At 39.7% G+C, this 60948-nt stretch overlaps 1 protein-coding gene across 1 annotated transcript; it reads left to right on the forward strand.

Annotated features, from left to right (window-relative positions):
- Positions 1 to 28508: 28508 nt before the first annotated feature.
- LOC104587861 (NAD(P)-binding Rossmann-fold superfamily protein) lies at positions 28509 to 60603 on the forward strand. The gene is made up of 6 exons (XM_010245613.3): positions 28509 to 28941; positions 33986 to 34138; positions 39780 to 39873; positions 40042 to 40124; positions 40372 to 40525; positions 60248 to 60603. Exons 1-6 carry the CDS (start codon positions 28801 to 28803, stop codon positions 60481 to 60483), a joined length of 861 nt encoding a protein of 286 aa, XP_010243915.1. The 5' UTR covers positions 28509 to 28800; the 3' UTR covers positions 60484 to 60603.
- The last annotated feature ends 345 nt before the right edge of the window (positions 60604 to 60948 follow it).

A 60948-nucleotide genomic window follows, 5' to 3' on the forward strand; every position in this document is an offset into this window, starting at 1 on the left:
CCGTGCTCCCCTTGCCAACCTGCTCTATTACTGTTATTATTATTATTATTTTGTACAAAGTTTCTCAAATATTCGCGACGGATGAGCAGCTCCTAATTGTACAAAGTTTCTCAAATATGATTTGGATAAGCAGCTCCTAATTGGATTAGGAGCTGATCTTTTTAGGTTAACAAAAGAAAGAAGAGGGCGACAGCTTTTAGAAGACACGGATTGAGATCCTCTTGAGTGCTGAAATCACAAGAAGAGAGAATTCTGCACCCAGCGAATACTCTCTTGCCGCCTCCTTACTACCGCCGCCATTACCTTCAGTTCGATCTCCAGTTCTTGGGAGAAATCAAGATCTGATCTTGATACCAATCTTTTGGGAAAAGATTGATTGGAGTTGTACTCACAAGCCATCCAGTTGATTCTTGCGAAGGGTCAAGTTCTTTTGGAAGAACATTGCTGATTCTGCTCCATTCTGCACTGCGCTTTAGTGGGAGCAGATTTTGGATCATTCCTTGGGCGTGAACACCTCCATTGGGAGATACTGTTTCTCCGTATCAGGTACATCCTCCCTCCTACTTCTTTTGGTTCAGATCTGGTTTGGTTCATGGTTCAAGATTGATCCTTGAAAAATATGTTTTTTCTAAATAGGGAATGCGATTCCCAATTGAAGGGAGAGAAAAATTTTTGAAATTCGCCCCCTTATTCCGCAAGATCTGGGCGTCCATACAATGGATCTCTCATCCCTTCAAAAACAAAACTAAAGAAAAAAAAAACTGAATTAAGATCAAACTCCAAAAAATCTTGAAACCAGTATGTTATAAGTTGCATAATATCTAAGAATAAATGTATAACAAATGCTATAAGTTGCAACTCATTAACATGACACTCTCTGTTATTGTTGTTGAACTCTGGTATCTTTGCTGAAACGGCAACATGCATAGCATCAGTTGCAATTTGAATACTTGCAAGTTTTCAACTCATTGAGCACTCAAATTTTGGTTTCACCATTTCACTGTTCACATGGTATGACAGCTCCTTTGACATTGCAAAACTAAAATTTAACTTCCAAACTATCTCTCTCTCACCATGCAAAAAGACCACTGCAACATTATTAGACATACAAAAACCATAAGAACTCGATATCTCACATGCTGAGATAATGTGCCTTCAGGATTTCATGTCTTCATTTCATCTGTTAATTAGTCTTGGGCAAATTTCCATGAAATGATCACTCCCACTTAAAGAGGCCAACCTTTTTAAGTTATATGTTTGAAAATAAGAGAGAGAGAGAAAAGTAAATGCAATAAATAGAAGGATTTGGAGTTACTAAATAGAAATTTGGATTAAATCAGCTAGGAAAGTCATAACTGACCCATCAATTAGATGGACTATGACTGCACCATTTATCCTAAGGAAAAACAAATTGTTATATGCATTTTGTGGTACTAGTACATACCTATAATTTCATCAAGTATGAATTACAGGTTGCAGCTACTACTAACTGAATTGCTTAGGATCTCAACTTACTTGAGACTGAATTTTTCTTTTATTTTGCAGTAGACAATAAGAGAAGCTTTCAGACTTAAAAATAGCAACCAAAACATTATCAAGAAGCCCAAAAACTGTTTCTTTTGGGCTGCACTTAAAAGACAAAACGTTATCAAGAATTAAGCCTAGAAATCTATGCTCCTTATCAAATAGCTATCCAGCATCCACTTCCAAGTCTAGTCTGCACAGATATAGTGATATCTAGGGGTACAAGCTCATTACATCTAGAAGAGAACCAGTTATATCACAAGCAGGTGCAAACACTTATGTAGCACTTTTTGCCTAGGCACCTAATGGCCATATAAATTAAATGGCTTAATTTTCTATCAAACTTTGATTAATTCAATTTTGTCAAATTACAGAAGTGAGGGACTTTTTTTTTTTTGGGGGGGGGGGGGGGAGGGCACAAGCATTCATTGATAGCTAAATTTGTACTGATTGACCTACCAAAAGATCATAACTAAGCGTTGTAATTTGTAACTAATTGGCTTAGAGAATCGTTAGTAGATTAACCTCTAAGATGGCAATACATATGTGGTTACATTTATTTTTCAATAAAACACTTACAATTAGATTATTTGATTGTAGATTTGAAAGAACCCATTTGATATTTTAGCCATTAAATTGAAAGTTCTTCAACAAATTTTTGTACTATTAAAAAACACTAATGCCCAAATTTCTCAAATCATTGTAGGTTTGAAATTCCATCTAAACTTTCTTTTTTTCCTGATATTTTGCAAGACACCATTTGATGTTTTGACAATTATATTCAAAGTTCTTCAGCTCATTCATCTAAACAAGGTATTCACAGAATAAGTCAAAGATCTCACTTCCCTAAAATCTTTGTTTATGCTACAGATTAAAAATATCACCCTTATGATCATGGAATGCCCCTCCCATATGTGACACTTGAATTAAGAAGAAATAGTTAAGAAGTATTTTAGGAAGGTAGTTATGATGCTTGGTCTGCTCAGTGCAATCAAGTATCATTTTTTTGGCCCCAAACATCCCTTGAAAATGATATTTTCAGGGCCATGGAGCATCCGGATGTTTGTTACAACTGTTTTCCATGTACCAGGGTTTCCCTTGAATATCAATCTGTGGCCTCTTGCTCTAAGAAATTTCTGTTGTTTTCAACATTTTGAGTGTGACCCATTTCATATGGTACCCCCTATATCATTAGCAATTAAAAATTGTTAGCAAGCATGTGCAGTAATATAGGGAATTAGGAAAACACAGCAGCTACAAGAAGGATGATAAATGATAAAAGGAGTTCTAAAGGAAGTTGGATGGAGCCAAGTTGAGATGAATGCGTCTGATGATATTTCTTCATTGGAGATCAGTCGAACCATTGATTAGTTAATATTTATAAGAAGGTAGAGGAGTTAAATGTTGAACTTAAAGAACTTTGACATATTTCAGAAATAAAGGTAGTGATGCATGACTTGAAGTAAGAAGAGAGAGCAATTAAGAAGTATATTGTGAGGGTTGGATCATGCTTAGCCTTCTTAGTACAACCAAATATCATTAAAGAACAAATGATGATAATGATGGCTACCCTCACTTAGGTGGGATGAAGCGGAATGAGGGCTTATAGTGTTTGACATTCCATAATGTAATAATATGTGGAAGTTCATTTTCCATCTCCAGATCATACAGTTTTACTTGGATTTAAACCTATGATTGCTCAAACTGATGCATATCCAAATTTAGGTTTGATAATACTATCTTGAACTTATTTTTATTATTTTTCTTTTTACTATTTCTTCTTGATTAGGTCTTATTTTTTACTAAGCATTGGTTCTTCAATGTTATAGGGTATGATATTGGATTTCATTAGATATAAAGAGGCAACCACAAATTGTGAACCTGCATGGAAGGTTATTTTGCGCATACCAATGGAATAGACTACAAGACTTCAAACAAACTACCACCGAGCCAAAAAACTATCAGACTTCAAACAAATCATATGTTAATGTTGCAGGGTCTGCACTCGGTGCCTTGGTGGTCTGGCCATCTGTAGTGGAAAAAAGGGGAAAGAAAAAAAAATGTGAGAGAAAGAGAGGGGAGAGGAAGAAGAGGAGGAAGGAGAGAGAGAGAGATCCATGATGATTTACCTGGCCAAAGTATTTAAGATCGGATCTTCAGAGTTCAGCTGCCGAATTATAGAAGGGTTTGGAGCAAGTGACGAGAGATGAGAAAGGAATTGGAATCTGCTCCTCACAGAGTGCGCCTCACACCGATCTCACAGCCACACTCCCCATGAATAATAATAAATGCAAGTACTGGAGATGTTCCAGATGTGAGGCCAAGATTTGCTATGAGGTCGGTGTGAGGTGCACTCAGTGAGGAGTAGATCCGGACTCATGAGAAAGAGGGTTGAAAACCTAAAATCAGGGGTTTGAGAAGTTTTTTTGTCATTTTCATATTTCTAGTTTTAACGGGCTGAAATGGAAATCTGATTCTGAAGGGGTGGGTCGGGAATCAGATAGGGAATGCCATTCCGCCCAGAATCGAAATCAGATTTCGATTTCACCCAACTAAATGGTTGGTTCATTCCGATTCCCATTCCGATTCTCAACTTCTATTCCTGAAACCAAACATACCCTAAGAAGATTCTTAAAAGGTCCCATCATCCAAGGGAAGAGAAAAGGTCGGTGATTACGCTGATGATAATCAGTTGAAAACTTCAAATACCTTAAATACTAAACAAAGAGCCACCTCTCAGTCGTCACATCAATTCCCACCCTCGACCACGCCAAAGAGTTGACATCTTCATAAGGATAAATTTCATAAACCTCTATTTATTTATTTACACTTTCTAGAAAGATTTTAAACCGCTTTGACCTTGGATCTGTCCTTAAACTTCTTTGGAATATTAGGGATAAAGGGACCTATAAACCCCTTCTATTTTCTTTAAGTGCAGGGACATAAAATGGAGTCTGGATCTGTTCCTCATATAGCGCGCTTCACATCGATTTTACAGCGTGTCTTGATCGTAGATCCAAGAATATTTTCTATACTTATATTTATTATCCATGATGAGATATTCTCAATACAGGGTGAGATGTGACTATGAAACCAGTGTGAGGTATGTTCTGTGAGCAGATCCTAATTCTATTAAGTATTTGTTATGCCTATATTAATTATTTTGATCAAAGTAGATTTTTTCCAATTTCAATTTTAATCTTAAACTGTTTATGAATAAATATATTTAAGGGAAAAGTATGAACGGATTTATTGCAGAATTCTGATTTCCACAACAGACCTACAACAAACTAAAATGTCAATTACCCCATTCTATACATTAATACCCGCCTGTGATTTAACACCAATTCGGAATTGGCAGTTACCCCAACTGTACATTAGACCTATAAACGTTGGGCTGAACTGTTTTTCACCCTATATTTAAAGATTAAGGGTTTTTTACCGTTAAAGATTTTTGAGTAGTTTTATATTAAAGGTTTAAGTGTATTTCAATCACCAAACATTTGATCGTTTTACATGAAAGTGAAATTGACATTATAATATATTTAAATCTATGACATGTAATAACACACAAGTTTCAACCTTCACAATTTCGAAACGTTTATACTCGTCACAATTTCGAAACGTTTCGGTCCTTTAAAAGTGACCAAATGACCATCTTAAAAGCCTGCACGGACTTTTGACTTTGCACAGAAATTCCATACCCTATGGCTATCTTTATTATCTCATGCCCAACCTCAACACTTGTTTAAGTGCCAAACTGTACTAAACCTGAGTGTTTCCTTTCCGATCTTACACAGATGATAACTAGCGCCTAGGGAATAACTTACCGTTAAGACTTTACTTAAATTATTAGACCCTTGTCTTTGTTCATCCCAACACGAAAACTCTAATTAAATAATTATGTGAATATGTGATCATAATATGCTTTTTTCTCATTTTTTGATACAAGTTGGCTGTTGGCATTAATTCGTGAATTTATTTCAATTTTAGATCTTATTAGAATATCGCATACGTTAATAAATTAAACAAAGAAATGTTAAAAAAATTATATGTTATTAAGCATATAAATTTGACATACAATTAACCAACTTTTTTTAAGCCAGAAAGGCGCAATCCATTCATCAATTCAATAAGAGTATAACATCTTTACCAACTTTACTAATAAATACAAGTTAAATTAATGTAGAGATATGCATATATAGAATTGTTGGGTTTCAATCAAACTGAATGATGAAGGATTAGATTAAACTTATTTAACTATTAGTAAGCATGTATGTTTATTGCACATGGCAAATTCAGATAATATAATAATCTTAATATTTTTATCAGAATCCATTAAAAATAATCAGTAGATAAAGATGGTATGTTGGTGGATTTTAATTTTTATTTATCATATTTATTTTTGTTTAATATGATTAATATGTAATATTAGAGGTGTATACAACTTTTTGTATTTACTGTATTCTTTTGCTTCTATCTTTTTTTTTGTTTTTATTATATAATTATGATTTCATGTGTTACCTATTTGACTTGAAAAAAAGTGATCTCATTTTTAGACAAGTTTAAACTTTCTATTCCATTTCTATAATTAACTTTAAAAATAATTCTTGTTTATAACACTTATATTTGTTTAATACAATAAATTTATAATATCTTTATATGCCAAAATGTTCTATAAATTTTTTGTACTTCTATTTATTTTTAAATATTTATAATTTATTTATGACACCACTGGTTACCCATTTTACCCAAACAATTTAGACAATTATGGTGCAAGTCAAGTAGGTTGGATTGAGTTTAGGCTTAATTTAGGGCCAATCCTATGCATTGGGCCTAGAGCTTGAGATCAAAGCCAAGCCTAATCTATCCAACCTAGGCCTAACTTATTGACCCTATGTGTTTGGATGATAACAAACTCATTGGGCATGTTAATGGTTTGAAAAGTAAGTGTGTAGCTGTAGAGAAATAATTCTCATTTGAGCTTAACAATTATAAAGAAGGAATTATTCATGAGGCAAGAAATAATAACTGACAATCCTCATTTAGTTTTAAGAAAGATAAGGAAAAATATTTTCATGAGGCAAGAAAGAGTAGCTGATACATATGATGCAGTCAAGATACTTCAAGACTCTCCCCAAAAAAGATGATGCTTCAAATAATAAAATGAAGACATCAAGCACCGTCTATAATGGAAGATTTGCTACCAAATGAAGAAGAAAAAGAAGGCATCAAACTCCAAAGTACTTAATTTGTTTTCATCTTTTTAGGATTTAATGTAACTAGTATAAGATATACAACATGACCTTAAATGAAGCAATACTCGACGAATCGACCTTAGAAACCAATGGCTAAAATTAGGTTTTCTTCTTGGAATTTCCTAGACTTTAATTGAGTTAAGAATGTGAAAAATCATGTTTGGAAGCCTAAGAGATTGATTCCCAAGTCTTTTAAATGAAAACCTGTAAATGATCTAAGGTTGGCGTTTTCACAGTAGTAGACTACTCTGCATAGTAAAATGTTGTGAATAGTGCATGTAGTCGACTACCTAAAACCTATAAACAACTACCCTTGATAGTAGAGAGGAAAGTTGCTATATAGTCTATTATCCTTGATAGTAGTGAGATAGAGCTTATCAGTCGACTACCAGCTCATATTAGTCGATTGAAACACACACACAAAAAAAAAAAAAAACATGTGATTCCTATCTGACCATTTGAACTCCAATAGTTGTCCTCTTTGGGAAATGGTTCAAACAAGTTAGAAGACATTTTCAAATTGTACTAATAGAGAATTAATGAGCTCTCCATGAGTAGAGATCTTTTATGCTTCAATTGGGTTGGAAGGTGAAAACCTTAGAGCCTTTGAGAGAGGTTTGCCCCATTTGAACCCTAGTTCTTCAAAGTATCATCTTATGTTTGAGCTAGTGTTTAAGCTATATTTTTTCCATCAACCTATGGAGAGGCATATTCCTGTATCTATGTTCCATATGCAATATCTGATGTAAAAGAGTGGTGTTCTAGGTTTGAATATCGAGAAAGGTATAACAAGCACCCATAAAATCTCTATTGTATGAGGGTAGAACTTGTTAGTCTATCCAAGGTTGTAGGAGCCTTGAAATACCTACAATTGTAAAGGATATGTTGGTGCTTGGGAGGGAAGTCCAAATGGTTGTGTAGGTTAGGGGTAAGGCTATAGAGGGGGTCTCAATGAAAGATAGAGGATGACTAAGATGTAGGTAAGGGAAGTAAGGGACATTGGCATGAGTAGTGGGAAGTAGAAGGTTGGGAAGCTTGGGTTCTCTTTGTATTCTCGAGGTGATCTCATATAAAGGGCTTTGGGCCTCTCCTATTTATAAAGGAAGGGGTAAGGCTATAAAGGGAGACAGCAAAATGACAGGAGGAAACTTTCTTACGCTAGAAAGGCAACTATGATTCTTTAAACACACAGCAAGCACGCTTATAGCTACAAAACTTTTGAGAGCTTACTCGTAATCACGTCAGGCGGTGCCCCTCTTGTACAAACAGTTAACAATGAATATGTGACATCGCAAACAGGCTGACACCACGATTGCCTTAGGGGTGCCCTATGATGTTTGGTTAAGTTGAAAGCACTGGTGGGTGTGGTAGTGTATCAGTCATTGGGTATGCTACTTATGTTTATCAATGACATCACAAATTGTACTTTCGCAATTACCTATCCTAAATAATATCTATGTCAGTAAGGATGCTAGTGAGATCATCGTAGGTGTTATCAAAGGTCTCACATATTTTGTTGGGTTATGGGGTCCCTACAATTTCAATTGTTGGCAATGAAGTTACACTACCTTTGGTGATGGACACAGGCTACATCATGGGTACTGTAGTGGTTTCCTTTGTGTCATTATGATCCTCATCACACCTCTTGTGATGGTGATCTACAAGTACTTACATTTAGTCTCCTTGCTTATCGATAAATGTATTCTATCAATAAGCATAATTTATTTGTCAATTGAATGTGTTCTCAGTTACTTCACAAATGGGATAAGTGATTTTGCAATTTTGAAATGGGATTGGTGATCTTGTGATTCTTATTCCTAACATTTTTATTCCCCCTACTTATTGATAGAAGTATTCTGTCAATAAGCAAGAGTACTAAGAAATTAGTTTAACTATTGTAAAATACTTAGTCAAGAAGTTTGTCATTTGTCTAGGCATGATTTGTTGACATGATTAAGTTAAACGGTCAATCCCTTTGGTTCTAATACAGTAGTTGTTAGGGTTAAAACTAGCTATTAGACTTAACGTGCTTGTATTAAGCGATTGTGCATACATTTGATGCGTAGTGGGCTGCTATGTTTAGTATTTTGAGGTCTTTTTGTAAATATGGTAAACCAGGGACCATTTTAGGAACAACCGTGGGGCGTGCGTGATGTATATGGCTGCCACATAGTCCTTTGGCACGAGTGATGTGCCATTAAAAGGACATGGTGGAAGGCGATGGTCCCCCACTTCAAATCTCCCTTTCTTACTCAATTTCTATCTTCTTTTTCTTCTTGTCTTCTTTAGCTCTCCACTCTATTTTAAGTTTTTGTAGTTTTCATTCTTAATATTCTCAATCTCTTTGTTGTAATGGCACCAAAGAAGGTTGTGCAGTTTAGAGTCCTTCTATTTGTTAGTTACTCTAAGCTCATTGATATTGAGCATTTGCATGCTCAAGCTAAGGAAGCAAAATCCAAGGACAAGGACGAGGGCTTTTGTCCTCAATCCCCGTCTCTATGGAAGAGTTTGGCAACATTGACCTAGTCGTGTGACGAGAGATATTATGTTATACGAGCTCCCGATGAAGAAGATTAAATTGCATTCCAATGCCAGGAGTTAAAGACCAAAGACTTCTTAAACTGGGTGGAATTTATCTTAGAGAATCCAATGTTCTACCACCTTTTGGATTCAGTTGGGCTACTAAGGATCATGGAATACTTCATGTACATGGCCAAGTCACGATAGGGTAGAGTATATGGAGCCGTTGTTAGCGCATTGGTGCTTCCAAACTCACACATTTGTTGGGGCGTTCAGGGAATTTGGAATTTCAGTAGAGTATGTGGTGGCTCTGTTATCTTTGTCCATCAAAGGAATCATCTCGCCATTTTCCTTGTAACATGATGAATGCAAGCTAGCGGAGATGCAAGGTGTGTTTTAAAGTCTAAGTAATGCCCCAAAAAAATCAAGACAGTCATCGATGAGACAAAGGCTCGTTGGAAGATGCTAATGGTCAAATAGCTACTTCATTGGTATAATTTTTTTTGATCGATAATAGAAATCTTTATTAATGAATAATACTTGTGAAAATTAATTACAGAAAAAGGGGGGAGGTAAACTATCTTAACTCCACAACATCAAAATGGCAACAAAATACTAAAAATGTGCCCAAAACAAAGAATCCTTAGCCACCCCTTGCTTAGCTAACCCATCAGCCATTGAGTTAGCACTTCTCTTCACCCAGTTATATTGCACCTCCAAATCCTTACACAACCAATTAAATTTTTTCTTCTCATTGATGTAGCTCCACAAGCCACTGATATCTCCTTTCAACCACCTAATAACCACCTTTGAGTCCCTCTCAATCACTAAGCATCTAATGCTTAATTCTCTTGCTCTTTGGATTCCTTCAAGAATTGCTAGAATTTCGGCTCTAAGAGAATCACCCTCTCCAATTGGCCTAGAGAACATGGCAGTAATATACCCCTCCTCATTCCTGAAAACACCCCCTATCCAAGAGGGCCCTGGATTCCTTAAACTACATCCATCAAAATTCAGTTTTATGAATCCGGCGGGAGGGGGGGTCCAAGTGGGACTACAGTTCCTTTTATACATAACAGCAATAGCAACCTCTTTCAACTTTCTCAGCATGTCTGCCATAGAGAATTCAGAGAATATCTCCATTGATTTCAGCCAATGAGCAACCCTTGAAAGTATCAATTCTATTAGGTTTTATGTGGTTCTTTCTTTATCTGAAAAAATTCGTGAATTTCTTTCTTCCCATATTGACCAGCACACTGTAGTCCTAATGCTTCTCCACATAATCTTCCCCCTTCTCTTAGGCCAACTAAAGAAAGAAGGAGAGAACAAGCATTGCACACTCCCAAGGGGATTCCAAGTATACCCCAAAAGGGAAAACACCCACTCCCAAACAGTTTTAGTAATTGGACAAGTAATCATAATATGATAACCCGTTTCCCCATCAGCTTTGCAAAGAATACACCTATTGGGAAGTAAACAGCTGTTGGGCCTCTTTCTTTGAAGCAAGTCATTTGTGTTAATTCTTTCTAGGAAAATTTCCCAATAAAAACTACCAACCCGAGGAAGAATGGGTTTGCTCCAAATCTCTTTAATCGGGAATGACAGCCCAAGCGGTGTAGTAGGTTGGACTAATGTCTCAAAAAATGAAGCACAAGAGAAAGAGTCGGATGAAGAAGGGGTCCAAATTCTGGTGTCTCTCTTACTAGGGTTCAAGAAAACATTTTCAAGGATGGTTAGTAAAGATGACATACACCCCAAAATTGTATCCCTTATTGCCCTTCTCAACCCCAGATTCCACCCAAACCCAGAAGAAGAATTAGAAGTAACCAAAAAGGAGGAAATGGGTTCATCTTTCAAATCTGACAAAGCAAACAATGATGGAAATTGGTCTTTCAGGGGTAGGTCCCCAACCCAAATTTGGTTCCAGAATTTTATTCGATTACCGGAGTTCAGATCATACCTGATCTAAGGGGAGAAAACTAGAAATAGATCATTAATGGCTTTCCACGGGGATACAACAGTAGTCCTTGCTAGAATTCCAGGATCCCAGTCATTCTCATCCAGCCCATGTATGCTAGCCACAATCTTCGTCCACAATTTGTCCATTTCCAATGGGAATCTCCAAAACCATTTCCCCAATAATGCCATGTTCCTTTTCCTGATATTCCCAATCCCAAGCCCCCCTAGCTTCTTGTTCCTATTTACTACTTTCCACATCACCCTATGGTCTTTCTTCTCCACTCCTAGTTCCCATAAAAAATCCCTCAATAATTTTTCTATCATGTTTGAGACCTTTGTAGGAATCTTAAACACTAACATGAAGTAAATAGGAAGGTTGGAAAGGGTAAACCTAATCAAGGTGATTCTCCCCCCAAGAGAAAGATAATTTTTCCTCCAATAATCAAACATTTTCTCAAATCTCTCTGATACCAGGTTCCAAAGGCTTTCATTCTTGGGGTTGTCTCCTAGGGGGAGGCCCAAATAAGTGATAGGCCACTCCGAGATAGCGCACCCTAACACACCTGCACAATCACTTACTTCCATTTCCTCCAAATTCACTCCCACCACACAACTCTTATCGAAGTTCACTTTAAGATTAGACATATGCTCAAAGAGTTGTATTGTCAGCTTTATGTTTCTGATCCATCTTATATCCCCACCCTCACAAAATAGGATTGTGTCATCTGCAAACTGCAAGTGTGTAAGTTGTACTTCCCCCCTTCCAACTCTCCAACCTCTTATTAAGTCTCTAGAATTGGCTCTATATATCAATCTCCCTAGGACATCTGCAATCAGAGTAAAGAGAAAGGGAAAGAGCGGATCACCTTGTCTTATTCCTCTCATGGCTAGAAAGAAATCCACCGTAGTTCCATTCACCAATATCGAGTAATGGCAACTCCAGATCCATCTACACCATCTGTCTCCAAAACCAAAACTTTTCATTACCTCCACCAAGAAGGACCAGTCAACTAGGTCATAAGCCTTCTCTAAGTCTAGTTTGCATACCACTCCCTTCTTGGACTTCCTAGAATTCTCTAAGCTCTCATTTGCAATCAAAATTTGATCAGTGATCTGCCTTCACTTCACAAAAGCTCCTTGATTGGGTGTGACAATGGTTGGAAGAACTTTCTTAATTCTTAGACACAAGACTTTTGCAATTATCTTGTATAGACTATTCACCAAACTAATCGGCCTGAAATCCCTTGGATGTGATGCCTCTTTCTTCTTAGGGACCAATGCAATGAATGTGGAGTTTAAACCCGGATTAATGATTCCCCTCTTGTGGAACTTCTCAAAAACCAACACTAGGTCCTTATTCACAATATCCCAACAATCCTGATAAAATGCCATTGTAAATCCATTTGGGCCTGGAGCTTTCGTTCTATCCATTGAAAATACTGCTTCCTTTATCTCCTCTAACTCAAAGTTTTTCTCTAACCCCACTCCGGTTTCTAAACTAAGAGTTGGCCATTCTAGCCCCTCCACCCAAATCCTCTCATTTAGAGGCTTTCAAAAAATTGATTTAAAATGGGTTGCAAAAGCCTCTGCTATTTCTACTGGTTGGGAAAGAACAACTCCATCAACTTCTAGCTTAGGAATGATATTCTTCCTTCTTTTAGTGTTTACCACAGAGTGAAAAAATCTAGTGGTTCGGTCTCCCTCCTTTAACCATTTACATCTAGACTTTTGTCTCCAACTTATCTCTTCCTACAATAAGAGATCCTCCAACTGCTTCCTAACCCTCCATCTCAATTCTCCGTCTTCTTCTCCAAAAGAACCCATTTCCTCCTTCAAGTCCAGTTCCTCAATTTGCTCCATTAAAATCTTATTTCTTTCCTCCACTCTTCCAAATTCCAGACAGTTCCACTCCTTTATTTAAGATTTTAAGAATTGAATCTTTTTGTGGAATCTCATCCCCTCCCATTCAAATGACGGATTGTGTTGTTCCCACCATTCTTTGATCTTCTCTATGAATCCTGGATGGATCAACCACATATTCTCAAACCTAAAGGGAGCAGGTCCACCTCCTCTTAAGTTCTCCTTACGCAACACTATAGGCCAATGGTCTGAAGTGAATCTAGGGAGTTCTTTAGAATTTAGGTTCCCCCAATGCTCCTCCCAATCTGTTGAGAACAAGAATCTATCTAACTTAGAGCAGATTGGGTTAGATTGAAGGTTGGACCAAGTGTAGATATTGCTTTCGATCGAGAATTCCTTAAGCTCAAAAGTATCCACAAATTGATTGAAATTTCTCATGTTGGTTGTCATTCTCTGTCTGGGATTGTTGGTTTCCTCTGTGAATCTTACTACATTAAAGTCCCCCCCCCCACACACACACCAAGTTCCTTCCCATAGGCCCCTAATATCACTCAAATCTTCCCATAACTTCCTCTTCCTATAGTCATTGGGGCCACATACATTTGTTAGTATCCATTCAAAACCATCTTCCACCTGCCTAAATTTCATAGAAATTGAATGATCCCCTATCAGTTCTTCCAAACCTACCACCACATCTTCCTTCCACAATGTTATGATCCCACCCGAGGCTCCCCAAGATGGAGTACCACCCACTTTATCCCTTTAGAACTCCAGGCACTTCTTGCCCATCTACTATCAAAGTCCATTCTCTTGGGCTCCTGGATTAACACCACATCCGGATTGAACTTCCTAATTACTTCTTTGATAGTTGCTTTCTTCCTTGCATTACCCGATCCCCTCACATTCCAACTTAGAATTCTCATCTCAACTTTAGAATTTAACCCTAAAAAACCACCAGATATCTATTTGAATCATTTCCTTCTATCCCCTCTCACCCCAAACTTATCATCCCCCTTGATATCTCTCTTTAATCTCTCCACTTCACTCAATTTTCTTTTCTTAATCTTGCTCTCCTCCTTTCTTTTTAATAGGAAAACTTTTAGATCATTTAGATTCTTCGGCTTACACCCTAGCTTTCCAACAAATTCAACTATCGAATCATCCTTCGTAGTCTCCTTCCCTTTTTCATTTTTGTTCTTTCCATAACTAGTCCTCTCCTCCATTCTAACCTCCTCCTCCTCATTGCACACCAGCTCAAACCCATTTGTAACTCTCCTTTGTAGCTCATTTTTCTCAGTTTCACCCATTATGCTCTCAATGATTCCCCATATTCTTTCTTCCCTTAAAGTTCCCTCCATCCTCACCCCTCCCCCCTTCTTTCCTTGAGGACTCAATGTGGCCTCCGTCTCATGGGCTTCTGAGACTGGACTAGGAATGGAATCTAGAACAAGAGAAACAAAAGCCGCATCAGTAGCAAAAGCTAAATGAACAGGGTTAGCAAGGTTACCTAGGTTCGGCTGGGCAAAGGGAATTGGGATTGTAGGCGGACAGATGGTTGTCAAGCCCTGTGTGTCAAAATTGGAGTTTTTTGTCTCCTCATTTTGGAGAGAAATATTCCCTGTCATTCTGTTTTCACAATGAATGCTCCCCTTACCCAATTGTTTACCATTCTGTGATGTATTCTTGCTCAGTTTTGGGTTAACGTAAGCTAACACCTCGGTTTTCCATACAGTACTAGCGCTTGAGAGAGGCTTTTCCAGTTCTGGGCACCAGAATTGCCCCCACCTCTTTGATTGTGAGTCTCTCTATTTTCAGCCTTTGTGTTGTGCATCTCTGCCTCCTCGTTCCCTTCTTGTTCTCCCACCAAATCTCCATGGAATAGGCAGTCCAAGTTTAGGGACTCCGTGTTATAGTCCTCTTGAGATCCTTCATCTTCCAAGCTTCCAAAACTTGAGATGTCGTCTGAACTCTCCTCCTCAAAGTCAATGTCTAAACCACAACTTATCCAACCTTGATCTTCTACATCCCTCTCTTCTTTCTTATCCCTCAGAGCGCAGATTAGGGCGATTTGCTATCCTACTTTCCTATTCCCCAACACCCAGTCGAGGGACCCAACACAAAGATCGAGTTTCTCTTTCTGTTTGGCATTTTTCCTTTTGTTTCAGTTCGGCCAGCACAGTTTTGGAAGATGATAGATGGGATTTTTCAACTATCATCTCCCTCTTTCTTTCTTGACCCACATAACAACTTAAAGTGTCACGTGGACCTCTAAGAGTGTTTATGCTATCCGGCTCACCCAATCTTCAAACCGGCTCAGAGTGTGCACCCTGGTTATTACCATCCGAACCCAAACCCCTTCTTGTCACTTCAGTATAGGACTGTCGATCATAGCCAAAAGTCTTTAGTTCAAAAGAATTTGAATTAATTACTTTAAATGGAGTGCTTTGTGACTAGTTAACCTCCTGCAACTGTTCCCCTTCTGTTTTCATTGTACCAGTCTTCTTCTTTAGCCCCTGAAAGCCACGTGTACTCCAACCGACCACCTCAGCATCTCCCTTTTCAGCTATTCGTCTTCCCCACAGCGATGCCTCAACTTCTGAGGCAATCCAAACTTTGTACCAGGCACCATCCGAGCTTATCTCAATCAAATGGGGCACTTGTTCTGGTTTCAATCCTGCAACTCTAAGTTCCACTGCTCGCAAGCTCCTCTGGTTTATCTCCAACACTACTCCACCCAAGGTTTTTGCTATTTTTTCAAAAGTTGTTTTGTTCCAGAGGTGAAAAGGAAGTCCTAGCAACTTAATATGAAAGCTACCTTCTTCTGGTTCAATTTCATTAAAGATTGGGACCCATTTTTGTATCTGTACCAATCCACCATCCATCTGTATCATGTTGAAGCTCCACTTCTGAACATCAACTTCCAGGATAGCTTTCTTCTCAGAGAAAGGCAATAGTATAGCATCACCTTCCAACTTTAACTTTTGTGCCACTGCATCTAGGATTTTTGTCCAGTCCTATACTTCCCTTTCAACCGTTAGAACCATTATGTGCTTCCAATTTTTCCTCCCTTCTTCAACTATTAGTCCCCAACGTACGGTTGAGCTTGCCACCGTTACTTCTTGACAGACAGGGGTCTAGTCCAGGTTGGTATTAGGTAACCATTGGGAGGAGGAGTTACTTCCCTTCGGTGATTCGTCTGCTGCCTCACTTACAACTTTCAAGAGGAAAGATTGAAGGCTACAAGCAAAGGAGGCCCACCCTTGTTTCCTTAGACCTTCAAGCACGCAAATCATCTACTTTTTAGTAATGCCAAAGTGTTCTAAAACTGTGAAAAACCAGCCTCTCTCGTTCCTCTTCAGAACCGCTTCGTATCTTTTTCCAGAGTAGCCGAAAGAATTTTTCCACCCTTTTGCCTTGATTGAGTTAACTGTTCCATCTACGAAGCCTTTCAGCTAGAAATATGCTTCCTTTGGTAAAAGGATCATAGCCCTGCTACCTTCCCTGACTTTCAGGTACTCTTTACCCCTTGCTCGTCCCTGCTTGAAGATGAATCTCTTCATTTCAATGCTCAGATCTTTCCTCCACCTCTCCGCTAGCCTAAAACTTTCCTCCACCGCCATTCGGCATGCAAGAAAGGCCTATCCCAACAACAGGCACTAAAGAAACATAACATTCATTGGTATAATTGCGAGAGTAAGGATGAAGTAATGGTATGATATAGTAAGAGTCAATGTCATTTGGCTACTTTCATTTTATATGTTCTATCAAGATTCTTGTTTCTTGGTAGCCTCGACTATATTAGGTTGGCTCCTCTGGTAGCATTGGTCACCAGTGAGTATAGGTTACGCTTGGCTTCGATGTTCTTGGGATACCTATACAACTAAATGGATGATACCATCCATCATCTCTGGACCCTTCTTGCACTCGTGTTACCTCCTATATTTTTGCCTCCTTTTCGTACATGTATGTGTGTGAGAATTTGAGTGTCAGTGTTACACCACAACTAATGGAGTCGATTGTGAATGAGGCCACTATGGATGGTAAAGGGGTCGAGGAGATGCAATTGGTTGTTTGAAAGATCAAGAGGTGGTTGGACCTCAATCCTAACGCGAGATACTCTAGGAGTCAGGTAAAGGAACACATTGTAGGGCTGGGGTTTTTTGTATACCATCCCTATGACTCGGCTGTAGAAAATGCCGCATATTTAGATGTTGGAAAGCGCATGGAAGAGGGTGGAGATTAGTAGAATGTGGTGGCCATGGATGATCCCAATGTTGTGATGGCTAGGTGTGTACTCTAGCCAAGTACCATTAGCTACTTGGATAAGAAGGGGGTTTCTAAATCAGGGCCCTACCACCCTAATCAATTCCTCTAATATTTTGGGTATGACGACAAGTGTTCTCAGCTCTTGCTAGAGGAGGGGAAGATATTTTTTGTCATCGTAACCCCGATTACCCATTTTCTAGGCTTGCTAGACTTCCTCTAGCTAGGAGCCATCTTACCAGGGGTTTCAGTCAACACAACCAGTGTAGTTGTGTTCATTATTCAAAGGCTTCCAAACCTTTCTTATGATGGAACCTCGCCTTGTTTGCACGATGGCGCCTCCTACGGACATTGTGACAACAAAGGAAGGAAGGGAGGGTAAAGGAAAAGGAAAAGTTAAAAAGGAGCCCACAAAGAAGAGTTGCAAGGGGTCTGTGACAAAGGGAAAAGGGGAAGGTGAAATTCAACAAGGTTGTGGAGATCAACAATGACAAGGTCGTCATGGTGGGTGTGGTGGAGGTCTTGCTTGTAGGTGCGCAAGATAAAGGGAAGAGATCACTTGTTGAGGTCAACTAAGAAGTATAGCTCACAACCAAGAGACAAACAATTATCATGGTAGTGGTTCAAGAGGCCAACCCCCTAGGAAGGGAGGATGCTCAACTTAAGACTAAGACAAAGGCTAGATAGTCTCCGCATAAGGGCACACTGGAACAGATTGCTAACTTGGGTGTTGGCTGCCCGTGAGGAGCACCCTGAGTCCATAATTGCAAGGGCTAGTGAGATTGTTGTGCTTGTAGTTGGTAGGAGGGTAAAGAAAGCAGTTGTGTGATGGATGCTATGTGGCATCCAAGAGGAAAGGAGTGGACTCAGTATGTATGAATAAGTCATCTTTGCAGCCAGATTGGTCATTGGGACAAAGAGGCCCCACAACATCCCCTTAGACTCCCACGTTCTCTCCAATAGCCTACATTGAGTCCACTATTCATACCTACTGAGCAAATTCTTTGTGGCATCCAAGAGAGTAGGGAACTTCTGAGCAGATGTATGATCCAAGGAGCTATAGTCTAGTTGAAGAATCCGCCTCCAATAAACAAAAGACAATAGTACAAAATCTGTAATTCATGGTACATCTTTAGCGAGTGGGCATTCATCATCTCATCTTATTCATTAGATTTAGGATCCCATAGGACATAGTAACCAGGTAGATGATCTCCTTTGATTATGTAGGTGTTAGACACTGTATTCCCTCAGCTCCAATTAGATTAATGTTTATGTGAATTACTCCTTAAGCTAGACACTTATGAAACTTGTGTTAGTTTAAAATATTCTCAGCCAATGGATAGATATGTGGAGTTTATCCTAACAAGGTTGGCACTAGTGTGCTGCCAAATGATGGAGTAGTTTGTCTGAACTGGGATTAGACCCCAAGCACATTCAATGGTGTTTGAAAAAAGTATTGAACCTAAACCAATTTCTAATTATGCCTTGGACCTTAGAAATAGATGGGAAAAACTAGAAATTTACACTTAACTCCATACTTGATTATGATACTGCACTAGGTCTTGGACTAAGTTGCTTTTGATATGCCAACTAGTGAGATCCATCAAGGATCAAATTCTTGGGCATGTTGGAGCAATTTAGGATATTACATAAGTGGGTGATCATAGTGATAGGGTCAGTCCCTTTGTCAGATAAAGTGAATATCAAGATTTACAATCTCTCTGATGGAAACCTAAAATTGTTGACAGATTTTAATAATATTTGAAACCAAATTTGGATAATGTATTTTTACATATTTTAGACACCCCATTTTTTCACCCTTTAGTCTTTCTATATCACTTTGAGCTTCAAGTATGCTTCAACGAACCTCTCAACCGACTTGGGGGCATTTTTGAAATTTTACAAAAGTTGGGACCTGAAAGATCCAAAACCATAGGTACATTGAGCCCAAAAATCCAAATCTGGCAATACCAAGATCACCTAAATTCGACACCGTTTACCCCTTCATCTCAAGACCCGAAGCCAAAACCAATTTTGGTCATCTGACCGGGGTCATTTTTTATCCTAAACCCTATCCCTCATAAAATCTGAAATCCAAACTTATAGATGGATAGAGTTTGAAATTACAAGTCCAACAATACCAAGATAGTTCAATTCCAACATTGTTAACCTCTCCATCTTGAAAACTGAAGCTAGATTCGATCTGAGTCCTCCGTTTGGAATCTTATTCACAATAACGTCAAACCTAGGGCATCCCACAACCAAACCTTTCTTCCGGCCTCTAGAACTATCTTAAAATACAATATTTGACCTGCTAGGAGACTCCAATCAATCAAGCCAATCACATAAACTTTGAATGTCCAATTTTGGTAAATTGATGAAATCTTTCACTCATTGTCTTGATCGATTGAGAGGATCTCTCCCAAAGCAATCTTGACAGCCCATTCTCTCAATCAATCTCCCTCCAAAAACCTTCTAAACATCATCCATTGATTTCCCTTGGCTCCCTATCTCAGCCCTCCATTCCCTTATCAAACATCTATAAATAGCCCCCCCTTTCTCACACTCAACACACAATCTAGCTTAGAGAGACAACTCTACCCCCATTAGCCTAGAGAATAACCCCCTTCACGTCCCAAGACCTTGCCCACTCACTCTCCAACGTCCCTAGAGTCGACTAGAATTTCCTACTAACCTCTTCCTCCCCTCCTCTCTACTAACCTACTTAAATCAGGCCATTTGTCCAACCTCCCAACAAATGTCCAATAAATGTTAACCCTCCACTAACTAAATTATTTTTATGGATTAATCTTTTGGGAAAATAAATCCCTACTTTTTAGTTACCCACTTTACACATTTTCCCTTTTTCTCTCTATTGATTGTCATTGGAAACCTATAGAACTTAGAAGTATTGTCCCTTTTTCTCTCTATTGATCCCTTTTTTCTCTATCTATTAATAACAAATCTCCGAATTGTCTCAAAATAGTCGGCACGGTAGTCGGATCCTTTGCTGAAAAGGAAAGCGGATGATTGGTTGCTCTGTGCCAGGCTGCCAGCAAGCGGCCCACCGGTTGGCTAGAAAATGTTAGATTATCTAGCCATGTGAGCTTTATTGTTGATTTTGTACTCTGGAGCAGCTCAATTAAGCTCTTCAATTAAAGAATAAATTAATTAATTCTGACAGCACCGTAAAGCTAGCCCTCAAAATTAATTCAAATTTTAGAGCTACACCATTGTATCCATAGTCCACAGATACAATGGTGGATGTATTTAGGTGTTGCTAGCTGGAACCTGTTGGATTTTAATCTCATAAGAGATTAAATCCAATGGGTTTGATTGGTCAATTACATGAGAAATTGAACCTGCACACTTGATTGAAAAATTAGCTTTTCTCTTACAAAACCCAGTTTTGAACTTGTCCCACATTGGAAAATTATAAGCTTTGTTTTCAGTATTTCAATAGGAGTTGATTTACACTCCTTAGAAATAGTAGAGGAGAGTATGGGGGTTTGATACCGCGCAACGCGCGTGCACGCATGTGCACACGTGTGTGCGACGCAATGAGGCGCTTTGCTCGCACTTCACGCGCACCCACATGGCTCGCGAAGGGCAGCTTTGGTTTTGGTGCATTGCTGACTGTTGATCACCGTTGATGAGATCAATGGTCACGATTCGATCGGGTGTGATCAAGAGGCACAATTCAAAGTTAACAGCCATTAACTGTCAACTACTTTTTAAATAGTCACAATGTTTGAAATTGTGACTGTTCAAGGTACCTTCTCTGAACCAACACCTACCTTTTCTTCATACCTCTTCATAAACTATTTAAGGAGCATGAATCAGGCTCCAAAAACACACAATTTTGAAATCCACTTTCTCTCTCTCTCTCTCTCTCAGTCCGGTCTGCTATAGTCTCACAAAAGGTTTCTTTGGAGATTCTTCAACTTTGTTGGTTGTAGATTCTCGCCCAAGGATCTATTGTATCCTAGGAACGGATTTGCCTGTAACCCAACAACAAACTCGGTGAAACTGAGTGGGGGCAAATAACGTTCTAAAGATAGTGTCTTCAGACGCGTCTCAAAGCTTCTTTTCCAAAGTTAAAGTGACCCCATTTTCCCAACAACTAATGAACATTATTCTGCAATGGAGGCAGAAGGAAGCATGACTTCGATCAAGATGATGAACCAAGATCTTGTTTGACTAGACCAATTCAGTGGAGCAAACTTCAGTCGATGGCAAGACAAGATGATATTCTTTCTGACCACACTAAAACTATACTATCTGTTGGACCCGAATCTGCAATCACTTCCTGAACCCACTGACAAAGACTCGGAAAAACTAAAGAAGGAAAGAGCAAAACGAGAAGAGGAATCACTTCTGTGCCGAGGACACATACTGAATGCCTTATCAGACTGGCTCTACAACTTGTATAAGGAACTTACATCTCCAAAAGAAATATGGAAGGCCCTGGAATTCAAATACAAGGTGCAAGAAGCAAGTACGAAAAAGTATCTTATTGCAGAATACTTTGACTTCACCATGAATGACCATAAACCCATACTGGAGCAAGTTCATGAACTACAGGTGATAGTCAACAAAATTTGATCCTTTGACATCATCCTTCCTGAATCTTTCCAAGTGGGAGCAATCATTGCCAAACTTCCACCCTCTTGGAAGGATTACAGGAAGAAGCTTCTACACAAGGCTGAAGAACTTACCTTGGAGAAAATTCAGCAACACCTTCGTATTTAAGAAGAGTCTTGGATTAGAGACAGTAGGGATAAGACCCTGGTCATTATGCTGAACTCTAAGGTCAATTTTGTGGAAAACGGATCAAAGAAGACTAACCATGCATTACAAGTAAAGAAGAATGATGGGAACTTCAAGAAGAGCAACAATAAGAAAGGATCCTTGATGAGAATAAAAATTATCATATTTTTATCCCTCAATATTCAGTCTTTTTTACTTAATTAATACTTAATTGGACTCATTACTCTTGTATTTTGATTCAAGGCAAGCAAGAAGGCGACAGGAGGAAAACAAGGCTAATCGAACGATTTTGCACAGTTTCGGCACCATTCAGTGATCTGGGCATAACTCTCAAACTCGGACTCCGATTGGGATGATTCAAGATGCACCGGAAAGATAAGGGAGAACTCCCCAACTTTAATGTTCTGGGTTTTAACATATTCGGTCTGAATCAAGGTCAAAATTGGGCACGAAGTCGGAGCAAATTCATAGAAAAGCCTAGCCCATAGCTGAAGCCCAATTCGCAGAAGAGCCTTGTAGCAGCCCAATTTATTAAAGAAATCCAACTCGAATTCAAGAATAAAGAGTCCCATCAGATTTAAATTTCAAATGTAATTCTAGAAGGATAAGAGGATTGAGATTACTAAATAAGAGAGATTACTAGATAAGAGATAGGATAGGATTAGATCAAAACTGATTAGGACTTTCTATTTTTGAGGATAATCTCCTAAGAGGAGTTGGAGAGAACTCCTCCTCCTAAAGCCATATAAAGGGGGCGGGGGGGGGGACCAGCTTTAGGCATCAATCAAGAAATCAAGCAATCAATCAAGCAAGCAGTCCATCCATCTTGGAAGCAAAGCAAGAAGGAGACGACAACTATGAGCGGCTGAGCTTTTCTTTTCTGATTCAAGGGGAATTGTTGATTCGATTGTGCCATCGTGAGGTTATGTGTTTAATTTAATATCTTGCTTTTAATTCAAGTATTCATTGATTCTTGTGCATGTTCTTATGGAAGTTAATATTGATTAGTCTGACAAATTAATTAATGTTGATCTTCCTACTGCTATCCATAATTCGATGATCTGTAATTGTCACGAATAGTGGTACAAGTAGCAATTAAGTTAATATCTTTTTGGGTCAATTGTTCGTGACAACCTTTGACCAATGTATTGGCATGTTTTAACCTAAAGGGAATCAACGGAACAAGATTGGATAATTGCAGCTATCTCAATTATTTTTATTTTGGTTTAACTGTTTTCACGGAGGTTATTGCTATCATTAATTAATATGGAACGCTACCGTGCCCAGTCGGTCAATGATAAGTGTTGATCGAATGTTGGGTTTGGTCAACTAAATTAGGAAAACATGAGGTTTATTATGGCTATCCTAATAAATCCGAAGGTTAAATGCTTGAATTGCAAGATTGCTGATTTTTACCTATGATTGATGACCAATTGACTCAATTCGAACCCTGGGATCAGAGTTGGTAAGACTGAATATTCCTTGTTAGTTGCTATTTGCTCTTTTGTTATTTTAGAATTTTAATTATTCAAATTTTCCACTCTTTGTATTGCACATTCGGCTGAGAAATTAATTACTGGCTCCCTGTGGGATTCGACCTGGTACCACTATTACTACAAGTTTATAGTAAGGTGGGACTAGAATTAATTTTGAGGGCTTCGACAACCCGTCAATCCTGCTATGTTTGTGAAAAGAATGGGCATTACGCCCAAGTCTGCCGACATTGGAAAGACGAAACCAAGTTTGCAAACATGGTAGAAGACAATCTAGTGGCTATGATTACTGAAGTCAACATGGCAGAATCGTCTTCTGGATGGTGGTTTGATTTAGGCGCCACAGTTCATGTTTGCAAGGACAAGTCCTTGTTCAAGACATATGAAGAAGTGACTGATGGCCAGGAGGTACAGATGGGAAACCAAACATGTGCCAAAGTTGTTGGAAGAGACAGCGTAGAGTTGAACTTCACCTCTGAAAAGACACTGACTCTCTTGAATGTTCTCCATGTTCCTAACATTAGAAAGAACTTAGTTTCAATAAATCTTGTCTGTAAGAGGGGATTCAAAGTTGTCTTTGAATCCAACAAACTAATCATATCCAAGAATGGGATGTTTGTTGGAAAGGGATATGGTTGTAATGGTATGTTCAAATTAAGTATTAATGAAGGAAAAATTTCTGCTTATATTGTTGATTCTTTCTCTTTATGGCATGATATATTAGCACACTTGAATTTTAAATCCATAAAAAACATGAGCAAACTTGGTATAATTGCTTATAGTAATAAATCAACTGAAAAATGTGAGATATGTGTAAAATCTAAAATGGATAAGAAACATTTCCCTAGTGTTGAGAGAAATTCTCAACTTCTAGAACTAATTCATTCTGACATCTGTGAATTCAATGGTGTATTAATTAGATGATGTAAGAGATACTTCATAACATTTATAGATGTCTTTTCTAGGTATACCTATGTCTACCTTATGAGAACTAAGGATAAAGCCTTTGACATGTTTAAACTGTACAAGACTGAAGTTGAAAATCAACTAGAAAAGAAATATAAAATTCTTAGAAGTGATAGGGGTGCTGAATACTTTAAAAATGAGTTTAATTCTTTCTGTGAAGAATTTGGAATAATACATCAGTGTTCTGCTCCTTATACCCCTCAACAGAAGACATGTTTAAACTGTACAAGACGGAAGTTGAAAATCAACTAGAAAAGAAATATAAAATTCTTAGAAGTGATAGGGGTGTTGAATACTTTAAAAATGAGTTTAATTCTTTCTGTGAAGAATTTGGAATAATACATCAGTGTTCTGTTCCTTATACCCCTCAATAGAATGGCCTGGCCGAAAGAAAAAATAGAACACTTACAGAAATGATAAACCGCATTTTGTTAAAAGCTAATGGACCCTTAAACTTGTGGAGGGAAGCACTCCTAACAGCCTGCCATTTACATAACAGAATTGTTTCTAGAGTTAATAACAAATGCCCATATGAATTATGGATAGGAAGAAAGCCTAATTTAGCATATCTAAAAGTGTGGGGGTGCTTAGCATATTATAGAGTTTCAGATCCTAAAAGAACCAAATTAGGACTTAGAGCTAAGAGAAGTATGTTTGTTGGATATGCAGAACATAGCAAGGCCTATAGGCTTCTAGACTTAGAGTCCAACATAATAATTGAAACTAGACATGTTGAATTCTTTGAAAATAAAATCTAAAAGTGTGGGGGTGCTTAGCATATTATAGAGTTTCAGATCCTAAAAGAACCAAGTTAGGACTTAGAGCTAAGAGAAGTATGTTTGTTGGATATGCAGAACATAGCAAGGCCTATAGGCTTCTAGACTTAGAGTCCAACATAATAATTGAAACTAGACATGTTGAATTCTTTGAAAATAAATTGTGTTCTGAATCTACAGAAAATGAATCCACAGGAAATGACAGAGAACCTGAAAGAGAAACTCAGATCTCAATACCTATTGATAATAATGAGAATGAAAGAAGAAATGACACAACTGTAGCACCTACAATAGGAACTAGAAAAAGTCAAAGACAAAGAACAGAGAAACCAATTGTATTTTTGGTTGAGGCTGGTAGAGAGAAGATTTTAAATAAGATACCCATTGTCCTGAACATTGAAAATGATCCAAAAACCTACAGTGAGGCCATGACCTCTAGAGATGCTGCCTTTTGGAAGGAAGCTATAAATGATGAAATTGATTCAATAATGTCAAATAACACATGGGTACTAGTAGACTTGCCTCTAGGATCAAAACCAATAAAATGTAAATGGGTGTTTAGAAGAATATACAACACTGATGGAACTGTACAAACTTTTAAGGCTAGATTGGTAGCCAAAGGGTTTAGTCAAAAGGAAAGGATTGATTACTTTGACACCTATACACCAGTGGTTAGAACAACTTCTATTAGAACATTCATAGCATTAGCATCCATTTATCACTTATCTATTCACCAAATAGATGTTAAAACTGCTTTCTTAAATGGTGATTTAAATGAAGAGGTTTATATAGAACAACCAGAAGGATTTGTTCTTCTTGGAAATGAGAAGAAAGTCTGTAAACTGGTTAAATCACTATATGGATTAAAACAAGCACCTAAACAGTGGCATGAGAAATTTGATTCTTGCATTCTAGCTTTTGGTTTTAAACATAATAGTGCTGATAGATGCATCTACTCAAAATTCACTAAAAATTGTGGAGTAATTGTATGTCTTTATGTTGATGATATGCTTATTGTGGGTACAAATATGGTTGGCATAAATGAAACTAAAAACTACTTATCCTTTGTCTTCAAGATGAAAGATTTAGGAGAAGTAGATACCATCTTGGGAATAAAAGTTAAAAAGCATAATAGGGGCTATGCATTAAGCCAATCACATTATATCGAGAAAGTACTTGAGAAATTTAAGCATTTAGAATTTAAAGAATATAGCACGCCATATGATTATAGTATAAAGCTAGTAGAAAACATTAGTAGAGCAATTGCACAACTTGAATATGCTAGTGCAGTAGGAAGTTTGATGTATGTTATGCTTTGTACCAGACCTGATATTGCATTTGCAATAAGTAAACTCAGTCGGTTTACAAGTAATCCCGGTGCAGAGCACTAGAAGGCAATTGGGAGAGTTCTTGGGTATCTCAAGAGAACCTTGGAACTTGGCTTGTTTTACTGTGATTATCCAGTTGTACTAGAAGGGTACACTGATGCAAGTTGGATTACCGGTAATGGAGATAACAAGTCCACCTCTGGATGGATTTTCGTCCTTGGTAGGGGTGCGATCTCTTGGGCATCCAAGAAACAAACTTGTATATCTCACTCGACCATGAAATCCGAATTCATAGCCTTAGCAGCTGTTGGAAAAAAGAGGCTGAATGGATTAGGAAATTATTATTGGATATAAAACTTTGGCCTAGTCCTATGCCTCCAATTTCCATTTACAGTGTATTCTGGTTTGCCGTCGTCGCTTGTGTTTGTGTTCGAACGGGGGAAGAGTATGAACAGTGTATTCTGTCGAATGAAGAAGAAAGGTATGGTTAAATATTAGGGTACAAGGGCAATTTTGTAATTTTTGGAAACTCGGGGTATTTTTGTAATTTTGGGAGAATTGAGTCAAACCGGGTCTGGGTGGTCAAATCGAGGTTTTTTGGATGAATGGTGGGGATTTTGGGTCAGAAAATGGAGGGTTGAGATGGATCTAACTGTAGATGGGGGCTCTGTGTGTGAGGGCTAACAGGATTTACCGAAATGGAATCTTTTTAGAGGATGGAAGGGTTAACGAGGGAAATTTTGGCCAAAATTTTGTAGGATGGGGTTTTTAGGCATTCTGAGTTGATAGGTGGGGCTAGATTAGCCCAACTGGGCTTGGATTGGGCGGATTTGGAAAGGGTTCAATTCGGTTAATATGGAGGCTCAAAATGGAATATTTGTGTGAAATTTCTCTAAGTGGGGTTTTTGGGTAGTTTGAGATGATCGGTAAAATTAGATTGAGCCAACTAGGCCCGGATCGAGCAAATTTAGAATCTAATCAATTTGGAACCTCGAAATGGAATCTTTGTGTAATCTAAGGTAAATGAAGGTGTTTTGGGCTGAAATTTCATATGTAGGGTTTTTTTTTTGGTATTTTGGAGTGATTGGAAAAGTTTGTTTGGTCTAGATGTATTCGGATCAAGTGGATATGGGATGTGGGTGCGAGAATGGTCGAAATGGAATCTTTGTGTGATGGACGGGTGAACGAAGGTATCTGGAGTTCACATTTCATGGGTAGGTGTTTTAGGATGTCCTAGGTCTGATGGTTGTGTTTGATCTACTGGTTGAGGTGTAAGTGAGGGTCGATCGGGGTCATCGAATAGGTATCAAGCAGATTTAACGGTGGATCTAAGGGCTTTCGGGGTAAAATTTGGGCTTTCTAGGTTTTTGGGTGTTTCAGAAAAATTAGAAGGATCTGATCAGATGTTTGGGGTGAATTAGAGGCTCAATCGGCAAACCAAATGGGCCGATTCGAACCTAGCCATTCATCAAAGGGGATTCGGACCTAGCCATTCATTGCCTAAAGGATTGTCTTTTTTTTTTTTTAAGATCAATAACACTTTCATTAAATCATCAATAGAAGACTTACAAGAGGAAGACAAACACACTTATCTTCCAAGAGCAGCAAAGAACCTCAAACAAAGGAAAAAAATAAAGAAAAAACACTATAATTACAGCTTAATCCAAAACAGTGAATCCCTTTCTGCCCCTTGTTTCCCTAGAGGATTGTCCTTTCCTTTGCAACATTACAAATATCATTTCAAAATGCTTACAAGGCGAGAGCTTTTACTTCCCTTAACGGACCGATTCTTGTAATCCTTGTAATCTCCCGAAGGATCTCATTTTGATTTGGGGGCGTGAAAAAAGTTTGGTTTCTGTTTTATCTAAAAATAAATAAAAAAAACAATAATCCTCGTTAAGCATGAGATTTTCCAAGCTCCATTTATGGCTATTGCTCTGGTGGTTGGGACGTTTAAAGATCAAAACTTTACGTCTCTTTTGCGGTTCTGAAGTTTGTACTTTTGATCATTACATGTATTTGGAGCTGCCCAGGTCTAAAAGAGAGCCTGTTTTTTTGTTCACTTGTGAGTGGAGGATAAGGTATGAAGCTCTTTATGCTGCGCACCGCCGTGGCGACTCCTCTGAGATCAATCCGTAGAGCTTCTTTCTGTAGTTCTACTTTGAAATGGGAAGGTGGAGTTTCTATGGTGCAGGGGGCTTCGAGAGGAATTGGATTTGAATTTGTGAGATTTTCTTTTTATAATTCCACATTTTAACTGAACTTCTAGTTATATTGTTTGTTGTACAAAATCGGTAATTGGTTTGCCATTATCTGGTTAACATTCTTATATATATATATGTTATTTTGTTTACTTGTTTCGGAGAGTTATGGTTATGGTTAATTGCAGATTTTGTTGGGCATTTTAATTTAGCTTGTTAGATAGTTTCATTGTTCTAATTCTTTGAGTTAAGCATTAACCTTATTTTTGTAATGAGATTGGGAAACTTGGTAGTGGGTTCTTGATTTTAAATATTCCGTTTTTTCTCCTTTGTGTGTGTGTGGGGGGGGGGGTGGGTTGATTTAATGGTGTTCTTTCTGATTGCCCTCTCTAGAATTGACTCAGTTTGATGCTTTGTGCATTCCCATTGCAGATTTCCTACAATTTAACCGTATAATGAGGTTGGGATAATTACTTTGTCGGTTCTTGATTTATGCATATCGAGTTTGTTTGTTTTGAGTTGATTTTGTAGTCTGTAGGTTCTCTGATACCTAATAACATAGAAAGTGCCCTTAAACCTCACCTGACCTTTGGGGATAAAGGAACTTATAGATCCCTTCCATTACTTTTAGGTGGACAAAGAGTATGAATGACCATTTTGCCTTAGAAAGACACTATTCATCATCTTCCCTGTTTGAACACAGGCCACCGAACCACAGAGCACTGAGCTCCAGCCCTCCTCCTCCTCTCCCTCTCTTTCTCTCTCTCAATCTCTCTCTCTCTCTCTCTCTCTCTCTCCACTTTTTCCTCTTTTTTAGTTTTCTTCTTTCAAAGCTGGTTCTCTCTATGCTAGCTTTTATGCTTTTCAAAACCAGTCTGAGTAAGATTATGCAACAGATTTGCTGGGGAAAAAGATGGTTGCACAAAAATGCCTTTCTCATGTGAGCAATTACAAGTGCCAAGTTGGGTCATTGAACATGGAACAATGAAAGTGGTTGGTCTGACTACCTAATCAGCTTTACCAGCTATCTGCAAACCTTAGCATTCCCTTACAATTTCACGAGCCCAGTTGAACCAACAATAGAATACCAAACCCATCCAAACCACCTACTTCCCCACCTGGAAAACAAAGAGGAAATAAATAAATAAATATTCCAAAAGATTAATTGAATAGGGCATTCCCGTTACATATTTTTGAATACCCTACTCAATTAAGCTCTGATTCAGTCTCTCATAGAAGTTTCAGAGCATGAGCCATAATGTTTTGCTCGTTAGCAAGGGGAAGTGGAAAGAACTTCCTCCTTAAGGATTCCACATCATCAGTAATAGGCAATAGTGGATCAAATGGGTTCCTGTCTTGCATTTTGCTACTTGTTTCCAAGATTGTAATACCTGCATTTTTTTTATAATCAATGTAATACCTGCATTTCATTACTTGCATTTTAAGATTTTAATATGAATAGATTTCACATTATGAAGGAGTTAAGCTTGATTTTAACATAGGCAATAGCCAACACTAGAAGGGTCCAAAAGAGTTTCTTAGAAACTGCAAGGGGTGTTCAGGAGGTTTTCCATGGCCAAAACAGAGATTTTCTTTGTCTTCACTGTAGTCTCATTTCTTTCATTAAGGAAGAGGTAAAAGTTTCTCTTAGGGGTATTTCTGTCATCAAATACCATGATATAGCAATTTCTGTTAGGTTCTTAACATCACACTAACAGAGGGATCTATAAGTCCCTTTGTCCCCAAAAGTCTGGGGAGGTGTAAGGGCAGATTAAAGTTTGTGGGAGGTTTAAGGCCTTTTGAGACAACCTAGGGGAGGTTTAAGGGGTATACCCATAAAGCAAACAGTAGATATATCTGGATATACAAGGAATGTATCCCTACATCTGTACAGAAAACATCTCAGTGTTGTAACCCTACTCCATACAGAGTTTATATTAAATGAAGATTTCACTCCAAAGGATACTCACCCCAAATTAATGTCTGCCTATTTTCTCCTTTCCATGCTAGGGAGTCTGAAATTGAGTTCGCTGCTCTAAGAGTCCAATTACAATTAGCTCCCAAGGTGTTCACTATAGATTTTGCTTCTTTGATTTGATTTCTGAACTGCAATGGTCTTATCTCCTTTTGGCCAATTTATAACCACCTATTCCTCTTCTATAATCCATCTCCCTTCCCAATGTTTAGCCCTTGAAGCGGTGTTTGTAATTCAGCACTTATGGAGTTATCAACCTCAATTGGACCAGCACAAGCCAACAAATTTCTCTTTATTGATTTCTGAAAGCACCTCCCATATCTGAAGGCCCTGAGTTGCCTAGGTTGCACCCATCAAAGTTCAATTTTATCATTATTGAAGGTGGTAGGGAACCAATGAACTGATGGCTTATCTCTTTTATAGGATTTGTTATCACTTACCGCCCTCTAAGGATTTCATCCTTTTACTATATAGAGAATTCTTCTAGGTTATTACTGAATGGATGACTCTTTGGATTGATATTTGTCTAAAACAATCCTGGCATTTTTCTCTTTGCATATCATCCATTGGATGGTTGCTTTTGTGAATATCCACAAAATCTTCCCCTTTTCTTGGTGGGGAGAAGGAAGGTTGAAATAGAATTTCTATGTATTGAGGCTAGAGATAGGATGTGTAGTACAAGATCTCCTACTTTCTAACAAGCAATTGGGTAATGGGTGGTCTATATTACAAATAGGAGATGAATCTAGCAATGGGGAAGAAAAATTGGGAAGAGCACGACCCTTTCTATGTGTATACATTTGTTTTACTTCACAAAATGTGGTGTATGGAATGGACCTATTGTAGCATCAAACTCCATAGGAATAAAAGGAGCATTAACAATGTACTAGAAAAATCAGCACCATCATTAAAGTAACATCAAGGCGTACAAATGATTTCATTAAGACAGAACTATAACACTTATATCCTATCTAGTTCCTAAAATAGACAAGAAAGACACATTTAATGGATCATAAGTCCAACTTGTCAGTCCTTGGCCCTAGATGTTGAACAAAACAAATACATCCAAATACCCTAGGAAGAAAATGGAATAGAGATGAAGTGGGGAACAAAATGGAAAAGGAGACTAGCCATCAAGAGTAGAAATAGGCATTTAATTTTTAAGATAACGCGTTGGGTGTTTGAGAATAGGTAGCATTAACAAGAAGGATTTAGCTCTACTTGGGAAATTGTTTTGGAGGTTTCCGAGGGAGATTGAAAAGCTGTGGTGAGCTTACATGGGCTCTCAGAGAATGGCTGGGATGCTAGTGTTCTGCGTAGAGCTACTCTAGCCTCTTCTTGGAAGGCCATACATTGTACTCTTCCCCTGTTTCTTAATCACATCAGGTTTGACCTCTCTTCTAGTAACAAGACTAAATTCTGAGATCTTTGGATTTGGGGAGTCCATGTTGAAAGAAGTGTTTCCTTCTCTTTATACCCTCTCAATCTTAAAAATAAACCCATCTCTGAGTTTGTACTTCTTCTTCTTTGCCCCATGGTTTTGATTGGAATTTGGGTCTTAAGTGAAATCTAAGAGAGTCTAAATTTGTTCTTGCTTCAAGACTTTTGAATTTTCTAGATGGGGTGGTTCTTGATAACCCAATTGGGGATAAACGTATTTGGGTCCCTAACTTTGCTGTTTTTTTCCTTGTGGCTCTTCTTTTGATATGTTGGTCAAGGTCACTCCCCTCTCTGGGTCCTTTCCTGTGAAGGAAGTCTGGTATGCTCCTATTCCTTCAAAAATCAGTGCTTTCTGTTCAGAAGTTTTCCATAGGAGATCAACACTTGTGGCCATTGCAAAAGAAATCAGCAAGAATAGAAAAAAATACCTTTTGAAGGAGCTGCATGAATATATTAAGCAGCCAACCCTGCATCCCATCCATCAGTCACTAAACCATGAATACTCTTGATAACTCCACAACTGTTTGCCCAATAATGCATTATTTTTAATTACTAGCTTCCAACAATACCCAAATCCCCTCCCTACTATTGTACACTAAATCCCAATTTGTTAAATATTCCGTCCTTCTTAGAAGATCTAGACTCCAATAGAAAATCCCTCATCGATATTTCTAGCCTCTATGCAACCAGAACTAGGATTTTAAACATTGAGAGGTAGTAAATTGGCAGGTTGGTGTGCATTGCCTTAATCAAGGTGATCCATCCCCATAAAGAATTATAATTTTCTTTATCCATGTTGATAATTTTTTAGTGAAATGATCCACAGTCGGGTTCCGGAAACTCAAGGACTTAGGATTGCCTTAATCAAGGTCATGCACCTTAATTCCTCAGCATACCTTTCTAGCACTGCCTCTTCTATATTTACCCCATGATGCTGCTCTTCTCCAGATTGGCTCTCAAATTTGAAATCTTTTCAAAGCACTTTATAAACCTCTGAATTTTTTCAGTCCTTCCTCACCAATGTCCTTACAAAAAGATAACGATATCATCTGCAAACTGCAGATGTGTTACCACTGTGTTCTCTTTCCGAAGCCTCCACCCCTGCACTAAGCCAAAACTATCTCCCTTGGTAGTGACTAGTGAGTCTCAAGTGAAAATTTTCAAACCTCTTTATTACCTTTGCTAGATCCTTAAACAGTGAGAAAAAGTGGACAATAAATTGGCAAAGTTAGAGTTCTGTCAATAAACATCAAGAAAAGGGAAATACTTTCTTAGCTTATCAAAAAAAAAGGGGGGAAGTACTTTCTTAGTTATCATAGCCTGATAAAGGTAGGAAAAAGGTCTTTTAACCAAGTATTTATGTATGTTCGCATGCATATACTTGCTTAAGTAGTCATTCTTGACACATATGAGGTGCTTCATGTAATGCATTTTCATTGTTTTTCTGATTTAACATGTGTAAAATCAGTGTGCTTCATGATTTGGTGGTGTTCCCTATTACTACACTATTTTGTAGCTTAAAGTAATTATAGTATTTTTCTGTCATTTTTTTCTGACATCTGCTAGATATACCTTGAATTTTTTAGTTGATTAGCCCTATTTATGTTAATACTCCTCTGACATAGTTTTTTAACATGCTTATTGCTTCTCAGGTTAGGCAGTTACTGGAGAAAAATAATAAAGGGCATGTTATTGCTACGTGTCGGAACCCTGATGGAGCAACAGCACTATTGGAGTTGAAAAGGAAGTTTGAGGAACGCCTCAGCATACTAGAGTTGGATGTCACAAATGAAAACACCATAGAGGCAATGCCCTGCTTTTCCTTCTGAACACTTCAAACCTTTTCTCTGCTATGCCATGAAAGGTTGAAGGCAAAACATGATCTTAGTTTTATTTTCCATTAAATTCAGCTTCTTAACAATATTAGTTTATGCAAGTCTTGATATTGTAGAGAAGAGGGGTAGTTTTGTCATTTTACTCCTTGTATGTATATTTTTGGGCATGTACTCTATAGTTCTGATTTGTACATTCCTATATTTTACCTCTTTTGAAGGACAATCCTGTCCATTTACTATTTAATATAAATACAACATTTCTGGGTTGGATTGATCAAGACAGACCAACTGAACAGTCTCTCTTCTTTGATGTTTCATCTCTTTCACTCTTCCTCTTGCCTGAACTGACATGGTATCAGAGCAGTTTGCTCTATGATATCTTTTTGTTCATTAGTCTCTCAAGATCTGCTGTTTTCTTGACTCTACGGTTAGTGTTAGGGTTGTTTTGATCAACCCTAAGATTTGTTTTCTCAGTTCTACAATTTCAACAAGAGAAATCTTATCAGATCTCTCTTGACAGAAATCTATTCAAAGTGAAACTTCATCGAGTTTGAACAAGTATTGAAGGAGTTCTGATCTACTCTCTTGGGTGGCAATAAGTTTTTTGTTCCTTTTTTGGACTGTTTCCTCAGTTTCAAGTGTTCCTGCATGTTTGAACAGTTTGTTGTTGATTGTAAGAGTTTTCTCTCCTTCCTTTCTGTCTTTTGATTAATCTTGGTACTCAAACTGCTTGTTCTATTGGATTTCATCTGTTATCTATTGATTATGGGACCTGAGAAAGCTGAAATTATACCAGTCGAGTTTGACGGAAGCAACTATGCTCTATGGAAGTTTCGCTTCCAGTATTTTGTTGAAGGAAATGAGTTGTGGGGCTATATTGTTGGTTCTACAATATGCCCGATGCTAGTGATGTAAACGGGTTGAAGTAGTGGAAGATTGAGAATGCTCAAGTTGTCTCTGGGATTCTGGGCTCTGTAACTATTGATGTTGCTATTCCAATGAGAGGTCTTAAGACACATGGCATGTTCAAATACCTTGAGAAGGTTTATCAGTAGTTGAATATGTCTAGACAATATCAGATTGAGCTGGACATATTTTTTATCCTGAGGTGAGAAAAGAATACAAGAATATTATGCTGGCTTTGCGAATCTTCTGATTGAATATGAGCTGGTTCATTTGGGGGACCTATATTCTAACTGTTGTGAAAGCAATGAAGAGTCAATTTGTTAAGAGAAAATCTATGCACTTCTTGGTGCATCTCCATTCTGATTATAAGACAGTAAGGTGAAACATACTAAGTAGGGAAAATGAACCAGACTCGGACATGATCCTTGGTGAGTTATTAAGAGAGGAAACTCAACTTATTACTCAGTCCTCTCTTGATAATAAGAAAGAACATGGCATAGATGCAATTCTTTTTGGCTACCAAACAAAAGGGGAAGGACTTCTCGAAGGTATAATATTATGAGTTTGAAGATTTTGGGCATTTTGCATATCACCATAAGAAAAATTTTTGCACCTACTACAAACAACGAGGACATATTATTGTTGAATGTCCGACTAGACCTCCTAAGAAAGGACAACATAAGGCTTTTCAGGCCTTTTCTGAATCATCTGATGCTCCTTCCTCTAGTTTAGCTCTCAAGATTGATTCCCAAGGTTCTTTATCTGAAGATAAGATTTACCAACTCATGTCTTGGGATATTTCCTCCGCTTTTTCTGGTATTGGTCTGACCATGGTTCAAAGTATTGATACACCTTTGTGTAACAGTAGAGGTGTACGGTGCTTTATACAATGCGCTTTTTATTTTTTTAGCTTTTTTCATAATTTTATTTTATAAATATTTTATATTATTTAATAAATAAAATAGATAGGTTCCTAAAAACACCTTTAAATAGGTGTATCCATAGTTTTCAAGGCACCAAGGCAAGGTAGGCAGGTTCCTAGGCAATGGATTCTTTTATGTAGAAAACATAGATCCTAGGGTAGTTCCCTAGGTACCATAACCATACTTCCTTAATAATTATTCATAATTTTCTTAACAAAAGTATAGAGTTCATGTTAAAGTATAGAAAATCAACATATTCATGAGAAGAAAAAGAAGAAGGAAAAGAAAATTCAAATAATATAGAGGCTGAACCCTTATTTTTGTTATAGGAAAAGAAGAAAAGAAAAAGTATAGTAGTAGTAGTAGTAGTAGTAGAAGAAGAAGAAGAAGAAGAAAATGTGTTGATTAGACAAAATTTTAAGTTCTTCCTTACTTATTGGATCAAGTTTTTAAGTTTTTAAGGGTTCAATACAACAGTTAGCAATGTTTGTGTTGATTAAACCCTAACAAATAAGAAAATAATAAAAAGAAATTAGTATATAAACATACAAATGAATATTTTAGTTTAAAAATGTCTATTTTATAATTATAACCTCAAAAAATTAAGAATATAAAAGTTTTTTACATGCTATAGAAAACTACTTGGCGATTAGGCGAGGCCAGCCTCCAAGGATGCCTTGTCACCTAAGCGTCGCCTTGACAACAGTGGGTGTATCGAAACCTTGCTGATACGATACGATATGCCTGGTATGGAGTGTATTATATCGAAATTTTGAACATTGGGTCTAGCCGGTGAGTCTTTTGACTTATGCTCCTCTCCTCATATGTGGGTTATTGATTCTAGAGCCTCAAATCACATGACTACGGCTTCCTTTGGTTAATCTCCTAAATCTTACACCTCAAATAATCACATTGTTACTGCTAATGGTGAAACTCTTCCCGTTTATGGTTGTGTTTACTTCCCAATCTACTTCTCTCCTTCTTCATAGGGCCTTTTTTGTACCAAAGTTAACTACTAACTTAATCTTGGTTGGACAACTTGTTGATGATGGTAACGATGTTCTATTTTCTTGTGATGGTTGCTTTATTCAGGATCAACACACTAGGAAGTTAAGGGGGAAGGGGCATAGAATTGGAATTGTTTTTTTGTTAATTCTAGTGCTTCTTCTACTTCTTGTCATAATGTGTGGCGCTTATGGCATAGACGTTTGGGTTACACTCATGCTAAAAACTTTGATTATATGTTTTCCTTTGGTTGTTTGCCTATTACTAGTTCTTAAATTAAGAATGTTGATAAATCTTGTTTACCTTATTGTTATAGTAAAAGTCACGTTTTTCCTTTTCCTTCTTTTGAGCATGATTCTACTCCTTTTTGTCTTATTCGCAGTAATGTCTGGTCGTTTCCTGTTATTTCATGCTTGGGTTATAGATACTTTGTGTGATTTTTTGATGATTTTACACTATACATGGGTTTATTTTCTCCATAAGAAATCTAAAGTTTTTCCCACATTTAAAATTTTCATGCCATGGTTATGATACAACTTAAATCTATTATAAGCATTTTGTGGTCTGATTTAAGGGGGGAGTACTTTGATGGTGAGGATGGTGAATTTCAAAATTATTTGAAGCAATATGGTATTCAGTCCTAGAGATCTTGCTTGGGTACCACTCAACAAAATGAGGTATCTGAGCGCAAGAATCATCACATTGCTAGTATGGTGAGATCCCTTTTGCATGATTCACATGTCCCCATTACCTTCTGGTGGAGGCGACCAACACTACTGTGTACCTTACAATATTCTTCCTTCTTTTGTTCTTGGCAACTCATCTCCTTATCAGTCCTTGTTTCATTGCCCAGTAAACTTATCCATGCTCTATGTTTTTGGCTATATTTGTTTCGTTCACCTTCCTCATGAACGCATTAAGCTAATTGCTCAATCAGCTATGTGTATGTTCATGGAATACGGTCCAGAGATAGTAGAACAAGTAGTACAAACACCAAGAACAAATATAGTGCTGAAAAAAGATACAAGAAAACCCTTTGTAGCCAAAGAAGCTGTTCGAACTACTAAGGAATAAGTAACAGTGAGAATTGTCTAGAAAAGGAAAGAAAAACCTACTACCACCCAAGTGAGATCAGAACTCCCTCAATACTTGATTAACACTGGTGTAACTTTCAGTGAATGTGAATCTGGACTGGGCAACACACACTCTATGCAGTTTCACAATGATCTGAGATCTCCTAAGAGAGATTTAATCAAAATTTCCTTGCTGAATGCACAGAAGAGGGCAAATCGACTCTAGGGTTTATCAAAACACCTCCAAAACCAATCTCAAATCAAGAGGAAGAGCAAATATTGATTTTTAGACTGAGAAAGAATGTATCAGAGAGCAACCTCACTCTAAGACCATGTTAGTTCATGCAAGAGAAAGAGAGAGAGAGAGAAAACACAAGAGAAGAGGGACTGTTCGGTTCGTCTGTCACAGTCGACCCAACCCAGAAGGATGAATTTATATTAGTAATAGTAACTGGACAAGATTGTCCTTACAAAAGAAATAAAATACATGATTGTATAACTGAACATTATAGAATACGTGTCCAATAAGATACATGCAAGAAGGAATAAAATGACAAAACTACCCCTCTTCTCTACATTGATGCTTATGCCTCTAGCTTTTGCTAGAGAGATTGTTGTACCCCATTATTACACTCACATTGAGTGGTTTTCCACATAAATCTTGGTGCCCTCTATTGTTGCTTGCTTTTGTGTTTGATTATTTGTCTCTCTCTCACTATGTGCTTCCCATTTGTTGTTAAAACTTTTTGATTTGCACAAGGAAAACATTGGGATTTATTCCTAACAAACCCTTGTCACCTACGCATTTTATTGACAACTATGCTTTCAAGTTCTCTTTTAATCTACATTAAATTACAAGTTCCATCTTATTTGCATCCTAAATGTCCATTAGGTAATGTGCTTTTTCTCTGGATACATTAGGAAGTTGCCTTCCTAACTCAGTTTTTTGGTTTTGCATCCAATAAATTTAGGAGAAATTGTGTATGTGTACTCCATTTCTCTCCTTACTTTCCAGTAGGATGTTGTTATTTTCCCACAATGACTAGTGGAGAGGTAAAATTGAAGTTCAGTTCTAGCTCTATTACGAGCCTCATTCCAAAAACTGGAACTTTAGCAACCACTGCAGGTGAACCCAAGGCCAAGGTGGAAATTATGTTGACTGGATTAAGCATAGCCAATCATCTAATATTTGTCTTTGTTAATGGAACTCAAGGGATATTATGTTACCAAAGAGTAGGCAAGGAGCCCATGAAGGCTATCTGAACTTCTAAATGAGGTAAAATAGCTGCTATCATCCCTTTTTTTACAACTTAGGTGGATTAGCTCAACTCCAGAGTAATGGTCTAGTGAAACCAGGGGTGAGAAGGGAAGGGTTGTTTTGCTACTGAAGGCTCAATCTTGTGGGTTTTCATTTGGCAGGGGAAGTACTGTAGGTTTCTTGAGGTTGAATCTTTACGTGGTCATATTGGAAAATAATATATTATTTTTTATCTGAGTGTTAATTACATTTGGTTCTTTAGTTCCACACTCATAGGTTTCTCTTTGAGACATCTATATGCTTTCTCATGACTACCTAGAGTTGTCTGTTTCAAACTCATTATGTCTTTCATTAAACTAATTAACTTGCTATTTATTGCAGTTTGGTTCTTAAGATGCCTCTTAGTGTTAAATTTATGGGTGACCTGATAGAGCATCTTATTTCAGGCTTCAGCAAACTTCATCAGAAAAAGATATGGTTCCCTCAACCTTCTAATTAATGCATCTGGCATTCTTTCAATACCTGATGTATTGCAACCAGGTTCGGATTTCACATGTTTTGTTGCACTTGTAGTTCCATATAAATGGAAAGGAGCTAAGTATTTGAGAAATTAAAATAGGATCTCTTCCCTAACCACTAGGTTAGTCTAATTCTCTTATTCTTATCTCTTCTGTGCTCATGTCAGACTTGTTTTTATCTCCAATACAGAAACAACTTTGAGTAAGGTGCAAAAGTCATCTTTGATGTATTCTTTTGAGATTAATGCAGTGGGCCCTATATTAGTAATCAAGGTAACAATGCTAATTTTCCTATTTTATATTTGATATGTTATTTTCTTTTACCATTTATATTCGATAACTACAGGTACAGTTGTCAATTATCTATATACAAATGTCCAAAATTTATTTAATTTCCAAAATTTGGGCTTCCAAAAGCTTTTCTTTCCAGCTTTTTCTGGTTTAGGTCAGACTAGTTTTTCCACCTTTTAGTGAGCTAATTGTTTTATATGGCTAATTCACAATTTATGATCCTGGTTAGCACATGTGGCCTCTTCTAAAATTGGGTGGACACTCGGGGGCAGAAAGAGATGTTGCTATTGTGGCAAACCTGAGTGCAAGGGTAGGCTCCATTGGAGATAATCACTTAGGGGGATGGCATTCATATCGATCTTCAAAAGCAGCACTTAATCAATGTACGTTCTCTACTTTGAATATTCAGTGCACCCCCATTTAAATCTATCTGTTTTCTATTCCATCATTCCTGTTCCAATGATTCACAGTGGAAAAGGTGCAACTTCCTATCTATTTTCTATCTATGTGTTTAGCCATTAAATCCACAGACAACATATTGAAGATTGGTCTGGATAGAACCTAAACACTGGGTGGATTGTAGAGACTATTCTTAGGCTTAACAAAAGGAGAATTCCAGGGTTTGATGTGCTGTCACTGATTGCATGCTCTTATCTCTGAGGCATTAAGTGCATGTTAAGTTTTCAGACCTTCAGGTAGTTGGAAATTTAGATAGCATTGCTGGTTGGATATGCTTTATAGAGATACCAAACTGTTAATAACTTCAAAAATAGAACAGAATACTAATGGAAGTAAAGAAAATGAAGAGCAACAAGCAATTGCATTGTAAGACCTTTGGAATCTCATCTTAACATCTTGTCCATGACTGGAGCCATTTCATTTCATTATATATAAACTTGTATTTATATAGACCTAGGACTATACCCTATTCTTGATTCAGTTGCAATGCAAAAATTTTCCATACCATTCTAGAAAATTCTTGCCATCAATTTGTATTGTTTTATACTTATTTTATCTGATTTGTATATTCTAGAATTCTAGATTATCATTGTTAGAAATATAGGCGGCAGGATGTATCTATCCTTATTTTTCATAATCAGGGGCACTCTTGTAATTTTGCTCTTTATTATATAATAAAAAACTAGGCGGCAATTAGAGGACATAGAATTCTTCTTTCTGTTTGAACCTATTCTTCTCTCCTATTTTCCCTTTTCTTCTCTTTTTTCCTCTCTTGTCTCTCAGTTTTCTGGTTAATTTACTTGTTTATTGGTTTACCTGAGAACATACAAGGTTGTTTTCATGGTATCAGAGCATATTTGATACCTGGTTCAGTCTTAGGTATTTCCTCTACTCTGCAAACAGAGTTTCCATCCTTTGCGCGTAGAAGAAAGTTTTTCTGGGTTTCTGTGACTGATCCGATCAGTGCTTATAGGCTTATATGCCTCACTTTACATCAGTTGGTGTGATTCAAGTGGTGGTTTAGACACCCTTTAGTTGGCAAATTCGAAGAGGGAGGTGTTAATATGCATGTCAGGTCAGGTGAGACTTTCATAGTTTATTGGTGTTGCAATTGAGTGTTCAGGCTGAATTAATAATTCTGGGTTGATAAAGTTTAATTGAATTTCTTGAGATTGGCATCCCTTCAATGAGAAGTTTTGTGTGGTTCAAGTGATTGTTGGTTCTGTGAATGATGAAAACTAGTGTTCTTTTCATGTTTCTGGAATTGTGAGAAGTGGAAAGCATTAGATAGTTGGTAGTCAAGCTATTGCAAAGCTGTGGTGTTCGTAAAAATCCCAACAGTCTTGAATCTTGCCTACAAGGTGTTTGTTTAGTGATCTATGTGTAATCCTCTGATCATCCGATTGACCCTTGACATTTGTAATCAAATTTACCAAGTATTCCTGGACTGGCAGTTCTTGAATGATATGACATATCTATTTTGTGCACTCGTATGAAGTTGTGGTTGGTAAATTGCTGAAATATCCGGAGTAAAGTGTGTTTGGCATTGGAGTAAAGTGGTTGGTAAATTTCTGAGTTCCTGTCAGGCATTGCAGATGGTTGCGTGTGGAGAATAGCTGAATTTTCTCATCTTGAAAAGGAGAAGGATTCAAGGGTGAGGCATGTGGGCACTGAGTCTGGTGCTAATACGATTTGCTTAATCAAACCTGAGTTTGATTTGATTCAACTCCCTGAAAAAACTCATCCTCAAGTTGTACAGTGGCAGAGAATCTACAATTTCCTCAAATCATGAGTTATTAGATCTGTTACTAGTAATTTTTCATGTTCAATAACCATTTGCTTTATTAAATTAAACAAAAGATATATACAAATTTCACAGTCATAGTTCAGAGAGCATGGTGAGAACCATCTGAGGGCAGCCAAGTGCACGAGGCTCCCCCCAATGTGGGGTCTGGGGAGGGACAGATGTACACAGCCTTACCCCTGCACATACAGAGAGGCTGTTTCCAAGATTTGAACACTGGTCACTCAGGTTGCAATGGAGTAATCCAACCGTTGCACCAAAGCCCACCCTCCATGGTGAGAACCATCTGTCCCCTTATATTTTCTTACAGTTGTGCCCAGAACAATTGTTCCCAACCCATTCCTTGTTTAGCTAAAGCATCACCCATGCCATTGAATGATCTTTTCACCCAATGAAATTGTACTTGCATATTCCCTGTTAGGCACATGAATTTTTGATTTTGTTGTAATTTTGTTATTGGTGTCACAAGGGCACTTTGATCCTATTATCTATTTTATGCAATGCCACCTGTACCCTAATATAAATAATATATGAGGCACTGCCAGCCTAGTTTTTTGAGCCTCAAAATATTTCTATCTACTTCTCTTTTCTTCCTCTCTTTTCTCTGATTTCTTCCTACTTTTACTTGAATAATAGAGATTTCATTTCTGTAACTCCTGGAAGTTGTCTCGTTGTTAACTAGCCAAGTAATCACCACCTTGCGATCCCCTTCAATGCTTAAATGTTTCCATTTGTATCTCTTTTGCCCACTGTATTCCCTGTATACTGTTAGGTAATTGTTATGGGCCCGGGAATAGGATCTCGTCACGGGTCGGTCCCCAGGGAAAACCTCATGTTTTCCCTTATTCCTCCATTTTCTTGAAGAACCTATCTTGCTGCCCTAAAGGTGATTTGTTCAAGAGATCACCAACTCTCATTTGCTCTCTTTCTTGACTGAAATTTTCGATATGTTTATTGAATAATATCAGCTCCTTAAATAGGAGTTACAAGAGGTAGAATCCTACTTTTAGGAAGACTCCTTGCTAATCTACTACTCTATCCTATTAAACTGATAAGATAAGACTGAACTGATAAGATAAGATAAGACTTCCTTAATTTATCCTACTGAATTGATAAGATAAGATAAGAACTGTAATTAGATAAGATAAGATTCCCTTAATCTATCATACTGAACTGATAAGATAAGATAACTGAATAGATAAGACTCCTACTAATCCCTGCTACTGAAAGCAGATAAGGTAAGAATACTGAATAGATAAGATAGGATGAGAACACTAAATTGCTACTGCTGAGAACACTAAATTACTGCTGCTGCTACACTAAATTACTGCTGCTACTGCCGGTGCCCACATCAGTAACTGCCTAACTCAGGGGCTTTTCGAGGAAGCCTGCCTCCTGAACGAGAGAGAGAGAGAGAGAGAGAGAGAGAGAGAGAGAGACTGAATTCCCAAAATCAATCCTCCTCTTCTGACTTCCTTTCCTTATTTATAACACTTCCATTACAATTCTGTTATATCAGCCTCTCCACTTGTCCAGTTTGTTTATTTAGTTTGTTCTAGTGGTTGGCTATCAGTTACATTACTTAAAGGCTGACGTGGCCTTTTCTTGTACACTTGTCCCTCTATTCCCTTTATTTGTGTCTTAACAGTCCCTCCTCCCTTGAAAGCGACCTTGTCCTCAAGGTCAAGATGTGGAAATCTATTCTGTAAGTCCAAGTAAGGTTCCCAAGTTGCATCTTTAAGTGGGAGACCTGACCATACCACCAATGCCTCTGGTTCGATGTGATTCCCTTTGCGTATCCACCTGAAATCGGTTATCTGGGTGGGCTCAGTTTGAACTTGGCCATCTTCCGAGAATGATGGGAGGGTGGTTGTTGTTATTGCTCCTGTTTTTGGCCATTTCTTTAATATTGATACATGAAATACAGGGTGCAATTTTGATGTTGCTGGAAGGTCAAGCCTGTATGCCACAGACCCAATGCGTTCCACAATCCGAAATGGGCCGAAGTACCTTGGGCTCAGTTTGTTCCACCTGTGGCCTGCTATTGAAACTTGCTTGTATGGTTGTAGTTTAAGGAAGACTTGCTCCCTAATCTGGTGTTGGACAGGCCTATGCTTTTTGTTGTAAGAGTTTGCCATCCATTGTTGGGCTCGACGGAGGTGGGATTTGAGCTCTTGTAACACCTTATCCCGCTGGAGGAGTTGGTCTTGCACTGCTACTACTGCTGTAGACCCTTTCTCATATGGGAGTAGGGGAGGTGGGTTCCATCCATATAGAGCCCGGAAGGGAGTCATTCCTGTTGCACTGTGATACGTGGTATTGTACCACCATTCTGTCCAATGAAGCCACTTGAGCAACTGACGTGGTGTTGGGGGCCGAGCCCAACCAAAGATAAATAGTCTTGCTCTAGGTTAATAATTTGCAGATAGTGATGAGCAAGGTCATTCTCCACAGGGATTGGGTGGATTTATTTCCAAGTAGATGGATTAAGGGGGGTTGTAAAGCTAAGGAAAACTAGTAAATAACATAAAACAAAAGATTAAATCGATGGAAGAAAACTTCCGGTTGAAGGGACAAGTTCAGCTTCGATTCGTAGCATTGATCCTTGATGCAATATAGATTCATATGTTTATGAATAAATTGGTTATAGCTATTAACAAGTTCTAACAACCAGCCTCTACTCTTATTATTCGACAACCAAAACAAACTCTTTGATTGTTCCCTTATTAATAGGCAATCCTAAACAGGCTCTTAGGATTTAACCTATTAATATCATTAAGAGGAGAGAGACCCAATTCTGGTCAGCGATCTCACAAGCTCGGACCGTTTAAATCAGATCATACATTTTCCTAACATAGATCGAAAACTTTTTTGCAATCAATTTATGTTAGTTGCCACCATGATCGGACCTACCAATCATATACAAAACTGGAGGTTCAATCGGCCATAGATTATTTTCATTGAATGAACAAGGGGCCCTTCTTGCTTAATCAACAAAAATAATCTTCACAGTTAATTAGCAGAAAACATATGAATACCCATAAACAATGAACTGAAATAAAAATCAATTAGATCTTACAATGTTACAGAATCAAGGCTTCCCTAACCCTTCAACCAGAAATAAAAACTTACAAACACTTCATGATGAAATCGCAGCTTCCAGATGAGAAAAGGGGGCGAACTCTTGCTTCTTCCTCCTTGGTTACTGATTTCTCTCTCTGAAGACTGAAGCTCTTTTGGAGGAATTGATGCCTTGGGTGCTGGTCCGCCCCCCTTTAAATAGGTTTGGGGAGAGGGCTGCTCTCCAACTCCCTTAAGGAGATTATCCTCAAACTAGAAAGTCCTAGTCTAATTTGAACTTATCCTACCTAACTCTTATCTCTTATCTTTCTAGGATTACAGTTTGAAAATTTAAATCTGATAAAACTCTTTTATTGAGATTACATTCAACTTCTATTCTAATGGGACTCTTTGATCTTGAATTTGAACTGGGCTTCTTTAACAATTCGGGCTGCTTCAAGGCTCTTCTGCGAAATGGGCTTCAGCTGTGAAATGGACCTTGCTGCGAAATTGCTCCGACTTTGGGCCCAAATTCGTCTTCGATGTGGACCGATTCTGCCAAAGGGAGCGGGAAGTGATCTTTTCGGGTTAACAAATTCAGCTTCCGGTATATACACACCCGCCACCCATTTTGAATTCGGGTAGGCACTAACTCACCATCTTGATTTTCGACTACAGTTATACCTGTTTTCTTCGGGACTACTTGTACCGGACTTACGCACTTACTGTCTGAAATGGGATAGATTATCCCAACATCTAGAAGTTTTAAAACTTCTTTCTTCACTACCTCCATCAGTGGTGGGTTTAATCGGTGTTGGGCTCCGATTGCAGGTTTGGAGTCTTCTTCCAAAAGTATTTTGTGTATACAGGTAGATAGATGGGCTTATCCCCTTGATATTAGCTACAATCCATCCGATCGCTTCCTTGCGTTCCTTAAGTGCTTGAATCAGTTTCCTTTCTTCCAATGCATTGAGTTTGGAAGAAACTATCACGGGTAGTGTCTCCCCCTTGCCTAGGAACATGTACTTAAGGTGCTTTGGTAATGATTTCAGCTCCAGTTGGGGGTGCCTGCACAATAGATGGAAGGAGTCTTGTGTGAGATAGGGGCAAACTAATGAAAGAAGAATTATGAGCAAATTCAAAAGAGTTCAGTTCAGAAGTCAAAGTTTGCAGTTCCGAATTCAGCATAAACTTCTACTCTGCTCGTTGCAGTCGATCAGGCCCATTGTTAAGTGCAACTTTTAGTGTGTCTTCATCATCTAGCTCAAAAGTTTGCTGCACTAAAGAGTCAATAACGTCTATAGAAAAAATGGAATGCACATCATTAGGGTATCTCATGGCATCATAGATATTAAATTTAATAATTTCACCATCGAATTCCATGGTAAGTGTCCCCTTATGCACATCGATTTTTGTTTTGGACGTCTTAAGAAAGGGTCTTCCCAGCAAAATTGGAGTCGAATTGGAAGAATTATCTTCTTCCGTGTCGATCACATAAAAATCAGCAGGAAAGACCAAATTATTAACTTGGACTAGAACGTCCTCCAAGACTCCCTTCGGGTATGTAGTAGATCGATCAGCAAGCTGTAATATCACGCCTGTTTCTTTTAATGGTCCGAGATTCATGGTTGTGTAAATAGAATGGGGCATGACATTTATCGAAGCTCCTAGGTCTAGCATAGATTTTTCGATCTGGACATTTCCTATTTTATAGGGAATGGTGAACATACCTGAATCATTGCATTTAGGGGGTAGTCTTTTCTGGAGAATGACTGAAACATTTTCTCCTATATGGACTTTCTCATCGCCTTTCAGCCTTTTCTTAGTAGTGCACAGCTCCTTGAGGAATTTGGCATAGTGGGGTACTTGCTTAATTGCATCAAGGAGGGGGATGTTTACCTCAACTTTGCGGAATGTCTCGAGAATGTCGTTGTCTTGCTCCTCCTTCTTGGATCTCGCGAATCGGCTAGGAAAAGGTGGAGCGATGACTATGGCTTGGAGTGGCTTTCCGCTTGAATCCGTTTGGGGAGATGGTGTCTCCTTTTTGGTTGTATCCTTGGATGCTTCTTGATTGGGTTCATTCAGCTCCTTCCCGCTTCTCAATGTGATAGCGCTAGCATTCTGTTTCGGGTTGGTCGTGATCTGGGAAGGTAGCCTCCCTGATGATTGGGATTCCATTCGACTCATAGCCATTGCTAACTGGCTGACCTGATTCTCCAGGTTTCGGATGCTTGTCCTCGTCTCCTGTTGAAATTGTTGAGTATTAGTTGCAAGGGCTTTCACAATTTCATCGAGAGACATACCTGGATTGGAAGAGGATGAATATGGTGGAACCGGCGGCCTAGCTTGATGCTGATGTTGGAAGCCAAAGGGCTTGGTTCCATAGTTAAGCTTGGGATGATCCCTCCATTCTGCATTGTAGGTATTCGAGTAGGGATCGTATCTCTTTTGCGGGAATCCTCCAACAACATTAGCTTGTTTGTAAAGTTCATCTTGAAGTGTAGGGCACATGTCAGTTGGATGTCCCGGAGTTGAACAAATTCGGCAAGCCTTCACCGTTTGTGTATTACCTGTGGCCATTTGACAGACAAGGGAGGTCAGGCTTGCAATTTTTTGTTCCAGGGAGGAGATGTTTACCTCGTTAGCATGGGTTGCTAGAGGGTTGAGCCTATAGCCGAACTGTTGAGAGTTGGCGGCCATGTTTGAGATCAATTCTCTTGCTTGTGTAGGAGTTTTGTTCACCAACACTCCTCCGCTTGCTGCATCGATCATACTCTTATCCATTGGTAGTAACCCTTCGTAAAAATATTGGATAAGGAGTTGGTCTGGAATTTGATGTTGCGGACAGCTGGCACATAGTTGCTTGAATCTCTCCTAGTATTCGTAGAGAGTTTCCCCACTGAATTGTCTTATACCACAGATCTCTTTTTTGATGTTAGTAGCTCGGGAAGCAGGGAAGAACTTCTCAAGGAATTGCCTTTTCATATCATTCCATGTGGTGATGGAACCGGAGGGTAGGTAGTAAAGCCAATCCTTAGCTTTATCAGCTAATGAGAAAGGAAAGGCGCGCAGTTTGATCTGTTCCTCGGTAACACCTTGAGGCTTCATGCTTCAGCATACTACATGGAATTCTTTTAGGTGTTTGTGAGGGTCTTTGTCTGTAAGTCCATGAAAAGTAGGGAGTAAGTGTATAAGACCAGATTTGAGTTCGAAGGGTACCGCTAGATCTACATATTTGATGCAGAGAGGTTGTTGGTGCAGATCCGGTGCGGCTAGTTCTCTAAGGGTTTTCTCTTCATTATTGGCCATGACTTCTTCTTCAGGATGGTTGGATGGCTCAATGATATCTGCAGCCGACTTCACCCTGGAAGTTGGAAGCGATGCTGATTGGTTGCGGGGTTGCTTGGCTTCTTTCCTCAAGCGGCGAACTGTGTTCTTGATCTCAGGGTCATAGTGGAGTTTACCTACACGAGAAGAGCGAGGCATAAACCAAACAAAAGGAAATAAACCTACTGAGGACGCCAATCCTCGGCAACGGCGCCAAAATTTCGTGGGTGCCGAACCCAACCAAAGATAAATAGTCTTGCTCTGGGTTAATAATTTGCAGATAGTGATGAACAAGGTCATTCTCCACAGGGATTGGGTGGATTTATTTCCAAGTAGATGGATTAAGGGGGGTTGTAAAGCTAAGGAAAACCAGTAAATAATAGAAAACAAAAGATTAAATCGATGGGAGAAAACTTCCGGTTGAAGGGACAAGTTCAGCTTTGATTCATAGCATTGATCCCTGATGCAAGATAGATTCATATGTTTATGAATAAATTGATTATAGCTATTAACAAGCTCTAACAGCCAGTCTCTACTCTTATTATTCGACAACCAAAACAAACTCTTTGATTGCTTCCCTTATTAATAGACAGTCCTAAACAAGCTCTTAGGATTTAACCTATTAATAGCATTAAGAGGGGAGAGACCCAATTCTGGTCAGTGATCTCACAAGCTCGGACCATTTAAACCAGATCATACATTTTCCTGACATAGATCGAAAACTTTTTTGTAATCAATTTATGTTAGTTGCCACCATGATCGAACCTACCAATCATATACGAAACTGGAGGTTCAATCGGCCATAGATTATTTTCATTGAATGAGCAAGGGGCCCTTCTTGCTTAATCAACAAAAATAATCTTCACAGTTAATTAGCAGAAAACATATGAATACCCATAAACAATGAACTGAAATAAAAATCAATTAGATCTCACAATGTTACAGAATCAAGGCTTCCCTAACCCTTCAACCAGAAATAAAAACTTACAAACACTTCATGATGAAATCGCAGCTTCCAGATGAGAAAAGGGGGCGAACTCTTGCTTCTCCCTCCTTGGTTATTGATTTCTCTCTTTGAAGACTGAAGCTCTTTTGGAGGAATTGATGCCTTGGGTGCTGGTTCGCCCCCCATTTATATAGGTTTGGGGAGAGGACTGCTCTCCAACTCCCTTAAGGAGATTATCCTCAAACTGGAAAGTCCTAGTCTAATTTGAATTTATCCTACCTAACTCTTATCTCTTATCTTTCTAGGATTACAATTTGAAAATTTAAATCTGATAAAACTCTTTTATTGGGATTACATTCAACTTCTATTCTAATGGGACTCTTGGATCTTGAATTTGAACTGGGCTTCTTTAACAATTCGGGCTGCTTCAAGGCTCTTCTGCGAAATGGGCTTCAGTTGTGAAATGGGCCTTGCTGCGAAATTGCATTCGGGCTGCTTCAAGGCTTTTCTGCGAAATGGGCTTCAGCTGTGAAATGGGCCTTGCTGCGAAATTGCTCCGACTTTGGGCCCGAATTCGTCTTCGATGCGGACCGATTCTGCCAAAACCCAAAACATAAAAGTTGTGGGCCTTTTCCTTATCTTTCCATTGCTTCTTGAATTGTCCAAATCGGAGTCCGAAATTGAGAGTTATGCCCAGATCACTGATCGGTGCCGAAACTGTGCAAAATCATTCGATTAGCCTTGTTTTCTTCCAATCGCCTTCTTGCTTGCCCTGAATCGTAATGCATGAGTAATGAGTCCAATTAGGTACCAATTAAGTGTAAGATATGACAAATTTTATTCTCATCACGTGGCCTATCTCTTGCATAGCACCTTAGATAGGTTTCCAAACTCTGGTTGACTACCTCAGTTTGCCCATCTGTTTGAGGATGGTAGTTGGTAGATTTGAAGAGTTTCACTCCCTATAGTCGAAAAAGTTCTGCCCAGAAACGACTCATAAAAGTTGGGTCGCGGTTTGAGACAATAAAGTTAGGGGTACCATGCAGTCGTGCCACCTCCTTAGTAAAAATCTCAGCCACCATTGAAGTTGTAAAGGGGTGGGAAAGAGGGAGAAAATGGCAGTATTTGGTGAATCTATCAACAACTACAAGAATGACGGACTTGCCATAGGAAAGGGGAAGCCCCGCTATGAAGTCCATGGATATATCCGCCCACACTTGTGTAGGAATTGGGAGTGGTTGTAGCAGACCTGCTGGAGACTAGGTATCAGCCTTATTTTTCTGGCAAATGACGCATTCGGCTATGAATTTTTGGACCGAATTCCGCATGCCTTTCCAGTGGAATTGAGTGGCTTGTCTCTTGTAAGTGCGCAAAATCCCCGAGTGTCCTCCTGCTAGTGATGAGTGGAACAATTCAAGAAACTATTGAATATGGGCTGAATCCTGTGGTATCACCATTCGACGTTTATACAACAGCAAGTTATTCTCCACTGTGTACCCTTGGTGGCTAGTAGGGTCCTCTTGGACCTGTGAACACAGCTTGTTCAGTTGTGGGTGTCTTTCAGCTTCTTCCCTTAACTGACTCATGATGGAACACGTTGGGCCCATGAGAAGTAATGGAAATAGTTGTGGTTGGCGTGACAGCGCATCTGCCACCTTATTAGTATGCTCTGCCTTGTATTTAATGACATAATCATAGCCGAGTAATTTGGCTATCCATCGCTGCTGTTCCGGGGATAATACGGACTGCTCCAACAGAAATTCCAGGCTATGGTGGTCAGTTCGTATGATGAACCTCCTCCCTAGAAAAGGTAGGGTCGCCACCTCTGAATTGCGAGAACAATTTCTATCAGTTCTCATTCGTATACTGACTTGGCCCATTTTTGTGCTGTCAATGCTTTGTTGAAAAATGCTAGTGGCCTTTCTTCTTGCATGAGAACCACACCTACTCCTTGGCTTGACGCATCACATTCAATGATGATGTCCTTTGAGAAGTCTGGAAGTGCGAGCATCGGTGGGGACGAGACAGTTGTTTTGAGTGTCTCGAAGGCCTGTTGGGCCTCCCTAGTCCAACAGAAACCATTCTTCTTAAGTAAACTTGTCAAGGGGGCAGCAATCAGTCCATACCCTCTGATGAATCGTCGGTAGTACCCTTTTAGACCCAAGAAGCCCCGTAACTCCTTAACATTTTGAGGTCGGGGCCAATTTATCATGCTTGAGATCTTTTCCGGGTCTGTTGCTACAATGCCATTTTCGGCTACGCCCTAAGTAGTGTACTTGAGTCTGTCCAAATGCTCACTTTGACTCCTTTGCAAAGAGTTTATGAGTCCTTAGTAGTTCCAAGGTGATTTGTAGATGTAATAGGTGTTCGTCCCATGTAGCGCTATATACAAGTATATCATAAAAAAAACGAGTATACATTTGCGCAAATGGGGTCGAAATATGTCATTCATAAGTGCTTGGAACATAGCTAGCGCATTGGTCAACCCAAACAGCATGACCAAAAACTCATAATGCCCCTCATGTGTACGAAAGGCAGTCTTGTGGATGTCACCCTCATGGACCCGAATTTGATGATATCCCGATCTCAGGTCTAGTTTAGAGAATATTGTGGCCCGACCGAGTTCATCGATTACCGGTATGGGGAATCAATCCTTCACAGTAATGTTGTTCAGGGCCCTATGGTCTATACAAAACCGCCATGTCCCATCCTTTTTCACAAGTAATACCGGCGAGGAGAATGGGCTTTGGTTGGGTTGTATAATTTTTCTATCAAGCATATCTTGCACTTGTCTCTCAGTCTCTAGTTTATGAAAATAGGGGTAACGATAGGGCCTTACATTTGTGGGTGGCATTCCGGGCAGCAATGGAATGCAATGATCATGGGCACGTCTCAGTGGTAGTTCCTTAGGCTCTTGGAAGATTACTAAAAACTTCTGAAGTAACTGTTGTAGTTGTATGTGGGCTTCTTTGGATCTGCTAGAATTACTTCCTTGGGCTAGAATTGGGCCGTTCCCGTGGGAGTTTATCTGCAGTAAAATGATGTGGGCTGGGTTTGCTACCTATTTTCTTAGGGTGGTGAGACTAATGGGTCCTGGATCCTTGGACATCTGTCCTTGAATATGCACCTGTGAGCTGCCCATTTGAAAGTCCATTGTGAGACGGGCCCAGTCACATATCACCGGCCCTAGTTGCCTTAACCATTGGACCCCGAAAACTACATCTGCTCCACTGATTTCCAAGGGATGTAGATCTACCTCGAACACGTGCCCTTGTATCTTCAGTTTTAATCCTACACATGTACTGTCGCACACCAGATTGCTCCCATTAGCTACGTGCACCCGGAATGCTATACATGGTTGGACCGGAATCCCTAGTTGTCTGACCAATGTTTGAGTAATGAATTTGAGAGTGCTGCCACTGTCTATAAGAATTGACACATGGCGCCCTTGTACCAGTCCGGTTAGTCTCATTGTTTGAGAGGAGGCAAGACCGGTCAAGGCTTGCAGGGATACTTCCGGATATTCCTTTGTCCATTGCCCCCATTCTTGGTTGTCCACTGGCTCGTCAATGTCTGATGATTGCTCGACGTTTTCGGTTTCGGGCTGAAGGAAGAATACTTGCGGGATCTTACAGCGATGGCCCGGTCCAAATTTGTCTCCACATGCATAACAAAGGCCCTTTTCTCGTCGGGCTTGCATCTCAGCCCAGGTTAACCTCTTGGCTGAGTCGAGGCATGAACCAGAGTTGGCTTCCTTGCTTGTGATTCCTACTCCTGGTCTGGACTCCAGTTTACCCAAGATACCCGGTTCTGGATTCGGTATACTTGGTCTAACCGCAGCTCCCAAGGGTCAATTAATCCTTCTTGCCCGATTCAGTTTGTCTTCATGGAGTCGAGCTAAGGCTGTTGCGTCAAGAACGGTGGTGGGTTGCATGGCTTTAACCTCCAGCCGCAATTCTTCCCTAAGTTCACCAACAAAACTGCCAACCAGTGCGTTTTTTGGCCACCCTTGCATGCGCATAGCTAACCTTTCGAACGCCATTTGATAATCTTGGACGGAGCCGGTCTATCGTAGCTTTGCGAGGCTTTCATCATGGTTTTCAAAAGCCGATACTCCAAATCTCATGGTTAAGGAATCGGTGAAGTCCACCCATGTGGCTCTTGGGTGTCGTCGCCAGTACCACTGGTACTAGACGATCGCCTCTCCTTCCAGGTGTGCGGAAGCTAGTGGAACACGATCTGGTCCCGGTGTATCGTGGTAATCGAAGTACCTTTCGGTTCGTAGAAGCCAGGACGTGGGATCCCCCCTACAAAGACGGGAAACTCGATTCTTGCCGTTCTTGATCCGTTTCGATGACTGGTGTCACTGCGTTCTTCCTATCCTTCCCGATTCGGCACTGGTGGTGTCTGTTCCAGTCGCCCAAGCAAGGATGCGAAGCTCTCTTTTATTTCTTTGACGTCAGCCAATAATCTTTGCATTTCTCCTTCCATGTTGTCGACCCTGTTCTCCATCGCGGACGACCTTGTGCTCGGCATCTTGGCTCTGATACCAACTTGTTAGGTAACTGCCTAACTCAGGGGCTTTTCGAGGAAGCCTGCCTCCTGAACGAGAGAGAGAGAGAGAGAAAGAGAGAGAGAGAGAGACTGAATTCCCAAAATCAATCCTCCTCTTCTGGCTTCCTTTCCTTATTTATAACACTTTTGTTACAATTCTGTTATATCAGCCTCTCCACTTGTCCAGTTTGTTTATTTAGTTTGTTCTAGTGGTTGGCTGTTAGTTACATTACTTAAAGGCTGACGTGGCCTTTTCTTGTACACTTGTACACTTGTCCCTCTATTCCCTTTATTTGTGTCTTAACATATACTGCCATCACTTCTCTTAATGAGAAAATATTTGAGAATCAGATGACTGTTCTCTCTCTGGGTACGTTTGGTTAACGTATCTCTGAGTGTGGGACTTTGATCTGCCTCAAGTTGGAGGTTGCGCTGCTCTCTATAGTGGGAGACTACTAGGATCAGGATATAGGAGGAGTGGACTCACTAGATGAAGCTTTCCAGGGATTAGGGAAGGAAGATGAAGATGGGGTACAAGTTGGTAATTAATTGGACGCAGACTTAGATCGGTGGAAATGGTGTTTGATTGGAAAAGTTTATGGTGACAAGATGGTCCATCCGACGGCAGTGAGTGGTTTATTTCCAAGGGTTTGGGAGTTACGTAGGCCGGTGCAAGTAGAATCCGCTCCAGATGGAAGTTTGTTCATGTTTTTCTTTACCCATGAGGCGGACTTGCATTTGGTGATTATGAGGGGACCATGGTCAATGGCTGGATTTATTTTAGTGTTGAATCGGTGGCAACCAGAGGTGACCGTGGGAGATATGAAAACATTATTTACCATTATGCCGTCATTGCGCTGGTTGGTGATGGTGATAAAGGTGGTGGTGTCATGTTGAGACACAAATAAAGGGAATACAAGTGTACAAGCAAAGGCCACACCAGCCTTAACTAACAGCCAACCACTAGAACAAACTAACTAACAAACTGGACAAGTGGAGAGGCGGGTATAAAAGAATTGTAACGGTAGTATATAAATAAGGAAAGGAAGCTAGGAGGGGATTATCGATTTTGGAATACAATCCCTCTTTCTTTCTGTCTCTCTTTCTCTCTCTCTCTCTCTCTCTCATTCAGGAGGCAGGCTCCCTCGAAAGAGTCCCTGAGTTAGGTAGTTCCTAACAAGTTGGTATCAGAGCCAAGATGCAAAGCACAAGGTCGTCCACAATGGAGAACATAATCGACAACATGGAAGGAGAAATGCAAAGAATATCGGCTGACGTCAAAGAAATCAAAGAAAGCTTTGCATCCTTGCTTGAATGACTAGCACAAGCACCACCCGCGCCGAATCAGGAAGAACGCAGTGACACCAGTCATCAAAGCGGAACAAGAACAGCAAGAATCGAGTTTCCCATCTTCGCAGGGGGAGATCCCACATCCTGGCTTCTACGAACAGAAAGAAACTTCGATTACCACGACACACAGGGACCTGATCGTGTTCCATTAGCTTCTGCACACCTAGAAGGAGAGGCGATCGTCTGGTACTAGTGGTACCAGCGATGGCACCCAAGAGCCACATGGACAGACTTCACCGATGCCTTAACCATGCGATTTGGAGTCTCGGCTTTTGAGAACTATGATGAAAGCCTCGCTAAGCTATGACAGACCGGCTCCGTCCAAGATTATCAGATGGCGTTCGAAAGATTAGTTGTGCGCGTGCAAGGCTGGCCAGAAAACGCGCTTGTCGACAGTTTTGTTGGTGGACTCAGGGAAGAATTGCAGCTGGAGGTAAAAGCCATGCAGCCCACCACCGTTCTTGAAGCAGCAGCATTAGCTCAACTACATGAAGACAAACTGAATCGGGCAAGAAAGATTAATCGACCTCTAGGAGCTGCGATCAGACCAGGTATACCGAACCCAGAACCAGGTATCTTGGGTAAACCGGAGCCCAGATCAGGAGTAGGAATCATAGGCAAGGACGCCAACTCTGGTTCTGGCCCCGACTTAGCCAAGAGGTTAACCTGGGCTGAGATGCAAGCCCGACGAGAAAAGGGCCTTTGTTATGCATGTGGAGACAAATTCCGGCCGGGCCATCGCTGTAAGATCCCTCAAGTTTTCTTCCTTCAACCTGAAATCGAATATGTTGAGCAATCAATAGACATTGAAGAGTCAATGGACAACCAAGAATGGGGGCAATGGACAAAGGAATACCCGGAAGTATCCCTACAAGCCTTGACCGGTCTTGCGTCTTCTCAAACTATGAGAGTAACCGAACTGGTACAAGGGCGCCATGTTGTCACGGGGGTAGTTCTACAGCGGAAGAAACCCGTGCGGCATCCAGACCTAGGTAGGCCAGGACAAGCCTTTATGCGCTTAGAGGCTAGGAGTTGCCCGATGGGATGGTTCCACCAAAGTCAGTAGCACTGGATCATGACCTCAAGTCCAATGGCCGGGGCACTCTCTTGGCTCAGACCGGTCCATGGGAGGCGCCGCTTACATGCTAAAGAGGGACAACCATAATGCAAGGCGACCATGCGCCGATGAGGTGACTTGGCACCGATGTGAAGGGTCTCCTGTATGCCGGTGATGACAGGCACCTGTGTGCCATGATGATAGGCAACCGCTTGGGCCGAAACACACCCGCGCGCTAGAGGCAACGGGATAGCTCACTCAGCTTGGGCAAGGGGCTGGCGTGATGAAGGGTCATGCTTGAGCCAGGCCTGCATGCCAAGCCTCCCTTGAGTATCGGTAGCGCAGTGCCGGTCCAACATTGTCCCCATGAGTAAGTGTGCGCCCATGAGGAACCCTGGTAGCCATGCTAGCCGTTAACCAGGGTCGCCCCGCAAGGGGATGATGGTCTAGGAGTGCCAAGGTTAGGCACCCAAGGAGGTCGACCACCCCTCCTCAAAGAGTACGTTAAGCTTTTGGTGGTCTGCCTGAAGATAACATCAATTCTCCCAAAAATCTTACAGGCGAAAATGACGGTGATGTCCCTAACGTAAGCCTGCCAAGCGTAGGCAAGGCTAAGCCTGTGTCGAACCGTAACAAGCTCCCCCACTCTATTCATTGTTGACCTCGACAATGACTCCTTCTGTGAATGGGCGTCTATGTCCCGCGCCATCCACTCTTCTGCCAGTTCCAGGGCTCGCCTGGCCAACCCGGCTCTTGCCTATATTGGTGTCCATTTATGGGGACGGAACCATTTCACCATGCCGGTCTGCCTGGACTTCACCTCCCAGTGTTGAGGTTACTCAAACCGCGCAATGGCTATGCCGTTGAACTGTGAAAGAAGGTCCCTCGAAGAAATGTGTGTGGTGCTTCGCGGAGGTCCACCCCATGTATCATCTTACCTCAAGGCTGAACCGTCTTCTTGGTAGCTTTTCAGTGATGTTACCGAACACGCTGATAGGTCTACTCATGTTGGCGATGACTTGGGTACCCTTTCACCATGCTGGCCTGCAGACTTCACCTCGCCGATTCGGGTTACTCAAACCTAGCCATGGCTTATGCTCTCTTGGCCCTTGAAACTATGCTTTGCCTCGCCAAATCGGGCTACATCTTCACTCCGAGGGGGCCCCACTGCTGCTGTCTCAAGGAGACCTGACCGCTTCAAACGCGAGTGTGGAAACTTTTACCCATAAGCTGCCGAACATGCACTCGCCTGGTGATGCGCTTTCGCTACTGCAAGTGTTCCACCTGAAAACTGAGCATGTCCACCTGATACTTTGCAGGTGTAGGACCGCCATACTTCAACGGCCAGTGTACCCACATTCCTAACAAGGCTCACGCGTTTGTCCCCGCATGAGGACAACAACCAATGCGTCTGCCCCCGCAAGGGAAGCTGTTTTAGGGTCATTAGAATGGGCACACGAACAATGAATGGCCTCTTGCTAGGCCTGATAAGCAATCTGCTCGGGCAGTGTACCCGCATTCCTATCAAGGCTCACACGTCTGCCCCCGCATGAGGATAACAACAAATGCGTCTGCCCCCACAAGGGAAGCTGTTTTAGTGTCATTAGAATGGGGACACGAACAATGAAATGGCCTCTTGCTAGGCCTGATCTGAATTCTGCTCGATCCTGGGTGGAAGTGCCTAGGGACCGCACCCCACAATGTGCTGCTTGTTGGGATGACCGCTTCAACTGGCTCTGGGCTAATCTGTTGAAAACCAACTGCGGCTGCAATTGACTAGCTCGCTCTGATACCAACTGTCACGGGGGTAGTTCTACAACGGAAGAAACCCGTGCGGCATCCAGGCCAAGGTAGGCCAGGACAAGCCTTTATGCGCTTAGAGGCTAGGAGTTGCCCGATGGGATGGCTCCACCAAAGTCAGTAGCACTAGATCATGACCTCAAGTCCAATGGCCGGGGCACTCTCCTAGCTCAGACCGGTCCATGGGAGGTGCCACTTACGTGCTAAAGGGGGACAACCATAATGCAAGGCGACCATGTGCCGATGAGGTGACTTGGCACCGATGTGAAGGGATTGTGGGCAGATGCAGCCCATCAGGTATTACCCTCAATGGTCTTACACTTAACCTCTCAACCTATAATGATCAAACACTGTCCGACAAGAAAGGACCTCTCCCTCGGCTGCAAGGAACAGTGTTGCACTCTTTGCTTATATGAATCCCGGGGAATTAAAACATTTTTGCAAACATTTTGGAAACTATAATATATATATACTTTTATATCTCATATAAAATATATATTTTGCAAAACAAATCTCAACGATTGAAATCGGCTGCCGACAGTCTTGGTTTCCATTAGAGAGAGTGCATCCCTGATCATTACCTTTGTCTGACAAAGGGGTTGTTCCTGTCACTATGATCACCCACTCAGATGAATTCTCAGACTGTCCCAACATACCCAGGTTTTGACCCCCGCTAAGGATCTCACTGATTGGTACATCAAAGACAACCCAATCCGACACCTAGTATAGTATCATAATCGAGTCTAGGTGTCGGGTGTAACTTTCCAGTTTTGCCCATTAATCTCCAAGGTCCAGGGCAATACTGGAAATCTAGTCCAGTTCAAAGATTCAATTAATCTTACACTGCATGTGCCTAGGGTCTCACCCTGGCAGCTGAGACAGGCCACCCCAACCGATTTGGTGGCACAACAGTCTCAGCCTTATCAGGATAGGTCTCCCCAGACCGACCCACTGGCTGTGAACATTCTAAACTAACACAAGTCTCATTAAGTGTCCAGTTTAAGGGTATTACACAGAAACATACCAAGGAAACATGAATCAAATATGTACTTTTATTCATTTACAATAAACTCATAATGTACATCATTTTGATTGAAGCTAAGGGCATACAAAACTGTCTAACAAAGACACCTCTAATTCCTAAAGGTCTTAGATTTCCCATACTAAAAGTTGAGTTTTATGAATCCCCTTATTACCCCCCCACCCTATATTATTTGATTTGCACTCTCTTTTGTAGATATCCTAGCCACTTCGCCACTTCCCCATTTTTTTTATTATGTTCTGTTGAGATGGCTGAAAAGGTATCAAGGGATTTGCAAGGCACCCTGTTTGTAATGCATTCAATTACTGCCTCCTTAATTCTCTCATGGTCTCTATCGAGCAAAGGAAAAGCAACAAAAGACAAATGTCCCTTTTACAAAAATAAGACAAGCTAACATACATTAAGTTGAATCACTAAAATATGTTAAATCATATAAAACACCAAAATGAAAGTATTTAGATATGATACCAAAATAAGACAAGCTAACAAACATTAAGTTGAAAGGGGGGGGGGAGTGTTAGGGGAGACATGCTATAACTAGATTACTCGTTTTCAAGCCGTTCAAAAAGGATAAAAAGTAGGGTTTAAAATCATTTGCGCTCAAGCTTGTTTATTAGATCGTAGTGCACAATTGAAAGGAGAAACATACTGATACAACTTCCTTTTTTCAAAATATTTCCTGATTTATTCCATTTTATGCAAACAGTGACAAAAAACATCTCGTTGGAATTTGCACGGAAGAAAGATCCAATCATTTGCATTTTATTGCACCCGGGCACAGTGGAAACAGATTTGTCAAGGCCTTTTTTGAGAAATGTTCCTAAAGGAAAGCTCTTCACTACCGAATTCTCAGTACAAAAGCTCCTAGGCATTATCAACAATGCAAAGCACAATGACAATGGAAAGTTCTTCGCTTGGGATGGTCTAGAAATTCGTTGGTAATGTACCCTATTGGTCATGTATCTTATCGTTACATAGAAAATCATGTTATTCATCCAGCGTTTCCTTGTGGATAACTGTATGTGGACCCATCAAAACTTGAATGAATCATTTGTTTTCTCATTTTTATGTCTTTTCGTGTAATTTGTTTAGTTTCTATTTTATTAGTGTCTTTTGTCTCGAGGATTGCATAGTTCAAACTAGAAGTGAATGTGGTGTAGACTGGACTATAGAGAGCGATAAATACTTAAGGCTGCGTTTGGAAATGATGCAAATGGAGTGTACTCGGTTCGGGGTAAATTTGCACTCTACTTCACTTTTGCCTGTGTTTGGCAACATTACATTTTTGCATTGACAAATGACAGATCAATGTATATTTACATTGGTAATAAGATGTAAAAGTACATCAATAAAAAAGAAGTAAATTTGCATTCAAGTGGGTTTTTGATAAAAAAAAGCATATGCTTT

The sequence above is a fragment of the Nelumbo nucifera genome, chromosome 7 (genome assembly GCF_055504915.1).
Source record: "Nelumbo nucifera cultivar China Antique chromosome 7, China Antique-T2T, whole genome shotgun sequence".
In the NCBI taxonomy this organism is placed as follows: domain Eukaryota; kingdom Viridiplantae; phylum Streptophyta; class Magnoliopsida; order Proteales; family Nelumbonaceae; genus Nelumbo; species Nelumbo nucifera.

Excerpts from the sequence above, each read along its gene's own strand:
- LOC104587861 (XM_010245613.3), top strand. The coding sequence starts at position 28,801 with ATGAAGCTCTTTATGCTGCGCACCGCCGTGGCGACTCCTCTGAGATCA. Across the intron at positions 39,874-40,041 it reads ACCTGATGTATTGCAACCAG|AAACAACTTTGAGTAAGGTG; the intron begins GTTCGGATTTCA and ends TCTCCAATACAG. Across the intron at positions 40,526-60,247 it reads AAAAGCAGCACTTAATCAAT|TGACAAAAAACATCTCGTTG; the intron begins GTACGTTCTCTA and ends TTATGCAAACAG.